This window comes from Thermobia domestica, chromosome 18, assembly GCF_964235325.1.
Source record: "Thermobia domestica chromosome 18, izTheDome1.hap1.1, whole genome shotgun sequence".
In the NCBI taxonomy this organism is placed as follows: domain Eukaryota; kingdom Metazoa; phylum Arthropoda; class Insecta; order Zygentoma; family Lepismatidae; genus Thermobia; species Thermobia domestica.
This window is the reverse complement of record NC_137471.1, coordinates 118646571-118718659: the sequence shown is the minus strand read 5'-3', so window position 1 is coordinate 118718659 and position 72089 is coordinate 118646571. Positions and strand designations below refer to the sequence as shown.

General features: G+C 35.0%; 1 protein-coding gene across 1 annotated transcript; it reads right to left on the bottom strand.

Annotated features, from left to right (window-relative positions):
- Positions 1-32975: 32975 nt before the first annotated feature.
- LOC145675225 (uncharacterized) lies at positions 32976-71605 on the bottom strand. The gene is made up of 4 exons (XM_081745606.1): positions 71510-71605; positions 57035-57297; positions 50880-51584; positions 32976-33297 (listed from the first exon to the last, which is right to left on the bottom strand). Exons 1-4 carry the CDS (start codon positions 71603-71605, stop codon positions 32976-32978), a joined length of 1386 nt encoding a protein of 461 aa, XP_081601732.1.
- Positions 71606-72089: the final 484 nt, after the last annotated feature.

Below are 72089 nucleotides of genomic sequence, written 5' to 3'. Positions count from 1 at the left end.
TAGTCTTAAACATCAAGAAACTGGGCCCCGAAGTTTTAGACGCGGGTTCTTTCGATCCCTCTTTTAAACATGGAGTTGTTGGACGCGGATGGTAATATTGAAAAGACCTTAGTCCTTTGAGGACAGCGTAATGTCCGAAATTGATTCCTGGCCTCAAAGAGCCAGAAATGAGGTTCCAAATTTGTTCAATCTCAATACCTGGTTGCGCAAGATAGAACAACATTTATAGCTTTGTGTATGGTATTATCTTGTGTAATAAAATACTGAGATTGAACCACAGCAAAGGTCTACATCACAACACAAATACTGGGAACCGAAAAAGATTTCTGACATCACCGCAAAGGGACCAAGACATCTCCGATGATTAAATAAAGTCAACGATGATAGTGAAATTGGTGGAATGAAATGTGGGAGGAAGCGAGAGAACCCTGAGAAAACCCACGGATACGACTTTGTCCACCACAAACTTATTTGGCTCACCAGAGGAAGTGCTTTACCACTGATATACTACGCCCAATGATTGAAGCAAGTCAATGCTAATAGAAGAATTGGCGGAATGAAAAGCGGGAGAAAGCGAGAGTAACTCGAAAAACTCACTTATACGATCATGTCCACCACAAACGTACTTGGCCCACCAGAGCAAGCGCTAAACCACTGAGACAGTGCGGCCAATCATTGAAGCAAGTCAATAATAATAAAATAATTGGTGGAATGAAATATGGGTGGAAGCGGGAGTACCCTGACAAAACTCACGAATGCGATGTTGTCCACCACAAAATTATCAGGCAGAGGATCGAAACAATAAGGACCCCACGTACCAGACGAAGGGTTCTACCATTGAGCCACCGTGCCCAATGATGGAATCAAGTCAATGATAATAGAGGAATTGGTGGAATGGAAAGTAGGGAGAAGCGGGAGTACACTGAGAAAACTCACGGATACGATCTTGTTCACCACAAACTTACTTGGCCCACTTGAACAACCGCTCTACCACTGAGCCACTCCGCCCAATGATTGAAGCAAGTCAATGATAACAAAAGAATTGGTGGAATGAAAAGTGCGAAGAGGCGGGAGTACCCTGACAAACTCTCGGATACGATCTTGTCCAACACAAACTTACATGGACCACCAGAGGAAGCGCTCTACCACTGAGGCACTGCGACCTATGGTTGAAGCAAGTCAATGATAATAGAAGAATTGGTGGAATGAAATGATGGAGGAAGCGGGAGTACCCTGACTAAACCCACGGTTACGATTTTGTCCCCCAGAAACTTACCTGGCCCACCAGAGGAAGCGCTCTACCACTGATATACTACACCAAATGATTGAAAGAAGTCAATGATAATAGAAGAATTGGTGGAATGAAATGTGGGTGGAAGCGGGATTACCCTGACAAAATCAACGGATACGATATTGTCCACCCAAAAATTACTTAGCCCACCAAAGGGAACGCTTTATCACTGAGCCCCCATGCCCAATGATTAATATAAGTCAATGATAAAAGAGGAATTGGTTCAACGAAATGTGGGAGGAAGTGGGAGAACCCTGAAAGATCCCACGGATACGTTCTTGTCCAGCAAAAAATTATTTCGCCCACCAGAGGAAACGCTCTACCATCGATATGCTGCTCCCAATGATTGAAGCAAGTCAATTATAATAGAAGAATTGGTGGAATGAAATGTGAGAGGTAGATGGAGTACCCTGACAAAACCCACGGATACGATGTTGTTTACCACAAATTTTTACGGACAGAGGATCGAAACATTAAGGAGCCTACGTACCAGACGAAGCTTTCTACCTTTGAGCCACCGTGCCCAATGATTGAATCAAGTCAATGATAATAGAGGAATTGGTGGAATGGAAAGTGGGAAGAAGCGGGAGTACCCTGACAAACTCACGGATACGATCTTGTGGGGCCATCAAGTTACCTGGCGCACCAGAGGAAGCGCTCTACAACTGAGGCAACGCGCGCAATAATTAAACCAATCGTAATAGAGGAGTTGCTGGAATAAAAAGCGGGAAAAGCAAGAGTACCCTGACATAACCCACGGATACGATCTTTTTCATCACAAACTTACTTGGCCCTCCAGAAAAAGCGCTCTACCACTGAGATACTGCAACCAATGGTTGAAGCAATTTAATGATAATAGAAGAATTGATGGGATGAAATGTGGGAGGGAGCGGGTGTACCCTGACAAACTTACGGATGCGAATCAGACGGGGATCCACCACAAATTTATCAGCTAGGGGATCGAAACAGTAAGGATCCCACGTACCAGAGTAAGCGGTCTACTATTGAGCCACCGTTCGGAATGATTGAATGAAGTCAATGATAATAGACGAATTGGTGGAATGGATTGTGGGAAGAAGCGGGAGTACACTGAAAAAGCCCACGGATACGAACTTGTCCACCACAAACTTACTTGACCCACAAGAGGAAGCGGTCTACCAATGATATGGTGTGCCCAATGATTGAAGCAAGTCAATGATATTTGAAGAATTGGTGTAATAAAATGTGGGGACAAGCGGAAGTACCCTGAAAAAAGCCACGGATATGATCCGGTTCAACACACAAGTTACTTGACTGAGGAACGAATCAATAAGGAACCCAAGGACGTGAAGAAGCGGTCTACCACTGAGCCACCGTGCCCAATGAACAAAGTAAGTCAACGATAAAAGAATTGATGGAGTGAAAGTCGCAAGAAGCGGGAGCACCCTGAGAGAATCTTGGATACGGTCTTGTTCTGCCCAAACTTACCTTGCCGGGGATCGAAACAATAAGGACCCCGCGCACCAGAGTAAGCGGTCTACTATTGAGCCAGCGCGCCCTACAACAAGAACAAGAAAATTGGAGGTTACTAGAAAACAATTTAAGAAGCAATATCTTTCTATGGTAAAGGCCACTGCCCGATGAGCGTCTTTTAATAACTCTATGAGCAGAAAAGACTGATACGTCCCTCTCCTATTATGTTTTTTAGAAAACATATATGTTATCCGGATATTATCCTTCATTCGTCATCCGGATGTAATCACTTATCCGAATGTTCTATTATGCAGATATAATCCGTTATCCTAATTTTATAAATTATCCGGATAAATCCATTATCCGGATATTATCTGACATCCAGATGTTATCCGTTATCCGTCATCCGGATATCATACGTTATCCGGATCTCATCTGTCATCCATTATCCGGATATTATCCGTTATCCGTCATCCGTTTTCTTTTCCGTCAACCGGATATTGGAAATCCTCATAAGTTTCTATCCGATACCAGAATAAAAAATTATCCAGAATTGGCCATCCCTAATCAGCATCGTCAGAAGCATGCGCGTACTAAATGTCTTCAAAGTCTGCTACACAAAAGCAGGGGCTGATCCCGCTGGCGATCATGGCGATTGCCCCTCAGAAAGGGAATCTTTCTTATTTAATATGTAAATAACACCCAGTCCACAGTTTGAGCTCTTAAAAGTAGCTCCAAGTCGGAGTATTATCAACCAGCGAGCCCCCAGAAGACCGTCGTAAATCCGCCTCTGGACAACAGAATGGGAAACACTTATTATTCACATTTAGTTTGCACATCTCAACAAATAAACAATATTTTCATTCACTTCCATCTACTACTGCATTCTACTGAACTGTAACGACTTTTTTATGTTTAAAAATAATTATTCAATAATTGTAAATGTTTATAAGTTCAGTCATTTACCATGAATAGAGTCAACTAGAAGTGTTTTTGTAACGAAGAAATAACAATATGAACCATGAAATATCTTCTCACAAACTGTCGAGAGTTGAGAGTCGTCAAACTTTACTTTTTCGTTTACCGATTACCTCAAAACCGCGGTAGCCACAATTAGCCTAGGATAGGGGACTTATATTAAGAAAATGAAAATCTCAGGAAAATGCAGAAGTCTTTTAGTCTGAGAGAAAAAAGGATTGAAATCTCTAATTTCTAGTTCTGTTAGTCTTGTAGCTCTTAGTCCGTACCAAAGTACTGATAGAAGTATGGCCAATTAATTATGACTATTTTCTAGAACATTCCACTTTAATATCACACGAAATTCATCTTCCGGCTTGCTTGGTTCTGAAAAGTTATAGTATATTGGTATACTATGTAAAGTATATGCACTGTCGCTGATTTGTGATAACAATCAGAAACAGAAGTAAAAGGTAAATCACAGTAATAGTTTTCTGTTAATTTTTGTATTCAAGGGGAGACGGAAAACCTACTCTTATCTTAACATTTGTTTTTCTTAAAATTTCTATTCGGGTTCACACCCTTCCCCCTCAACATTGAATACGTAAATGGAAAACTTGTTTAGAATTGATTGTTGATTCCAGTATATTTCAAGCATCACTCCTCGGACCTGGGCCTGTGATATGGCGATACAGCGCTATCGCCAATATCTATATTATCGAGAATATCGATATCGCTAATATACGGACATGAATATATCATTTAAAATTTTTCGATATCGATATTCTGGGGCGGCGAGGTAGCCCTAAGACTTGCGATGGATGAAGAAATTAAACTTACTTTTTACAATATTGTTTTCTAATCATAAGATCTTTATTACCACAAATTGCAATGTAAATACATCCACTTGCAAATTTGCAATATTATGTGGTGTAATTTCATAGGCGCCAGAACTTTTCTGTTTCCTGAAAAAAGAAACAAAAAATCACGTGCAAAAGCAAGTGCTTCGAACTTTGAACTAGAATTTACCATAAGAAAGTTGTAATTTCTCTCTCTTGGAGATTTCCACCTCTTTTGGCCTTTGGGACCGCTCATTGACAAAACGTGCACACATGATCGCTATATGCATTCATGCTCTTATGCAGAGTCAGCGATTTTGAAAAGGAAACGACTTTTTAATAATAATAATAAAAATAATAATAATAATAATAATAATTATTATTATTATTATTATTATTATTATAACAATGGAGTTTACAACTAGGGTTCCATTTCTTTATGTTGCATGGGAGGGCCACAAGTCTGCTACGCCACTGGTGTCCCCTATTCTGTGTTTGTCTCTTTTTCGTTTCTTTAATTATTTGTTTTGGTGCTGTTAGGCTTTTATATGAAACCTTTATACTATATAACTTTTTCTTTTTATGAGTTTCTTCTTTTGGGTGGGGAGGGGGGAGAGAGAGAAATGCTTTCTTCTTATATCTGTTTCTTACCATTCATCTTGTTTGAACTGCTTAAGTAAGTCATTTTGTAACTTTTGATGTCATCCAACTCCGTCACAATAATAAATTTGTCATTCTTAACAATTTGTTTTATTATCTTAATTGCAGTTTGCAACACTGATATATTTGCAACAAAAGTAAGGTTTAGTCCAACGCCTTTTGAATTTGTAACCAACCCAAGCGCCGAGCTTTTTGGGTTGCCTGCTATTGCAGGAAAAGGAGAATTGCAGGTGGTAATGCACTTTTGGAGTCGTGTATACATTATGTGTTATGTATATTATATGTTATCTTTGTATTATTTTGTATGTGTACCAACCCTAAAGTTAAGTCCTTTGTTTATTTATAGATTACTAAATAAAGATGAAATTGATATCTACCTTCCCATAGACCATCCTTCATCCATGCAGTACCCATTTTCCATAAAATTCCTTTCCCTAAAAAAGGGCGTTACCCTCTAAGAGGGTGCTAGCCGTAGGCTAGCTTAAAAAAACTTGGTGTTACCTCATAATATTACTCTTCCTCAATATAACATAACTACAAGATACTTTCGAGGCCGTACCTTCACCTTTGGTACAATCCATTTTCTCACTTAATTCAACTCAATTATGACTTCTTTCGCTTCATTTACTCCCACTCTAAGCTTTACATAATTATGGCAGACCTACATTTTCATTGTCGTACCAAGAGAGACAAACAGCACTTTCTTGATTTTCTTCACAATACTACTACTGGGGAATTTCATATTCTATCTAAGCCAACACGACCACCTAGTAACAGTACCCCCGATATTGTTATTACCTCATCTTCTCTGACTCAGTTTATCACCATATCGATACTAGACTTGATACGAAGTGATCATGTTCTTATTAGAACTACGCTGCATAGCACAATTTTCATATCCATTGCCAACTAAGAAATTCGACTGTTATAATCAAGCTGATTGGGAACAATACCGCTCTGCAATTAGCGATGCTATCATTCCGCTCACTGTACGTAATTCCCAACATAACCTCGATTTAGTAGTCACTACACTAACTGAAGCAGTTCAAAATGTGGCTGGCCGCTCCAATCCTACTACTACCGCACATCTTCATAAATCACATTACCGCTATGATACATTTCATTAATAACTGCGTCACGTAGAGCTTACCGAGAGTACCGAACGAACGGCAACTTGGAAGCACTTAGATTCCATCATCAGTACCTACGCATAACAAATAACTACATAGTTGCGTACAAGAAACGACAATGGATTCGTACATGTAATACTCTGGCTGCCGAAATTCATCCAAGCAAATATGTCAACTTACTGGCACAACTCCATCCACGTCTTATCAGTTCATTTATAACATTCCGCTTTCACTACTGAGTCAGAGAAGGCTAATTCATTCGCCCTTTTTTTCAAGATATCTTTACTCCGTTGCCTGGGTGGCACATGCCACAACGACTTCAAACAATCATCAGCCGCCTCAGCTCACTTACAACCGTCGGATAATCATCTTGAACTAAATAATCCACTTATGCTATCAATAACACCAGACGATATCACTACAAGTCTACAAAAGAAACGGGATACTGCACCTGGCACCTGGATTTGATTGCACCACCTATGTACTGATCAAACATGCGCCTCCTTCTTTTCTTCTATTCCTCAGCCAACTTTACACTTTTATACTTCGTACTGGTTTCTTTCCACTTGATTTTTAAATACTTCAAGTTTCTTTAATTTCCCAAGCCAAAGAAACCTCCATCGGATGGTCAGTCGAATAGACAAATTTATTTAACTAGCTGCTTCTGTAAAATCTTGGAACGGATTCTTGTTCCCGATTTCATGACCCCATCGGACGTCACAATCTTCTGCCTATTCATCAAGCTGGTTTCCGGCCTCATTTTAGTACTATTGATCAGCTATTACGCTTCACATGGACGTTTATAACCAATATAACCTTTTTGTTCAGTCACATTTGATCTCCAGAAAGCATTTGATAAAGTTTGGTATCCTGGGCTTATTTATAAACTACATCGCTATCTATTACCTATTTCCTACATACGCTGAGTCAATTCCTTCTTAACAGGACTTCTGGCATACATGTCCATAAACAGCACTCTTTCTCATCCAATCTTACACTCTGGAGTACTTCAAGGTTCGTCTTCGTCTCCTCTCTTCTATCTCTTATACGTTGCCGATCTCAGATTAGCAGCCAACATCCAAAATTTATCAGTTTTCTGACGGTACAGCTTTTCTTTCAACAGCTTGTACTATTCAACCAATTAATCGCCTCATGCAAACTGTTATTGATAGATTTGTCGACTATTGTAACATATGGAGACTGAGTATTAACTCTGCGAAGACACAATCAACTGTATTTTTACCACCAGGACGACGCTCCAGAGTGTACCGTAACCCGATTTTACTACACCTTCATGTCGAGCATACACCAGTTACGGTTCGTTCGACTCTGACTTACCTTTGTATCGTCTTTAGCAGTAAACTATCTTGGATCCTACATCTTAAGAAGGTTGTCATCCAGGCTCAAAATCGACTCAATTTGCTTAAAACACTAGATCGTACAAACTGGGGCTTACAACCCTCTACAGTACTATATACCCACACAGCCTTTATGCGAAGTACCTTAACGTATGGCCACATGCCTTGAGTCTCTGCATCTGATAAATATTATCAAAAATTCTGTATCATGGAAAGACATGCCTTGCGGTTAGCGTATACAATCAAGTTACCAAGTCTTACTAGGCTCCTGTACAATCTTATCGATTTTCCGTCCTTACTCCCACACTTGGAGCCGCTTCGAACCCGATACATTACTTCTCGGTTTAAGTTACATCATGTAATGCTACAGGACATTATACGCTACGATAGAGATAACGATGCACCACCACGACAGATCGACACTCAGCTGCAACACTATATGACATTATATCACCTCCAATTGGAACCTGCCACTACAGACCCAGAGATCTTTGCCATATATCATCCACGTCATCTATCATCTTATGTTTATCTATCACACGCGCTGTGATTACCAACTAATATTGGCCTCCCCTATCTTCATCAGTTCCTGAGTGGCCCCAGAACAGAAGATAACTGCATCTGTCAACTAACAGAACCTCGTGATGTGGCGTCTAGTGCAATTCATTCATTATCATTCCATCATATCGTCCTTTCAGTTAATTTATTGTGTTTTCCACTTCTTCAATAGCCTTTTTCCTTTATTAGCCTATATGCATATATATAATATTGTTCTACTTTTCACTTATATACTCATTGTGCACATATCACCATATATATTCGTTTTGTGCACCTATTATATTTTGTTATTATAGTTATTGCTTAGTTATCGTTCCCTTGATTACTCATTATCAGTATTGAATGTATATATAAATTATTTAATTATTAATGAATAAAGAAAAATCCCATAGACCAACTATAATATGATGGAGTCCAAAATGTATATGAATCACTTCCCTGAAGAAAGGGCAAAACCCTTTAACCGGGTAAACGCAAAAAATTGTTGACACACAAGTAACACACTGACGTGGTAATCATTTTGTGTTGTTTCAACACTGCATTTTTTGCTGTGTATGTCGAGATCTGATTCATAGGCATGTTGAAAGACCTCATTTATAACACAGATCTGCAAAAATAAAACAATGCTAATTTGTTTCGATCCAGTTAATTGATTCGTATATGTTGGGGTGCGCTGAATCCAGGAATGACAACTGTTTTGTCCTGGGACACCTGGGTTTCGAAGAAACGTGTGGCCATTGTTGAACAAAAATATGAACAGAAATGTGCGATTTACAGAAACACCATTAACAGCGTAACACAAATTAATGTACAGAAACACGCAAACACTTGAACCAAGAATGTAATACCACCCTCATTCAGATTCCTTGAAAAATCGTCCTATTTTAAAGGTCAAACTTCGTTTGTAGCTTGTCCTTTTGTAGGCGGCTTCCGGAAGGTCCATAAACGACATTCAGCAGTACTCTGCCATCATCGTAACACTCCAGTTCCCCTGATACAGTCGTTCCATTTCTTTGATATCTTGATGGAAACGCTCCCCTACTGGTCATTCACTGCTGCCACATTGTCAGGAAAGTACTCAAGGTGGGAGTTGAGAAAATGTACTTTTATGCCCATGGAGCCACAAAGCTTTCGGAACTCTTGAAACATTTTTCCCAAAATTTCCTTTTCTGTGAGTCCTTTACCTTTGATGGCCACAGTAAAGGAACCCACTCCTCTTTTTCAGTTGGAGTTATTGAACTGATGAAGTGTTTGTCGGATATGAGTTTTCTAATATCAGGGCCAACAAAACCCCGCATACTCGCGTACTCGTAGTATTTGAGCAACATACAGTGTAGCCGGAATTACCTACCAACGTTTTACAAATCTAAGATGTAATCTTACTAAATTAGTTTTATGAACAATTTATTGTTTTTGTTTTTTTTTCTATTTTCGTACTCTCATTCATGACACATTACGATATGTGCCAGTAGTCCCCATCCGGGCCAATATAAAGGTATTTTCATGTTTTCGGGAGCACAAATAGATTTAATCTTCTGTGTTCATTTCTATTTTCGTCTGATGCATTTGCAATTTAGAGATTTCCAGCTAACTGATTAATCACGTTACATTTGGATTGTGCAAAGACTTGACGTCCCAGGAAGCAACGGGAGTCATTTTCGACTTCGGTGCACCCAGAAGCCTAAAAAACAGATAAACGGATGCAACAACTGTTTGGTTGCATGACTGTGTAATAAGAAAGCCTCATTGATCATACCAATCTTGAATCCGCCACTTTAAATCCAACGTTAACATTTTCTAATACAAAGGAAGTGATTTGATATAACACAAAAAACGAAGAATATTCACTGCAATTCACTGTTGCGATTCTTCTGCGTTGCTGTTATGGTTTAGCGAGATTCGATAGACATTTTGTACAAAATTGGGAAAGCATACAATCTTGCTATTTATTGAGAACACAATAATTTTCAAATTGTTAATTGCAATCTTTGTTCAACGAATAGGCATCATCTTAGATATTTCTTATAGAAAAAGCCTCAATACCTAATCGATCAACAAAATTAGGGATTCGACACAAATATCGGTTCTTTTTATGATTTTTATGTCAGCACCTTTCATTCTCCCAAGAAGAGGTAATAGGATATTAAAACTATTAGGATTGAATTTTGACATAAACGACACTACAACCACCACCACTTAACTAAGTGACGCTGAAAGTTCATGATTCGAAACTAATATTAATCGAGTTCTACATGTTTACGACTGTACGTCAGCAATTGACTGCAAATAGGAGCTTAAATCGAAGTTAAATGGAATCGGAAGTGACTTATCTATTTAAGCGACAACGAAAGCTATGGATTCGACTGCCACTACCCATAGTTCTCCCCGATAGTACTCTTTCCCAGACTGTAATAAATATAGGTAGGAAGTTTGGCTAAAATTGCTCGAGACATACTACAATTATGTTGGAACACACACGCACAGATCCATCATATATATATATATATATATATATATATATATATATATATATATATATATATATATATATATATCCAATATCTACATAAATAAATGTATTTAAGAGAGACAACAATTAATGATGGAGACTAATAGTTCTCTAATCATCATATCTCTCTTCGTTCGATTTCCGATTACTATATTATCTATCCCTGTAGCCTTTTCATCGATAATCACCAATATAGGTTTTTCAACTTGGAATCGAAACTCGAATCCTGATAATAAGAACGGAATAGGAAGACGTGCATAAGTTGACACCTCTGCACTTGTACACTACTAGGAATTTGACAACATGCAAGAGAATTTTTGTCTTCTTTCGATGTTACTAATCACCTACCGGAGTTTACGATTTTACCTATCTAAGCAGCACCTCAAACTTATGTTTAAGAATAATTTGTGCTTGCGTTTTACCCTTCGTCTGTGAACATCGTCTCGATCATATCGCATTTTCGATCGATAGTGATATATTTATTTTTTGAAACGGAAGATACTGTGAACTAACAAACGTTGAACTACAATAGTAGAGGCAATATACGGTTTGATCCGGAAATAATTGCAACACAAATGTTTCTTTTTTTTGTTTTTTTGTCTATCGCTTCCAAATAGCGTTGCTAATAATATATTCAAAATCCGCTTTCGTAATGCTTGGAGAAAGTCCGCCATCTTGGATTCAATATGGTGGCCACACCGAGACATCGACTCACACTTAAATGACAATATCTACTCACAGATTTAAGCTGAAAACTTCGTTCCTGAGCCATTTTCAAGATAACAGCATACGTTAAGGGATGCAAGTTTGCATGCCTCTATGTACCACCGTCATATTGAAAAATGGCGTCGATTATTAAAAGTATATTTTTTTCAGTTGGCAATAATGTTTTATTTGCAGATAACTCAGAAACTAACAGAGATATGCAGTAATTTCTTGAAATAACGTAAAAGCTCATGATCTTAGCTTTCCAACGAGGGTACTTATGTTCGTCTATCTTACAAAATAACGGAGCTAGTCGAATTTATGTGACACTGGGTGTGCGATTTTCGATAATATGACTTTTCTCAGGTTCTTGCTATAACATTTTCGTGTACACGCTCATCATCATATGAATACTCAACTCAATTTGAGATATGGTGTTTGTTTAAGGTTCTTAGAACATAAGAAAATATTAAGTCAGGTGGCCTGAGTGTGATCGATTTAGCCGCCATTTTGGATTCAATATGGCGTCTAGGTGAAGAGACCGATGTAACACTTAGACAGCAATATCTTGTTAAAGAATTAAGCTAGACACTTCGTTCTTGTGTTAATTTCTAAATAATACTTACATCCTTCCTACCTATCGTTACCATATTAAAATATGGCTGTTTATTTCCTTTCTTCTTTGAATATAATGGAGATGTATATACAATAGAAGTATGAATGTCCTATTAAAGTATGATACAATATTTGATAAATGCTCTTTATCTTTTTTACAGGCATTGCACATTATGTAAGCTGAAGGAATATATTACGAGAATTATGGAGCCAATTAACGCTGAAGAGGAAGCTAAATGTACATTATGTAATGACCTTCTGAATAATGGGAAACAAAGTGTTTCATTAACTGCAAAATGTGTTGAAGGAATATGCAGTGCTTCAAGAGCAAGAACTGTAACAATTTTTGTTCACACAGGTCAAAAAGTTCATAGTGAATGTAGGAAAGAGTTTTGTGACAAGAAGAGGATTGAAGCTTATAAGAGAAGGAACAAAGCAGATGAAGCTTTAAATAGAACTTCGGGAGTGAAATTGCGTTCTCCTTCGGTGTCTCAAGAATATGCGTTTTTGTGTGTGTGTGTGTGTGGAGAGAAAGCTGTAGACGATACACGCCATACTGACAGGTTAAAATCAGAGGTAATTACAGTTAGATCAGTAGAATTTAAGGATACAATCACAAAGGTTTGTTTGTACAGAAATGATGAATTGGGGTGGGAAGAGATAATACAACTATACCTAATTTGCATGCTGCCGAAGCAATATATCATATAATATGTTCAACAAATTTCCGCACCGGGAGAGATATTCCGAAACAGTATTCTTCAGTTCCTCAAGATGATGGAAGAAAAAGGAAGTAGTTAGTAGGAAGACCTCCAAATAGCATTAGAAAAGACACATTTCAGCAAGTTTGTAAACTCTTTGAAAAGCAAGAAAATGATCAAAAGACATTACAAGTGTTTTCTGATAAGATGGGTGAGTATTTAGTTGGAACTGACTTTGAACCTTACACAACGAAACACATTAAAAATCTTCTACTAGAAACTTACTGAGAAAATATCATCATAGGGAATGCCTGAGGAAAAAAGAATGTGGTTACATTTAGAGAAAGTGCTCAGTCAATTCTTTAGGAGTTCCACTATCAACCAAAGAAAACGACATTGAAAAGGGAAAGCATAGAATTTTAGAAACAGCAGCAAAGATTGTAAAAAATTAAATAAAAGAGAATAATTCACCATTGGATATGTACACTGATCTCAGCAGTTTCTCTGTAGAATTTGCTCTTGATTTTCTCTCCATCCTTACGACTACTTCTTACCTTAATTATGAGTGATGAAAACTTAAAACTTGTAGTTGTTGCGATTGGACACGCTATCATGCAAGCATGTAGACCACGGGCACTTATAGCACCAACTCAGCTTGGCTTGGGTGTTCAAATGCATCATCATTACGGTTCACGCTTTCTTATAGACACCCTCCACAATCTGGGATTTTGTTCATCTTATCACGAAGTAACAAAGTTTGAAAGATGTGCAGCAGAAGTAACTGGAGAGAACATAATCGAAGTTCTACCCAACACTTTCTTGCAATTTTATGCTGACAATGTCGATCATGACATTTGCACCATTGATGGACGAGGAACTTTCCACGGAATGGGAATTATTGCAGCTGTCACACCTAAGTCATTTAAGAAATGCCACCAACTTCCTAGACGGTCAGTTTCATTGGATGATGTGAAAAAAGTTTCCACCATTACATTCCTTCACTTCCACAAATCACAGAATAAGAAATTAAATTTTGAGGAACTACCTACATATTTGTTTGAAGAACAAATAAGTGCGATAGACATGCTATGGTATATGCTCTGTTTTTTTCACGAGACTCGCCCCACATGGTCCTGTACTATACAAGCCATTCATGCAGGAAAAGAACACCCAGGGAAGTCTGATATCCTCTTCCTTCCTATGATAGATCACAATCCCAACGATCTATCTTGTATATATTGTGGCAGAGCCCATATTTTATGATTAATTTTTATGTATATTTTGGAATATTAACTTTATTAAAGATTTTATTTTTGTTTTGGTGAAGGATTAAAAACAAGGAAATAATTAATATTAATCTAAGTAATCTCACGAATGCAATTCTCACTAAATTTACATGATTGTATTGTCAGTTTTTAAAATCATCGAAGCACATTGTTCTCTGTCTGAGAATTCAGGAACTGAATCCTGCAAATGTGTAAGCGAGAGCAATTGACAGAGTTTACGATATTGCATTTTTAAAATTATTGTGAACAAGAAAACTCATTCACGGGTATGTAGAAATTGTCTAGAATCATGAGACAAGAGCATTCCAAGTATTGCGAGTTGTTGATTGCAATGAGGAAGCGACCTCGTTTTCCTCAAGAAAGAAGGACACACGTGTCTGACGTCAGTTGCCACAGTCGAATTCCTTGGTACAGGAGTTCAACAAAAACGGAGGGACGAGAGGTCTCGGGACTGAGAAGAAAGACTCAGAAGCGACACGCAGGAGTTAGACTCAGAAGTTGAAGAGATTGAGTACATTGGATGTGGAGCTCAATCAGATCATCGTCGTCAATGACTGCAGCGGAGTGTCTTAACCATTGAGGCACAAACCACGACAAAGATATCAACCCAGGCGATATCTTCCATCCAGAGACCTGACACGAAGAGGACCACCAAGGACCAACAGCTGAATTTGAATCAGGAGGCATGTGTAACCTTAATGACAGTAATCAACAGATCAATGCTTGGTTTGCGTTGCTCGAACTGGCGATCACTCTAAATACCCGAAACTAAACATCACATTTTACACTTCGACATTAATTATGAGAAATACAGACATCTATTATTAATTTTATATCTGAGTTGTCATTTTATGGTAAACCCTTATAAAGACATGTACGAATCATTAACCTCTCGCGTAGAAGTAGAAAACATTCCCAATGATTTTAGATGGTGAGTGGAAGGTGACTTCTTCAGTTCACCATTTTCATCCCCGTTTTAAGTCACGAACTGAAGAGGTTGTCAATATTCAGTACTTTTCTATATATGTCAAGAAGCCATGAAGTTCAACAAAACACCCATTGTTACATTCGACCAACAATTATACTGGAAAAGTCAGATAATTATAAACAGTGAGCCAACAGATACTCCTTTAAAGTCTGTTGTACTTTTACTAGCTTTCTTGGGTGTATTGGTACTACCATGGAAGACACAGGGCTGTCAGAATTTTTTCAAACTGCTTATCCTGACAAGACAGTAGGTCACATACTGAGCGGAAAAGCTGTCTCTAGGGCTATTCGTGCTCACATTTTAGTAGAATTAGCACTGAACATCCAAGCTGAGTTGTCATTTTATGGTAAACCCTTATAAAGACATGTACGAATCATTAACCTCTCGCGTAGAAGTAGAAAACATTCCCACTCATTTTAGGTGGAGAGTGGAAGGTGACTTCTTCAGTTCACCATTTTCATCCCCGTTTTAAGCTGCAAAATTACGGCATCAATACAGATGATGACCATCTTGAAGACAAAATATCGGAGTTTACAGATGTGAAGAACCTGTATGAGGGATTTTTAAATGATACAATTTGCGTTGATGATGTTACTTCGTCGGCTCAGCTGAAGAAAATAGTTCACTTAGTAGAAACTTGGAAGAACTCCGTTACTAGCAGAACTGCACATCTTTGGTTGCAGTACATGGAAATGGTTTCCATCTTAAGAAGATTCATAACCGCAGAACGAATTGGAGACTGGGACTTGCACTTGAAGTGCATATATAGGATGATACCTTATCTTACAGCGGCTGGACATGCTCATTATACCAAGTCAACTTATATTTATCTCCAGCAAATGGCAGAATTAGACAAAAAGCATCATGATGTAGCTTCTGCGTTTCATGAAGGTAAATTTGTTGTAAGAAGAAGTAATCGGTTTTGGGTAGGGCTCTCTTCTGATTTGGTAATTGAACAAACACTCATGGGATCTGTGAAAAGTGTAGGCGGTCTTACGCATGGACGTGGAATGACAGAAAATCAAAGATCAATGTGGGTTCTATCAATGCCTGTCTGCTCTCAGATCAATGCCTCTATGCAAGAACTTACAAACATATCATTCTCCAGAAGAGACCAGCATAGAGATATTTCATTGAAGAGGATGAGTAGGGATGCAGCTGATGCTAAAGAAAAATACTTGATTTCTTAACATTATGTCAGCCGTAACGAACTGAAGAGGAACTTATTAATATTACGAACGGTTTAACTGCCCAAGATCGTGTCAATGTTGAAAAGCAAAATGTGTTGGACAAAATATTTTACTGAAAATGAAGGAAAATTCGTCAGACTCATTCATATTTTCGAAGAAGGATAAAGCCATTACAATGGCAGACAAGAAATCCATACATACGAGTACCGGATCAATCAGTATAACATAACAAGCTTTTCCAAAGATTATCAATTGTTGCTATGAGAGGAAACAAGAATCTAGAAGACGTTTTCTCCTATGAGCTTTGTTCTGTTCCAAGAACTTTATTTGAAGATTATGAGAATCTACGACCAGCAAATAAATCAGCACTGGCTAATGCTTTATGGAAAATGTTGTCACCATATGTTGTTGAAAATGTTCACCTTCAAATACACCAACGTCTTGTAAATATGTGATTGACGATGGGTGGTTGCTCCACCAGGTCAATTGGCCAGTGAATCATACATTCAAAACAATATTTGAGTCCTACGTTTCTTACATGAAGACACACTCCATTGACGCTTCAGTTATTTTCGATGGTTACATTAGTGATCCATCGATAAAGAATTGCACACACCTAAGGAGAACTAGAGGTTTGAGCGCTCCTGAAGTGCTCCTTTCTCCAGAAATGAAACTTTCTATGAAAAGGGAGGTCTTTTTAAGGAACTTCAAAAACAAAGACAGACTAATTCGAAAATTGAGTTTGGAGCTTTCTGCTGTTGGATTTCAAGTTTTGTATTCAGACAGGGATGCTGACACACTGATAGTCAACACAGCTATTCAAGAGTCACGAAACCAAGATACTTGTGTTGTTGGAAATGATACTGATCTGCTCATTCTTCTCCTAAGTCTATCACCGTCAAACACGAACACTTTGTTTTTTAAAACAGAACTAGGCTTTGGGACATTAATTCTACGAAAACAGACCTTGCTGAACTATGTAACAATCTTCTATGTAGCCATGCATTTCTTGGTTGTGATACAACATCATGATTTTTTGGAAAAGGAAAACAAGTGACATTACAACTAGCTAATTCTGATGAGGCCTTTCAGAAATCCATCTCTATTTTTTATTCTAAAAATGCATTTAAAGAAGAAATTATTCGTGCTGGAGAACAGGCAATAGCAAGGCCGTACAAATGCACTTGTTGCTTTAAGAATAATAATGTTTTCTAGTAAAATCAGTACAGCAACATATTTTGTACGACCAGAAAACCTTCCCCCTACTCCTGATGCACTTAAATATCATCCTTTGCGTGTTTGCTACCAAATCATGAAATGCGACCAGAAGATTGGGGATGGCGACTACATAAGGGAATGTAATTTCCAGTGATGATGGACAGGAAACCTGCTGCTGATAATATACTGGAAATCATTCATTGTAATTGTCATGGAAATTGTATAAGCATGAAGCGTTCTTGCAAGAAGTATGGTCTGTTTTGCACATCATTTTGTGGACAGTGTTTGGAACAAACTTGTGATAATGTAGAAAGGGAATCAGAACATTCTGACAATGAAGACGACTTGTTTTAGTAATTAGGTTGGTGTGCTGCTTATTTGCCATTTACTAAATATACATATCCGCAGAAAACTATGTCAGTATGGTGTGTTGATGCAAGGAGTATGGACAGTTTTGTACATCAATTTGTGACCAGTTTCTGGTTAAATATTTTGATAATGTGAGACAAAACTGAAGTTTTTAAAAATGAAAATTATTAGTTTTAGTTATTAATGTAGTTTTTATGTATTGAATATGCATATAAGGTATGAACATACATGTATGCGATGCAAAGTAGATATAGTTTGTACATTGAATGTGGGCATTATTAGCCCAGTAAATAAAGGACCGCGAGCTGAAATAATTTAGAAAAAGCTGAAAATTTCAGGATTTGTTTTTCATGTGATCTTAAATGAAATATCAAAAGTCCCCTAAAATCCCGTGTGCGCTTCATCCTCAAAATGGCGGCCAAAAATGGCGGCCGTCCGGAAGGCGCATGACTCCCGATTTTAGCTTGTAACTCTGAGACTATTTAAGTTATTCCAATTCTGTAAAAACACTTTTGTTCTAGAAGCTCTAATCTATGACTTTTCTTAATACTTCTTTCTCGTAAAGTTGGACACAAAGCCACCACTTCCTATTAAAGTATAAAGTGATACATTTTGAAAGTCCTGTTCTTGGATTGGTTGTATAAAATCTCCAAAACCGTTAGGAATTCGCAAACAATGCTCGGAATAGCTTAGATTGAACATTTAATTAGCTTTGTTTTAAAAAAAGAATAATCCAAATCGGAATACAATTAGTCGAGAAATGAGACGTTTTTGAAAAATATAGGTGGAGAGAACTACTTTCTTGTCACCCAATTGTCCATACTGTGTTCCTTTAAATCTTTTATTTTTCTTTTTAGTAGCAGAAATAAAGTATATATATATATATATATATATTCAGTAGACTCACCCTTAACATCATTGGCGTAACAGCTGGTAGTCTATATATTATTATATTCTAAACATACATAAATTTTAAGCTAATGTGGTTCATAGTGGTATGAAGTAAACAGCAAACCCCTGCCTTCTTTTCTCAAAGAAGGAAGCAAACAAAAAAAGAAAAGCAGATCATGTCTAAAAATAGAAGCATCAACAATGCATTCGTATATCGCGTCTACCTAGAAAGAAGCAATTCCTTCATTGGAAAAAGTTACTCCCGAGGATCCACAATTATTAATTTTTTTTTTTTTTTTTTTTTTTTTTTGTTGAAAATGTAACTAGAAGTAAGAAAGGTGATTCAAATATGTTATCTCGGATGCATATCATGATCTGCCATTCAATTATTTCAATGTGTCGGCCTCGTACGTTTATATCACCAATCCATCTAGCAATTGGAGTTTACTGTTTGCGATACTATCGATTTCGTTAATATATAGATAGATATACTTGCATAGTTTTGGAATATCAGGCAGCTACGCTGAAGTAGGATATGAATATTCTAGAATGTGTTCTATTATTCCAATCCAAACCGATCATTTTCAAAATTTGATTCAGTTTGTTTTTGATAATGCAGCGATAACATTAGATTGTCACGGTACTTTCCACAGTATGGATGGGATTAAAATATGCACACATAAAGTAAATAGACAAGATTTACGTATAGAACGTGCTGCACTGCCTTCAGCAGTTATGGTATCCACTCTTGCTAGAAGGAATATTAAATTATATAACAAACCAACAAACAATGACCTTTTAAGTACTGAAATAAAGAATTTGATACCGGCAGAAAATATGATAGTACAAAATCTCCGATATGTTAATTTTCACAGATAAAGTTTGACTCCTCATGCATCTCATAAAAGATTCACCTAAGCCAGGGTGGAATGGTTTCATGTACACTATCACTATGACCCCGGCAGTTTGAAATGAGCAGCATAACTGCAGTTCCTTTTCTCAACTGGAAATCATGAAATTTCTGTACAATTTATATTTCCTTTCTATTTGCTTGTGACGAAAGCAACAAGACGTAATGGGATTCTTGTATCGTTACTTTTGAACAGCTTCTGTATTGGAAGGCAGTGGAAATAAAACATCTGCTCAACAAGATAGTGATTTAGCTGAAGTGGTTGTCAGACTGGGGGGATTTCACCTTCAAATGTCATACTTAGGTGTCGTTGGACATATTATCTGGTACTTTAATTGAAGAACTTTGGGGCTTGTTGTATGCGCAAAGTACTGTGGTGCACATGTTAAATGGAACTACATATGCAAGAGCACTGAGAGCACTAAGCACTTCTTCACTTATGTAGCACCATCAACAGATTTGCAGTTTAGTTAGGGTCACGGTCCCCTAACGCTTTGTATCGATGAGTTGATCATAGGTACAAAAACCGTAAACGACTTAAAGGATAATCCAGAGTCAAAGATGTCGCTACAATCGTATTTTACGAAAATACGAAAGTAACTACTGAGCAAGCACCCTTTTTACTGAACTCTGAAAATAAAAAAACGTTTGATTGATTTCTTTAAAACACACTTTAACTCTTCAAGCATTACAGTGTACGAAGCTGAAGGAGATGCAGATGCTCTGATTGTCAGCACAGCTATTAATCTAAGTAAATAAAACACTTTTGTTGCTGTAGTAGTAGGAACTGACTCTGACTTATTGGCCATCTTAATTGCTCGAACAATTCCAGACACTACAGTATACTTTGTGAGGCCGAAAACAAACAAAATTGAACAGAAATGCTTCCACATTGACAACATCCAAAGGAAACTAGAGTCACTGAAGGACATCTTTCACAGGGTGTCTTCATGCTATCACAGATTGTAACACACCATCATCTTTTTTCAACAAAAGATGCCATCAAAATTCTTCAGAAGTAGCAAGAACTAACTAAAGCGGTCACAGTCTTCCACCAACCCAATTTAGATCCCCAAACAGTCATTAAAATAGGAGAAAGATTAGTTACGCGGTTGTATGGAGAACACAATCAAATTTCTTTAGGCGAACTTCGATATAAGCCTACAACAGGATAATGACTAGAAAATTATCCTCAAAATTCAATTTGGCAAATTTCCCTCTTACAAGTGCTGCTGCCTCTCAACACAATGTATGTGTTTACCTTCAAGTACACCAATGATTGGGGAATGATTTGAACCCAACAAAATGGGGGTAGCAATTAATAGAAGGTAAATTGTTTCCAGTGGCAATTAATAGAAGGTAAATTGCTTCCAGTGCAATAAACTTAAAAGCTGCTCCTAACAATCTGCTGAACCTTGTATCTTGCCCATGTAAGATAAGAACGCAGAAAGACTGTGACAGCAAATGTGAATATAGAAAGGTAGGACTGACTAGTTCCAAACTTTCTTTCAATTGTCGGGGAAATATTTGTTCAAATATGTTAATTCCTGACGACTCTGAAGACCATGAAATTTTCATGTATTAAAGAAGGTAGGTGTAATACATATTTTTAAACTTTTTACTCCCTTTTTGACTATTTACAATGAAGAATCTACTGTACAAAGGAGTTCAAATGAGATGTAAAAACGGATACTTAATTTTCAACAATGGTGGCTCGGTGGTATGTAATCAGTGAGGCACACTACATAACTGTAAGTTGGGTTGTGTATCTACAAGTAGACTCAATGCAAATTGACCATTTGGTATCCTTATGAATATACAACCAAACTTAGTTATTCCGTGTGCACCACCGGTTGCATAACAACGTGCCGCCACTGTTTTCAATGTACTTAAAATTATATTAGTCCTAACAAAATTTACAGAATAGGGCTTTTATTTTTCATAATAAAAGTTCTTTTTTACAGAATTAATATATAATAATCCCTTTTCTAGCTGTTAGTTTTTGGGGGGGGGGGGACATGTCGGACAAGTGTCCTCTTTGGTTGCCATTTTGGTATGAAATTCACAGGTTTTATGACAGTTTTGAAATTTCAGTTTGGAATCCAAGGCATGAATGCCATAAATCCAGCACAACTATGAATTTCGAAACTTTAGGTGCTGGACAAATATCGATTAATTTTTATCCAATTACTTTTAATTAAAAACATCGAATTTCTCGACTAATTATATTCCGATTTAGATGATTCTTTTTTTAAAAGAAAGCTAATTAAATATTCAATCTAAGCTATTCCAAGCATTGTTTGCGAATACCTAACGGTTTTGGAGATTTTCTACAACCAATTCAAGAATAGGTCTTTCAAAATGTATCACTTTATACTTTAATGGAAAATGGTGGCTTTGTGTTCAACTTTACGAGAAAGAAGTATTAAGAAAAGTCATAGATTAGAGCTTCTAGAACAAAAGTGTTTTTACAGAATTGGAATATCTTAAATAGTCTCAGAGTTACAAGCTAAAATCGGGAGTCATGCGCCTTCCGGACGGCCGCCATCTTTGGCCGCCATTTTGAGGATGAAGCGCACACGGGATTTTAGGGGACTTTTGATATTTCATTTAAGATCACATGAAAAACAAATCCTGAAATTTTCAGCTTTTTCTAAATTATTTCAGCTCGACACCCTTTTTGGTCCTTTATTTACTGGGCTATATGTGAGAGAAACTTGTGCAATGTGTAAAGAAATTCTAGAATTTTATGAAGATGATCATTCATTTTAATGATTAGATAGCTACACTGTTTTAATTGTTATCCATTATATATACACATACATGAAAACATTAGAGACATGAAGTATTCATGCCAGAAACGTGATCTATTACTAATATAAATTAGTGACAATTGCCTGGAAGAAACTTGTGATAATGTCGAAAACGGTGTAAACATTGTAAAGACGATTACAATTTTTTCAGTGAAGAGGTTGCTACAGTGTTTTAATTCTTGCCTTTCAAATAGACATGTAGCGTTAACCATAACAAGGACTGAAGAAATATCGTAATTGAGCAATTTTTCACATCTTCTTTCACTTCAATGATGGATAATCGCGATCTGTAGCGACATCTGAACGAAATCTCAGAAGTCCTATTTCAACGAAATTTCGGAGGACTTTCCCCAAGGAGGTGAGTAGAAGATTTTTTAATATGTAGCCAAATACACCTTGTTACACATCCTGGTTCAAAAATTATTTGTGTTGCAATTATTTACTGGTCAATCCGTATACTGCGTCTACTTAGGTTCTAGCAGGAACTTGAGAAAAAAGTCATATTATCGAAAATCGCACACCCAGTGCCACATAAATTCGACTAGCTCCGTAAGATAGACGAACATAAGTACCCTCGTTGGAAAGCTAAGATCATGAGCGTTTACGTTTATTTCAAGAAATTTCTCCATATCTCTGTTAGTTTCTGAGTTATTTGCCAATAAAACATTATTGCCAATTAAAAAAAAAACTATATTTTTAATAATCGACGCCATTTTTCAATATGGCGGTGGTACATAGAGGCATGCAAACTTGCATCCCTTAACGTATGCTATTATCATGAAAATGGCGCAGGAACGAAGTTTTCAGCTTAAATCTGTGAGTAGATGTTGTCATTTAAGTGTGAGTCGATGTCTCGGTGTGGCCGCTATATTGAATCCAAGATGGCGGACTTTCCCCAAGCATTACGAATGCGGATTTTGAATATATTATTAGCAACGATATTTGGAAGTGGTAGACAAAAAAAAACATTTGTGTTGCAATTATTTCCGGGTTAGGCCATTTTTTCTCGTTTGTTTTTTCTACTAAAGTTGAGCAAGGATTTTTGAAAATTCCAAAAGTGATGTAGGACTGTTAAGAGATGCAAAGTCTGCAATAAAATACAACTAAGTATCAACAACGATTTATGTCATATACTTTGTGGTTTGGTTTAGAATTTAGCGTCTATTTTAGCACCGAAGCTAAATAAGACGAAGACCTACAACTGAATGTGGGATACCAACCACTTGACCTCGCATCGTAACATACTTTTCTGTGTTTTATGCAAATCAGTTGTTCTAATGAAACTGGCATAGTTTCTAATTAAAATTATTCTACGTTACTATGTGAAGTCATGTGTTTATGTAAATTCTGTCTATTATAACCTTCCTTTTTCTCTCTGGAAAATCTGGCAACCCAACAAGATAGCTGTCATTACCCCAAAATATTTCAGGTCATTTCCAACAAAGGAAGCACTACTTTGAATCATAACACAACATTTATATTTTTATCTTTGACAAAAGTGAGTCTTCATTTCGATGCGATAGAATTAAATCCATACGTTATACAATTAGGATCACAAATCAGAAAACTTGATAGCGACAAAAGTAACATCCTTCTCTGAAAAGTTTAGAACTGTAGCAAGTGGAGAAAGAATAAAAAGGCTTTCAACGAACACTAATTTCACACAAACCAGTAAATAAAAAATTACCTATCATCACTATAATACGCTGTCCAATGTTGCTTATGGATGAAAAATTTGCCATTAGAATTTCGAAAGCCATGTTAAGTTTAGAATTTACTTTATTTGTATTCTTATTTTCTATGTATTCTTGGTAACACATTAATTATATAATACTGACAAATTTTCATTACAAAATACAATATAAAATATTCATTATTTCAAAAGAAATAAAAGCGTACTGAAGAGATTCTGATCGAGTGAAGTGATTCTAATCAAATTATTCTTATCCGAATGTCTATCACTTCAAATTAATAATGTTCATAATTCTCAAATAAATTTCTCCAAATATGTAACATATTCCAATACCATATACATACCAGTTCCTTTTCTGTATGTGCCTATCATGTCCTATTCACGCTATAGCTTTTAATATAGATACTTTAAATACCACATTGTATAAGTGATCCAGACTACTATGTTTTCAAACATTTATTATTGTTTTGTTGAGTTGTTTATGTTGTACCAGAGAAAGAACACCTCCTCCAGCTCCCTTTCGTTCGGCAAGGTGCCAAGGACCGAAGGAACGGTTCCACGCTGGGCCGCTATCTATATTAGTTGGATTAACCCTTTATTTACATTTTGAAACAATGGAGTTAAGCATTAAGTAGTGCGGTGCTTTTGCTTGAATTGGGTCACAATGAAAGATTTTTGCGTAAGAATTGGAAAAAAGTCATTCCTGAATTTTCCCTTGGACTTAAAAGTACCGTCAGGTCAGAAATATCAATTTTCTCAAGTATAAACCATATGAGGCAATTTTGTTATAAACACTACTTTTTGTATTTCGTTAATAAATTACGATATTGTAAATGACCTTTCCATCTTTATTAGCCCTCAAAAAAGAAATTTGGACATTACTAACAGGCCAAAGTAGTCTAAGCACCAACAGAAATAATGTCGAACTTAATATGTGCATCATTATTAATTTCGACCTTACAAGAATTACATAAATATCGTACAAGTATAACGTATTTAGCTACTGGACATTCAAATATTGCTAGACATTCCCACCTGCCACTTCCTCCCACACGTCATTTTGATACCTAACAAAGAATGCGACATATATTTCATGCCATTGTTAACAATTGACTGGAATATTTTATGCTGAGTAGGGCTAGGTATTTGTTTCTTTTCTTTTGCAATATTAGTAAAAGGAATTTTCTGAGAACAATTGCTTCATACCAATAAAGATACGCCTAAGGTATTCCTGTTTCCTACCATTCTTCACAATAAGTTGATATGGTGCGCCCCAACACTTCTTCAGATTACAATTATTTCCAAATATATTAAGAATTCTTAAAATTCATCAGATGGATGTAGCGGTATCGTGAAAGTAACTGCAAATTTCATTCATATCGCTGGATCCATCTAATAACTAGAGAAGAATGCCCCATTCCAATCTCTATCATATGCATCAATTTACAACTAAATAATATAAATATTTACTTTCATTTTCTTAAACCCCTCACGTTATATGTTTGATATCCATTTTTCAGAGTATTTTCAAATGTACATTACATTTGAAAGAAAATGTTGATAGAAATGTCACCTTTTCCCCACCTAAGTGCCCACTGCTTACATCTGAGTCAGATATATTTTTGCATCAATTATTCAAAGCAGTTCCAACTACAACTGATGGAGAGGGGTATTCTACATTCTTCGTTAAAAAATCAAAGGAGAAAGCAAAAAGACCAAACAATTTCCGGCCGGACGGTACTTCTAAGTCCAAAAAAGTAATTGGCTCTCTCGCACACAGCACTCAAAGGATTCCGAAAGTTAACAATTAATACATGACTACCAAGTATGTAAATAAGAATAAAAAATATCCAAGCACGCAACTTTATTAGATTAAGTTAGTGGGTCTCTAAAACAATGGATAGTGAAAACAACGACTCAGCCCTTATAACTATCTGACACAAAATGACTTTAGCAGGAAATATGTATTAGTGGATTTGCAAAACAGAGAAAATTGTTTGCAAGGAGTACCGTTGGAACACAACATTCGTGTCCTTTCCCATAATGATTTCTTTCCGGTGGTACTTTAAAGAAAATTTAGTAAATAAAAGGTTAAGGGAGATGCTAAACGAACATCTTCATAAACGACAAAAATGCGTCTACCCTCCTCTCTGACAAAATAGAGGCTTCTAGGACCCCATACTCCACTAGTTTCGATTGCTATTGAGCAAAAAATAAATTTAAGTTAAAATCTCAAGAAAGCATTACAAATTACGAAATCTCAATAGCGCCAATAAATTGAAATATCTGTATATGTAATACCTACTGGAAAAATGTATGCAATGCCTTACCTCTGTCATCAACCTCTGCCAATTTCTTAGAGTTTATTAGTAGGCAATCTCATCGTTTCTAGCAATTTTAATTTCATCAGAAAATAAAACGCCTTGTATCAGTGAGTTTCATCGAAACCTAGCTCCTAAATAAATAAAAAAATAATCATCAAGTTTGCCCTTCAACACAAATAATAATACTTCTAGTCACAACTATTGCCTAAAAATACCTTTCACTATAGTAAAACTAATTTAATGCCTATTTGAAGAAGGAAATAAAATAAAATCACAAGTTTTGACACAGTACGGCATTAATAAAAATAGCCTATACGAATATAAAGTATGTATATTATGGAATTTACACAACAGGATCTGGCAAACATCATAGATACCAAAATTTTGAAACACGAAAATATACTGGCTGTCTAAATGAGAAAAACATAGAAATCTGAAGTAGCTGTGTATCACATGTGAAGTGACCATGTGATAATTGTGTAAACTCTTAACTTAATTCGCAAAGTTCAATTATTTTATTAAATTATATTTATCAATGACAGAACTATGAACTCTTTAAAATCCAACGGAACAAAACTTATTACAATTGTACATTTCCAGACAGTTTCTGTAATCACATATTTGTTAATAAACACGACTAGTTTCCTTCTTGCCTTTTCACGTACCTTTACGCACAGCCGGACACTTCCCTGTTCATTGAACGCAAAAGTCATCATTTTAAAGCCAGGGGACAAGGGTACTTGACACCTCGACAAGGGTACTTGACACACAGTTAGGATAGGTGCAGGATCGACGAGACAAGCGGATCGCACCACTGGAGAACAACCAGCTCCATAACTCAAGAATATCATTCTGTTGGTTTATCACCAAAGATACATCGAGTTTAAGTTAAGACTAGTGGAATGAACTTGAAAAACACATTGTAAAGAGAGAACTCGACGCCCCTTGCAGATCAACAGGATAGAGATCCAGATGTTGACTGACACCAGTTTATAAAGGCTCCTATAGAGAAAGACATTCATCATCCAGATGACCAGGACAACGCCAGCCTCATTGGATCTATCAGGCAAGTGTTCATTTTTTTATCTTATTTAAGACCTTTCTCTTTCTCTTACCTTTCCCACAACTAGTCATTTTTCAAAATTGAAACATTTGAACTTTATTTAAATTCAATCATAATTTTACAGTTAAGTACCGTGTTGTGCATCAGTTTCATCCCCATTTTGTTGGGATCATTTAGTAAGTATTCTGAGCTTGCACAGCACCCGCACAGAAACATACAGGACAGCTATAAGCCAATAGTTATGAAATCCTCAATACTCAAAATATTTGAACAATTATTACTAAAAAGGGTTTCATGGTTTACAGAATATTATAACATTAATACACCAATCTTTGTACGTTTTAGAGAAACCTGTTTACTCTAAATACAATTGGCTATTTGATCTTAAGCATATCAATAGCTTTTTAGTATAAACTACTAATAACAGCAATTTGTTTAGATATGCAATGGTGTGACGATAATACTTTTTTTCCTTTTTAGCTTAATATTCTACAACTATTCACCTAGGCTAAGCGAACCGATACTAATGAGGTAGATGGAGAAAATGGGTGGAAACGATAGAAGTCTGAGAAAGCACAAACACCGTGTTTGTTTACCGCGAAGCACACTTGGATACCTGGGATCGAACTATAGATCCCATCCACTAAAGGTGTGTATTCAACTCCTTAGCCATAGTGAATCCGATGTTATATAGGATTATTTGGTTAACTTTATGTACAATTTAAGAATATCCTCGAAATTCAACAGTACAGTACATATCATCAATAGAGATTTACCTATAAAAGTAGTCAAGCACTAACCTTCTCCGAGGCGAACTTGTAGATGTGTTAGCCAACTCCTCTTTAAAATATACATTTTATAATTAATAATTAAACTGAATAAGCACTTACAATTATTTTTGTATGCAAATGGCATTTGAGTATTTATTAACATAAGTATAATATTTTCCTAGACATTGTTATACAAGATTGTTAAAGAAGGCTCTGTACTATAAAATATATAGTCATAACTCTAGATTCAAGGCTTAATTGGTCAACTAATACTAACAATACTCGTACAAAAACTATGTAAATTACGAACATCTTCAAAACATTGTAATAATAAAGGAGTAAACATGTCATTACTATTATATATAAGGAATATAAATAACTAGTACATGACAATATTTTCATGTCGCCTTTTTCTCAAAAATACGTTTATTTAATGTACCACTAAAGATAATACTTTAATAACTTTGTTGCGCTCCATGTAACGCAGTACATGAAGGAATGACCATACTAGAAGAATTCAATACAATAATGATTTTACTTCACGTCCTGCAGCTAGTACGGCTAAAATCCACATGCTCCTAAATGGACTAGAAACACCCATTTAATACGTAAATAAAAAAATGAAATGAAATCTTGAAATTTTACGTCCCACGGTTATGTCGGTTAGGCTAAATAAACGGTGATGATGAGAAATGAATGTAGTGCTGGAATGAAGAAAGTGGGATTAACGGGATAACCCAGAGAAAACCCACAAGCATAATGATTGTCCACCACAAAGTCCACCCGGCGCGAGCTGGGATCGAACCAGGGACCCCAAGAGAAAAGAAAATACACAGTGGGAGAAAATCACATTAAAAATAACCCTGAATATTCAAAGTTTATAAAAACTTTCATCATATTACAATCGATACAAGAATTACGGGTTCTCTCTGATTTCTTGATTTCGTGTGCTACCAACCTCAAATATGAAACAACCGTCATTCCAATATATTCTACATCCAAACTCAAATAGACCACAACACTATCCTTGTATTCTATATGGCTGTTCTAATATATTCATTCTTTATTTTGATAGGTGCCTGAAAAGAACTAGATATAAAGTGGGAAGAACTCTACATACCTGAATACAATATATATTTTAAATAAAAATTATATTCTATCACCTCAATTTTTGAGGAACAGACTTTTACCATCGAACATGCTCTGGTCTAATACACTTATATAAATATCAATTTTCATACATTTGCTCAAAACTACACAAGGTCTGAAAACTGAAATATGTTAAATTTTGATAAACAAACATTATGGAATAGTAACAACACAAAATCTATTATCATAATTATACATCAAAATAAAATTAAAGTAATATTCATCAATAATAGTCTACTCGGACATAATTTTACACTATATTCTGAACCTCCATGCTAAGGATACATGGTAAAATGAAGTATATACAAACATAAAACTACCGTATCCTGTTTTCTCTCGTATTTAAAAATGTATTCTTTATATAAAAATGAACAATATATCATGATGGTCCAGGAAAATTCTATTGGTAATAACATTTATTAAATCTTCTAACATTATTTACAAATTTTGATAATTAGGAAAGAACTTATTTCAACTGATTCTACTTACATGAAATATAACGCTTACACAGGAAAAAATATACTTAATGAGAAGTTCAGACAACACTTCAAGTCGTTATATGACAGATAAAAGAAATTAAGACCGAATAATAATATACTCTAATCTTTGTAAATCTTTTGAAGGAAACTATGCTATATATTATATATGTACATATATCTCACGAGCCTTTTAAGATTCAAATTTAAATGGCAAACAAAGAGTTATACAAGGATGACTCGTAAAATATATATATATATATATAAAGCAGACGATATATACACAAATATCGTAACCTAAGATTATGGAAATATGTGAGTTATTTATATATTTTTACATAGCTTTAAAACAAATTGATTCTTATGATAAGTAATAATAAATGCTTACAAGTTTCAAAAGCCCTGAAATAACAATATCCTCTTTTGATAAAATGAAGTATGAGAACAGGAATTTTTGATAGCGCACTCTTTAAAGTTATTAACATGTAAATTTGGTCACTTCCAGACATTATGTACTCTCGAAATTAAGAGTAATGATTTGAACTGAATCCTAATTGAAAATGTCTTAAGTGATAACAAGGACATTTGTGGCGTGTGAATTATTTTGAATTTTTTGTAAAACAAATTAATAGTTGAAGAGCCATTATTATCAAAGGATGAAACAGTGAAATAACTGACCTAACGGATACTTAAAACTATAAACATTAAAGACACTTCAATCCATTTTAATTATTTATTACCTCAACGATATTATACTGCACTAATTTATTGATACTCACTAACATGTAGTAATTCATGCACGTGCCAATACTATACATTTATATTAACTAACATTCACTAATCTTTAAAATAGTTCATTTTATTACCGAGGTACCTTGTAATGTAAGTGGCAATGGATTACTTAAAGATTTTTTAAAACTAATTGAGAAATATAATATGTGGAACATTTGTTAACAAAAATAAGTTTCAGGACAGGAAAAAACATTTTTTCTCTGTCATTATATTCACTATATGATACATTTAATTGATTCACATAACAAATCTGGTGGTTGATTGAACTTAGTGAGCAGTAACTTTTAAATAAACAACTCAAAATTAAGATAGGAAGAAGAACAGAACTCAAAATATTTGAATGATGTTTGCATTACGGACAAAATTAGTTTCCAGAGGGTTTCTTAATATATGTGTGGTCTAAAGTGACGTGTGGTAGGAAGCTTTACAATAACAGTATCAAAATGGCAGATTTAGCGTGACTATGTAAATTAAGGTACGAGAGAATAACGGTGTATTACATAGTTGAAACACATTTATATAAAATAATTAAATTAGTAGTTTTCTGTGATCATTGCAGGGTTTTCAGTTCAGTATTTCTGTTCTGTCTATCTAATTATCTACACATGCATTTACGTCTACATTGAATGATGTTTTAAAGTACTGAGTCCCATTCATTTTATCTATGTACTAACTAAATGATATCCAATTTTAATGATTAAATGCAATGGTGATATTTAACAGAGACTAAAACCTATACTGCTTTCATTATTGTTCTTCAATTAATATCGTTTTAAGTACCTCATACACGACTAGTGATGGGCAGTGGGTATATTTCTTGTAGGGAAGGAAACAAAAATGGGAATATCCCCGGTTTTTCCCCTGACATATAAATTCCCGGAAAGGAATTTATTGACATTTCTTTACTTTATTTTACAAGTTATAAGAACCATATAAGTAATCACTTTATTTTCATTTATTCTCATTTATTTATCGGTTTTAAATAATTTCGAGGTTAAAAATGATATTAGTTGACTGTACATTACATAAATAATTCATAATATGATTTTTAAGTTCCATTTTTATTTGCACTAGAATATAGCAATGTACTAATTTATGAATAACCAAAAGGAAGCAGTTTGTAAAGTAATCTATAAGTTCTGTAAAGATAGAGGTGAAGTACTATCAATACACCCCGTACCACCGTCAGTAACAGAAGTTGGTCTATCTGCTGACTCTGATTCGAATTTCGCTCTCTGAGAAAGAATCATATATTGAATAAAGAAACTCTGTAGTCGTAAATACATATACTTTTAAAATGTAATGTTTACATATCAATATTTTAATTGCTTCTCAGGATGTTTCATTAGCACCAGTGTTTCCTGACCTGTGTTAATTAGAATTTGTTTTCATCCTTTTCCATTGTATATGCATGTACCAAGATTTGTTGGCGAATTTTTATAACACCGTTTATATTGTTTGAAAGAGTGTATCTTTTAAAATTAGGGATTTAATAGTACACTGTGAGAACACAGTAACAAAGCACAGAGTACCTCAAATCAACATTTTGTTCATATGCCATCCCATACACTGCCACCTTACAATTTTTTTGAGGGAGTACGTATGTTTTCTGTCAGTTACTAACCTAATTTGTTTATAACATTTAAAAATTTAATATGATTATAATATTAGTAGTAGGGTCAAGTTTAGAATAAACCCTTACATATAAAATTAAACTTTTTAGTGGTGTAAAGGTATGTGAACTTTCTATACCAGATGTTTTTCCTACATATTTGATAGCATAAAACATATTGTAAATAAACACACATATATGCGTAGTCCATAAATAACATAAAATAATAATAAAATAGCATGATACCGTTCATAATATATATTTTAAAGAATCCTCTGGAGACAACAGAAATAAGTATACTGTGATAAAAACGAATTTTATTTCGAAATCATAATATAGTAATAGAATGCAAGTTTCTTTGTGTTTGCACATAAATTATCGTAATATTCCTATATTTGGGAATTTCCCCGGAATATTCTCGAAAAATATCTACCCGGAAATCCACCTATCACTATACAGGACGAAAGGCTTATGTCAACCCCAGTCACAGCTTGAAACTTCTGAGTCTATCCTGGAATAAATGAGCAGAATTGTGCAGTCTTTAGGTTGAGGTTACATGTACTTTTAGCGCACAATGAAGTTTAAAAATGGAATGCACTTTAAGTTGTAAAGTTTCCAGAAGGTGCATTTAAATAACTTTTCTTCTATTCCCATACTTAAAAATTAAAATTATGGGCGATTCCTCGCAGGTACGGGATCATATCATTCTCATCATATTTTTTCACAATTGTAGACAAACGCTTTGTCAAATTTCTATAAGTAGCTTTTTTCTGTGGAGTGTGACCAGCCACAGCCTGCTCCAAACGAAATTCTGCTATCGATTGTTCGTTCTGTATAGCTTCCAGGTATTTCCAAATCGATGGTCGCAACGAGTTTATTTGTCCATAGAATCTTCTATGCCAAGCTTCCAAATTGTTATTAGTGCGAACACCATCCTCAAGAGTTGTATTATACTGATTCCAAGAATGAATGGGGAACCTTTTAAAAATAGAAAATAAAATAATTAGATAAAAATACATAGAGCTATTAAGAGACGTAGCCAACTGAGATAAGCTCATAATACGTCCACTATTTTGTGATTAAACGATTATATGTATACAAATAACAATCTTCATAAGAATGATTATATTGAAAGAAATACCGTAGCACCGTATGTATCCTCCCACTTCCAATTATACTAGGTTTCTTACTCAGCATTTCATAAAGTATTAGAACCAGGTTCGGTGCGAAACAGAACATATTTGTTAAGTCCAAATGAAGCTGGTCCTTCCCACTAGATTGCAAGAATTGTCACTCTCATATATTAAAAATACAACTGTATCTGCGTTAAAACTACACCAACATCTACATTATCGCCAAAATCATAAGAACAATTATCACTACCATAAATTATTATTTATCCAAGACAAATTTCTCCTACAACGTGGAATCTATTAGTTTTAGAATTCCAGAAACTAGTAAACTTCTGAGACTCACATATGAATAAAGGTTTATTGAACAGGGCGCAAGAATCACTAACGCACGTGGAGTTGGTCTCTGGTTCCTAAATGACTTTCCCTGAAGGACGAAAAATATTCAACAATAACACCAGGTATGATTCTCATTGTGAAGGAGTGAGTCCTACTTTCATGAAGATTCCATGAAAACTGATTGTTTATCCTTCTTGTATTTGTATGTGCTTCAGATTCAGCGAAGTTTCATCATTCAAAGAACAATTGCCAAAAAATTGGAAGTTCAACTTCTTTCTTACCAATGACAACACTCACACGAAGACCTGCAACTAGAAGTGCACTATCGGAACAATATTCCGAACGATATGAGTGTCACTGCAAGGTGACATTGAATAATAATCAGCAAGTATAAGTTCCTATTAGTGTAGGACTGTCATGCAAAATTTATCAAATGCCAAAACATTCTTTCAGTAAAAGTCTGACTTTTCAGTTAAAGAAAGAAAAGAATAGCACACTTTCAAACTTTTAAAACAAGCTTTTTTTCCTATCTTCCAATTCTTTTCACGATGTTGGGGCTGCCTTCTTTTAAACGGAAAATTCCTATTGTAAAGCCGTTGTCCAGGCTGTCTTCGGCTTTAAGACTGGGAGATGCCAAATATTAGCATATTTTTAGTACACTAAATTCGCTACTTATTATATCATGTAACGTTGGTTTCTTTATTAGGTTTTCTCGCTTTGGAATTAAAAACAAATGTGAATCATTTTTCTAAAAGTAAGATATCCAATTGAACACAGTTTATGTAAAAACCAGTAGAAATTATTGATAATAAAAGTGAACCATTAAAATACACTTTTCAAGGCAGAATGTAACACACACGTACATCTATCTATCTATCTATCTATCTATATATATATATATACGGTACCGGGTGCGTCATTTATAATGTCAAACCTTGATGACGGAGAAACCAAAAGAGAGATAGAAGCGAAACTTTGCACGAAGCAACTATACAAAGGGGCACATTGGTAGACGTATTATTTGACATCACCGGATGAACAGTGTTGCCAACCCAATATAAAGTTATGATTTTTTAAATGGAACGACCTAAATTGTATTTCATAATTTAATTCAACACTAAAAAGGAAGACGAAAGATTTGCTACCCGTAGGTCAGTGTTGCAAACTTCTCGAGAAATAACGTTAAATATGTGTCACATTTAAACGCCTTTTGCACACACAGGGAGTGAGGTACACACTAGTTTTGCACAATAATTTAAATATTGGCCAGAACGGTTTAAATTGACACCAAGTTTAGATGGGCCCGTTAAACAGTGTTGACATAACAGAAAAGACAAAAGTCGAGTTTTAATATGGCGCAATAACTCGAAAAAGGCCATAAGTACATTACGGTTTAAAATTTATAGGACAATTTGATATGTTATAAGAAGCATTCTCAGGTTTATTTGAAGTCGATAAGTCAAGTACTTACCGAGATATTCGGAATTTTATAAAAGCTGAGAATTTTGCGCTGTAGAAGTTGATAACGCTGTCTCAAATTCCCACTTTTTCCTTCAACGTTGAGGAATTCGTCAAGAAGTGGTTGAAATAAAATATAAACATTAATAAACACACATACGTTGAAAAACTTTTTTTCAGTACTTGAAGTGACTGATTAAGCGTAATTTACTGGATATGAAAAAAACTTAAGGAAGTAACAGGACTTCATATGACAAGATAATACAAAGACGTAGAAGACATGTAGGTACCTAGTAGCTACTTTCGCACTATGAAAATATTTATCCTCTTATAAGTTTGGGACACCAAAATCAAAACAATCCAATACTCGCACCACTAAACGATACGACAGGTCAAGCTGCTTTACTGTGGCAAATCTGGATTGAGCTACGAAGGTATGTATCATATGTTTGAAAGATTTGCACATACTGATATGTAGGGTTACCAGAAGTGTTCTTTTATGAGATACAGGCCCGTAGCTAGCTCGAAAATTTAGGGGGGGCCGGTGGAAGTTAGGGGGGCCCGATCCAAAAATATTAGTTCATTCCATATTATAGTTCATTTGCAAACCTACCGTGAACATTTTAGAGGGGGCCAGTAAAAATTTAGGGGGGGCCCGGCCCCCCCTAGACCCCTCCTGGATACGGGCCTGAGCACATATACTGTTTTTCAAGGTATTCACTTTCCTACCCTCTCATTTTGAAGTGGAATATTCTTTTGTACTTTTTTTTTAATAATGCGTGACTCCTGACATGCTGAATACTTTTTCCATGTATACTATCTGTTAACAGGAATTGGTAACATGCTGGCAATGTACACAGTGAGTATTGGATTGTTTTGATTTTGGTGTCCCAAACTTATAAGAGGATAAATATTTTCATCGTGCGAAAGTAGCTACTAGGTACCTACATGTCTTCTACGTCTTTGTGTTATCTTGTCATATGAAGTCCTGTTACTTCCTTAAGTTTTTTTCATATCCAGTAAATTACGCGTAATCAGTCATTTCAAGTACTGAAAAAAAGTTTTTCAACGTATGTGTGTTTATTAATGTTTATATTTTATTTCAACCACTTCTTTACGAATTCCTCAACGTTGAGGGAAAAAGTGGGAATTTGAGACAGCGTTACCAACTTATACAGCGCAAAATTCTCAGCTTTTATAACATTCCGAATATCTCGGTAAGTACGTGACTTATCGACTTCAAATAAACGTGAGAATGCTTCTTATAACGTATCAAATTGTCCTATAAATTTTAAACCGTAATGTACTTATGGCCTTTTTCGAGTTATTGCGCCATATTAAAACTCGACTTTTGTCTTTTCTGTTATGTCAACACTGTTTAACGGGCCCATCTAAACTTGGTGTCAATTTAAACCGTTCTGGCCAATATTTAAATTATTGTGCAAAACTAGTGTGTACCTCACTACCTGTGTGTGCAAAAGGCGTTTAAATGTGACACATATTTAACGTTATTTCTCGAGAAGTTTGCAACACTGACTTGCGGGTGGCATATCCTTCGTCTTCCTTTTTAGTGTTGAATTAAATTATGAAATACAATTTAGGTCGTTCTATTTAAAAAATCATAACTTTATATTGGGTTGGCAACACTGTTCATCCGGTGATGTCAAATAATACGTTTATCAATGTGCCCCTTTGTATAGTTGCTGCATGCAAAGTTTCGCTTCTCTCTCTCTTTTGGATTCTCCGTCATCAAGGTTTGACATTATAAATGACGCACCCAGTATATATATATATATATATATATATATATATATATATATATATATATATAACAACATTTTTTCTTAAAATATGCCACATAACTTTGTTTAAACAGGCATATTTTCCTTTTGTAGCAGAAATATTAGAAATACTCCTATTACATGCGATTTAAGATTCAATTACTTATGGAGCAAACAGATTTGTAAAGAAGATAGCAATACCTCAGGTTACATTGCTATAGTAATTCGCTATTTCTTATTTTCAGAGTTGTGTCAACTAGTGGTGATTTCAAGGAGTGGCCCGTGAATAAGTTCTATCCCCCTAAAAATCCTGCGAAATATTTCTCGTGCACATATTCCAATATGCTGAATGTGTTATCAGTATTTCTTCAGTAATATTTGCCACCCACTCCAGTCTTGCGAGTGCGACGTAATTCACTCGTCACGTGTTCGGTGAGCTGCATTACAGTTTCACAAGAACTCTTCGCTCCTGCACATTTACGACAGAAAGCTTTTCTGGAACAGGTTCGGAATAAATTCAATATTTACCGTCTTTTCCTGCGTAACTAACTTACTTTTGTTCGAAGCAGTACTTATATGAGGACGATTCTCAGAGCTTTATTATTTGTGTTTTATTTCTTTCTTTCTTTCTTTTTTTTTTCGTAATTGGCATTCAATAATGTTTAATTTTTGAATATGAAATGGAAGATGAATTCATCCATAACTATTTGCTTTGAAAAAGATCAAAGAGCTGTAATCCATTTTGTGTGTTCTGAACGTGGTTGTATTCTGAGTGGTTATTATTACACTTCCATTAAAATACGAACCTTAAGAGGAAGGAGATAAAAATAATATCTAATAACACATTCCCTCCTTGCGATGAACGGGTATATCTACTAGTGTATAATAAAAATAAGGCCAATTTAAATGATATAAAGTTCATATGTTACGTGCCTAAATGCATGCAAGTAAGAAATGGAAATATGAGTACCGCTAGTAAACTTTCTACAAACTGCTGCTTACTGTGAAGCTATCATTCTGCTGTTGCAAAAGTTCAAAAAATATGCATTTCTATTTTTAAACTACACGGCTCTGCATGCATTCTGTAAAAATGAATAAAATTTTCCGAACTGGAATTTGGCTCTGATTTCAAATATGCAATTAGTTTTGTCTTATATCATGTCAGTTCTTTTTTTTTTTTTTTTTTTTTTTTTTTTAGAATTCGACATATTCCAGAAACAAGGTTTAGAGGAAGAAGTACTTCTGTGTATGGAAAAAAACTATTAAAAAACGTGAAAATTTTACTTCCTCCGCTGCCTATAAAGTTAGGCGTCATGACACAGTTCGTGCTCTAAATAATAATGGTAAGCATTTAAAGTATATAGGCGTGGTATTTAGTACTATGAGCATTGAAAAACTCACAACTGATATATTTGCTGGTCCACAGATAGAAAACGTCTCAACGACACCATGAGAATACCACGTTCCAAATGGAGAAGAAAGATTGTCAAAGCCTCAGGAATGTTGTAAAGATCATATTGGGTAATACAAGAAGTTTTGATTATGAACATACAAGATAATATCTTGGAAATCTTGGGTGTAATATGTGTGTCTAACTCCAGTTTTCAAATACACATTTAGAACATTTCCCACACAATCTTGGTCTCCATTGTGAAGAACAGGGTGAACGCTTTCACTATGACTTAAAGAATATTGGAAAGAGGTATGAAGGCGGTTGGATCATTAATGTGATGGCTGACTTCTGCTGGTTGCTGAAAAGGGAGAATATAGGCGTTATAACTCCTGGAAAAATTCCAAAACGAAGGAAATTGTTTCATAAATTATAGGCTTATGTATGATTAATTGTTCAGTCAAAAATAATATTAAGTATAGATTGGAGCTTTCATTTCTTATACCCGCAAATTATACTTAATATTGTTTCTAACTGTACCTATTTCAGTAAACTCTGGTATTTATTTGCATTTATGTGTATTTACTTACTTTCGTCATTTTGAAACCACTGTATGTACATGAAAAATATATGTTACGTATTTTATATTATATTGTAATTTGCACGTATTGATGTACATATACCGTCCCTTTTCGAGAGAAACGTGACGTGATGTTGGGGAAAATTGATGCTATATTTGTCATCAGGATCCAAAATTATAAGAAAATGCCACTCAAACGAAAATGATCGGAATCTCCTATTTTCTAATGCATAGCAGTATATCTTTAATTGTTCGTTTTGATTTTCAGAGCAGTTTGAAGTACTCTTGTGTGAGAAACGAAATTTCTGGTAACTACTTTCAGGAAATGATGTTTGTTTATAATTTCAAAAGTAATTTAACACCAAAGCAGTAGATAAAACGACCTAATAGGGTCCTTGGTTCGATTTCAGGTTGAGCCAAATTATCTTTGTGGTGGACAAACACCGTATGAGCGGGCTTTCTCGAGGTTGTCCCATTTCCTACCACTATCTTCATTCCACCATTTCATTGATTTCTCATCATCACCGCCTCTTTTAGCCTATCCGGCATAACTGAGGAATGTAAAACTTAAACATCCATTTCATTTTTTCGAGCGATCTAGTTTGGCATTTGAGGTTGAAGCATTATCCCACAGCACTGCACACAGTTCTTTAACCGAATTCCAATGTGGTTGCGCATTTCTCAATGCTAAATTTTGTAACGGTGGCCCACTAGCGTTCGTTGTTGTCAGTAAGTTAATGTTCATGCTGTACCTCAAATTATTTCGAGAGATTGCCATGTGACATACCTTGAGATTTACATTGATATGCAGTACATAGGACTTTGCATATTTATCTGAACGTAAGGGAACTTCCAAGCCGTTGGATCTGACACAATTTGACCAAAGCTGAGAAAAACCTCCAGTCAATTTTTGTATAGAAATGTTCAAAAATTCAACTAGGGTAAGTGAAAATTGTGTACTACATCGATATGTGAGATAAACTTGGATCCATTCACACGATTCACAAAAAAAACAGGAATTCGCCGTTTCAGCAATTCACAATGACCCCTGACCAACGAAAGTGGTTCCTTCAAGGAGTTATCTTAATCAAATGATTGTTTCAGTTATATCAGTTATGAGGCAACCATAGCTTTGCAAGATCGAAGGACAGTAAATGCTGTGATATACACAATAATTTTCTTGCCAAACGTCATCAATGAATTATAAGAAATGAATCCATATGGTCACATCACTCTCAACCACCATTCCGTCACAGCAAATTACGTAATTTATTGATTGTATTTCAGTGAAAATGTCGAATTAATGACCTACTGACCTTATTTAAGACACAATAACTTTGTATAATTCCCACATATTAAAAATAATATACTTGGTGTGCGATTTCTGTCGCTTGAAATTTTCAAAGAACAGTTCTAATATAGTTCTTCAAAGTGCTGTGAAAATTAAAGGAATACGTTCAAACAAATAAAGATAATTTAAAAGTAAAAGATTAAGGATACCCAATAAAATACAATTGGAAAAATTACGGAATTTTGAAAATTTCGGAATTCGAAAAAATCCAATGTCGGAAAAATCCAGTAATTCGGAAAAATCCTGAATTTAGATGATTTTTTGATTCCGGAATTTACTAAAAATTCCAGATTTCTTCTGTAATCCGGACTTTTTCCGAATTCCGATATTTTCCGAGATACGGAAAGTGAAATTTCCGATTCCTGAAAATATTTTTTTCCGGAATCCGGATTTCGGAAAATTTTGGCCATTCTTAGCAAAAATATATATTTTCCCGAATTTTATAATATCGACACACTAGTGTTACTGTAGGTAGTAGTTTGCAGATTTTTTCCAACAGCCCTCGTATTTAATGTATCCTAATATTTAAATACAATAATAATGAAAATTGGAACATTGTAATTTAAGGGTAGGGCAACATCATGACGCGGGGACATTTTCTACAAGCTCTTGACGGGTGGTAACTCTAAGAAAAAGGCCAATACCCTGCATTTCGATACCCTGATTATCATAAATAACTTACGTCACCTCTAAACCTAACTTCTTTTTAACACTAGATGAAATAGCATACAAGCCAATAAATTCATCTCATACTTTTCCAGTGGACGAATCTACGACATATTATTATGATGATCAATACGAGAGCATCGAAGCCTAGTTAGAAAATAACTTGTTATTTTACTCAGGTAAAGAGAAGCTTCAAGCTAAGAATTATCTAATGCCTTAGGGTGCTTAAATTCACCAATGATTAAGAAGAGTTGGTATTCAGTTATATTTCTAACAATTGTATTTTGATTTACAATAACTAACTACCGAAATGTTTTCTCACTGTGCTTTTGTCTCTATGTAAGATTGAACAAGAATTTTAGGAACGATCCCCAAAAATGGATCAAAACGTTGTGATCTTGGCGGAGAATTTTAGAAATGATCCAAAAATGCATCAAAAGTTTCTGATTGAAATATATTGAATCTTTTGATGCATTTTTGGATCAGGGGCCTAATAAATTTTGAAAACCGACCCTAAATCGAGTTTTCGTACTTTAACGGAATAAGCACATTATATTGAGTGCTAAGTAATAGTTTGGATTTGCTTACACTAGCAGGTGAGTCATTTAAACATCTTTATGAAAATATCTGGAAAACTACAAATTGGATTTTAAAAATGTTGTAACAAATGTTGTTCGTCTTGAAGGATGATATCCAATGATAACAGACTCGACGCCCCACCCCCACAATAGAGATCGGAGGTGGTCAAATTTCAAATCTTAAATAGCAACTCCCATTTTTATTGCCTATTCGGATTATCTGTGAAAAAAGTACGTTACGTTCGTATTGAGCAATTTTCCGTTGCTTTTATATAGCGCTGTAATCGACAAAAAATAAAATTGACAAAATAAAAATACCCACTCCCAATAACTTGCTTTTTCATCCATTCTGCCAACAAAGATAAAGCGCCACTACACGAACACACGCACATATGTTTCTTCCGCCATGCACTGAGGATTCTCAGAGGATACTTATAATGAGTTTTGGTATCCTTGTAGAGGAAAAAGCGTGCCTTTTTCGCTAAACAAAAGCGTTTAGCCGGTTAGTTGTTTGGTAACGCATTTTTTGAGAATGTTCTGAGGTTTGGAAATGCTCTTTTTAAGATATTTTTACTTTTAGTATAGGAAGTAGTGAATTAATGTTTTTTTTTTTTTTTTACAGGGTGACATGTACTTAAGAAAATTACCATACGCCTATTATCTTTCGCAGTACACGAATATATTAACACATCCCCACCAATAATATTATATAACAGAAAAGAATTTCTTGTTAATCCCTGCCAGTGATTAAAATACGTACTAAGTAGAGTATTTTCATATAGAATTTTATGTATTTCCGCTCATGCATAATGTATTCACTGTATAATACTGCACACAAGTACCGTTATGAATATTTAAGTTTCTGTACCCTTTCTGAAACGGAAACCTCCAGTAACGGACAAAAATTCATGTCCCATTTGTGTCCGTTACTCAGAGGTTTCAAGGTAGTATCATTGACAATAATTATATTGTCTATGTAGAATACTTGAAGAGAGTACTTGAAACTAGACACAGAATTTGCCTCCTTATGGGTCGATTCGACCCTAATTCACAGAAAACGCACCCGAACTTGCTCGTGCCCATCTGCAAACACCGTTCACAAATGATAAGAAAAAGTTCGAAATGGTGACTATTTTCTGCTATACATTCATTATCATTCAAATTACCGTCTATGACGCAAGGCCTGGGATCATGAGTCGCAGTCCAGGGTCAGACTCTCGCTGTAAATGTAACAGTTGCAATGTGTATTGCAGGAAACGGGCACCATTTCGAACGTCTGTTTCAGTAAACAATGGAGATGTGTGAGAAGTAAAGAAACTCTCCTAAAACAAGCGCCCCGATGGTGAAAGGCCAGAAGACTCACCTGAAACAAGCACCCCGATAGTGAGAGGCAAGAGCACTCACATTAAAAAAGCATCCCGAAGGGAACAAATTAGTCCTACACCCACGTCGTTGTTATTAGGGAAGGCTAAAACTAGGTTTCAATACATTGATATAAATAAACCATGAATGTTTCCAACTGCTGTCCACTTCAGCGACATCTGTGATAGAAGTTACACTAAAAATGTGGACAAAGTAAAGCATCCAGTTCCGGATAAGATGGTATTGGTGGAAACGACTATGGTCATTTCATAGCATTTGCGAAAATATCAAAAATATTAATTTTTCTAATCTGATGTGATTCTTGAGATATTGTTTTTGAACTGTTAGCAACCCATTTCGATTTTGCCGATTACAATACCATCTATCACGCAACGAAAGAGTGTTCTATACGCAAGTTACGTAATTCTTTACGGACAATTCGAATAAGCAATAAAAGAACGGGGTTCCAATTTAAGATTTCAAAGTTGACCATCTCCTATCCCCGGGAGGCAGGGATCGTGTGTTGCATCATTGGATGTCCCCGGTCGAGACAAACAACTTTTGTTACAACTTCTTAAAAATCCGATATTTAGTTTTCCAGATATTCCGAAAAAGGTTTTAAATGTCTCATTTTTAAGTATTTGTATTGCGTTTTGACTTATGCCGATTAGAGAGACATCTACCATGCAACAAAATAGTATATTCAACACAAGAGTTACATATTTTCCACGGAGAATCAGAATATGGAATAAAAGATGAGGATTTCTTTCTACGATTTCAAAGTTGAGCCCCTCCCCTTCCCTGGGGATGGGGGCAGGGGTCGAGTGTGGTATCAATGGATGCACTCCTTCAAAACGAACAACTTTTCTTACAACTTTTTAAAATTCGATTTCGAATTTGCAAATATTCACAAAAAAGTTTTAAATGCCTCATTTTTCAAGTGTTTGTAACCAATTTTCATTTTCTCGATTAGAGCGCAATCTCCCACACTTCGCAATAATATGTTCAATACAAAATTTTTGAATTTTTTAAAGGAATATCAGAATAGGCAGAAAAGGGATTCCTAATTAAGATTTCAAAGTTGTCCCCGCTCCCGCTCCCGGGGTCGACTGTGGTATCATTGGATGTCTCCTATCGAGACGAACAACTTTTGTTACAGCTTTAAAAAATATATAAATAATTTTCCAGATAACTCCAAAACAGAGTTTTAAATGTCTCACCCGGTATATGTAGTTCTCCAGATATAAGGCCTACAAGACAATTTTTGCCTGAAATATATTGGAACTTTTGATCTAAAAGGGATCACCATGAAGGAAAGAAAATGATATACAGTTTTTCATCGCTAAAGCAACTCACTTCCTTAGTAATTTACCATCTCATTTTGCTATCCATTTTTCGTTCGAAATTCTATGATTTTGTGTAGGCAATTGTGATGCATTTAGAAAAAAACGTACCGATATTTTACCAATTCTTCATAAATTACTAGCTTAGATAATGGTCTACGCATCAACTTGACAAAATTGCTCTCCTTTCGAGTTTAAGATCAAATCATGTAACAATTTGGCATCCATTATTTTATAAACATATACCCATCAGTGATCACAAAACTGGCGGATGCCAGAAAAAATACCCCAAGGTGGGTGGAGGGACGGGAAAGACGAAATTTTAGCCGTTTTTGGTTTGCCTACAGAGTTTTTGCTTCCTGAAAGTTGTGTGGTGTACCAGGCAGGCATCCACCCCGAAGCTCTGAAAAGACCTTAATTTTTGCTCATCACCCACAGATTGCGGGAAATGGTTGTTTCTTTTTCTGTGTGTGAAGAAAATTTCCAGGAAAAGGGTAATTTATTTCCCTTAGTTTTGCAACACTGCAAATTGTTTATTTTTTTGTTTGGCTACAGTGTAATGTGTTGTTAAGTCATAACTATTCTCGTTGTTGCTTGTTACAAAGCTATACCTTATATCAGTGAATGCTGTGTTTTCTTGAAATAATACGAAACGTCTAATCATATACGTTGCAGAGATTAGACAAACAAGGAAAAACCAAAGATATTATGTGTTTCTCACATAACTCCGTTGATTTCATCATACCACGCTGATGTATTAATAACAGTAATGTATTTTGTTACGTGTGAGGAAAGTTCACACCAAGAGACCATGTAACCGACTACTATTTCTGTTTAACAAACATTTTATAACATACATCTAAAACTAAGAAGAAAATTGTTTACCCTAATCTCCCTCGGCCCTGAGACCGGTCCTTCCATTCACTCGACCTTCCTGTACCAGAGAAACCAGATAATTATGAATTGAACATTAGTGACGAATCTGACACAGAAGATGCTGTGTTGAATTCTGAGGTTGCACCTTAAGATACAGAGTATATTCCACCAAATTCAAATGCGATTCATAAAATGACACAGTGTGAACTAAATTATCATATACGGGATTTAGAATTGCCGAAAAGGAAATCAGAATTACTTGCTTCTAGGATGCAACAATATAATTACTTGGAAAAAGATGTGAAAATTACGATATATTTTTATCGTTAAAAAGAATTGGTACAATTCTTTTCCACAAGTGACGGTGTTTCTTATTGTAACAACATTGATTGCCTATTCAGTGCCTCAGGATACGAGCATAAGCCAGAGGAATGGTGTCTCTTCATTCATTCATCGAAGATAAGCTTGAAAGTTGTCCTTCTTCTATTTTCTGTGAATTACCTTCCTTCCCTATTGAATATTGCACATGCATGAAAGAATCCTACGAAAACCTGAAAATTCTGCTTGATTTTGCGCAGTACAACAAATATTCGTGGAAAGTATGTGGAGACTTTAAAGTTATTGCTCTGTTACTAGGAATGCAAACAGGCTATAGGCCTACAAATTTTTGCTGCTATATATGTGCAGTGGCGCATTTACGATTTAGTTTTGGGAGGGGCTTTGTTAACTTTCGGGGTGGGGCTTTGCCTGGAAATGTGAAAATTCTGCAAGATATTTCATTTACTTTACTATAGTAAGTAAGATTTCGGGGGGGGGCTTAAGCCCGGAAGCCACCCCCATAAATACGCCACCGCACGTGGGTCTGTGTCCCCGCAGTAGTGGGACATATTGACATTTGTCCATTAGCTACATGTTGATATTAACACACACATTTGCCACATTTCAATATCGATCATGCGATATCACTACTGACATTCCTTGAGTTTACCCAGTTTCTTAGTGAAACCCCTTGCACAATTTCAACTTGGCCTAAATTGTTGCATCCTTGTTGGTATGCAACCGTGCACATCATATTGCATCGGTTTGAGGGAATATTATTGGTGAATTGGCAATTGGTTTCATGTTCTTGATGCTATTTTTTTACATTTCCGGCGCTTTGAACTCACGTTTACTGAGTATGAATGCATTTCTGGGAATTTTTCGTTACGTGTTTCCACACCTGTGAATCACCCTACTACCGACACTTCAGAAGCCTTTCTAGAGCATTTGAGTACAAATTCGCTACACTTAATACTCAGAACGTCACTGTTGGTCAGTATCCATCCGGACCTGGCGATTATGCAACCACACATAACGGGCATGAAGGTGTCCACCATTTTGTATTTGTTCCAGATATCGACTTAATACAAATGAATTGTTGTTACCTGGTAGAAACCCTATCAATTCATATCCATTTAAACCAATTTTCATTTGGCAGATTACCCGGGACTCCCGACCTTGGCGTATTTAGGGGGGCTTCCGGGCTTAACCCCCCCCCCGAAATCTTACTTACTATAGTAAAGTATATGAAATATCTTGCAGAATTTTCACATATTCAGGCAAAGACCCCCCGAAAGTTAGCAAAGCCCTCCCCAAAACAAAATCGTAAATACGCCACTGCTCCCTACGTTCGTTTGGGAAATCCCTTGCGCATGCATGGTATAATTGTGAAACATACAAAATTCAATACAACAGGTATGACTTCTTCAGTGAATTTGTTACTCTCATTCATTACGTTGGATAGTTTCCGAACTATTGGCGTCCGAAAGTCATTTTCCCACGCTTTCGGCACCTTGTAGATATGAAACTAGGCCCGATAGCCGAAAGTTCAAGAGAACTTTTTTTCTTGTTTCAGTGGCAGAAGTCACCTAAAAGAAGTCTTATATATATAAAAGGGATGTTCAGAATATTTATCAAGTTGAAAGACAATGCTGTGGAGGATCAGATGAGTAGCGTTATCTTCAATATTAGGAGGCGGACAGATTTGAGGCTTATTCTGGGGGACATCAATTTCACTTTCGTTTGTGGCAATCAGACACAAATCATCACATTTCTCCCAAAAAACACATTTCAAAACGGATTATTGGGGAGTTAGTTCCCTCAGTCCAAGATTGGAGAAGACATGTCCCCCTCAAACCCCGGGATTTTCGTCAGTAATTGATCGGCTTTTTGAAAAATAACCTTTGTGAAAAAGAAAATTCTCTGAAGAACGAAAATAGAGCTTACTCTACTATCAGACACTCTGCAAATATGTTTCTTTATACGTGTGTGTGTGTGTGTGTCTGTGTGTGTTAATATTTTCTCTCTTAATATTTACTGTAACCGTAAGAAAATAATTATGAAATAAGATATGCTTAACATGCATTATAAATGATCAATTTTTAAAATGTTAAATTTTTTACGCAGATTTTTTCAAGAAATCTCTACCCAAGAAAACAAATTATTTGATTTCTAGAATTATTTCTCAATAAGGTTATATCACTTATATCTGAAAAAAGATAAAGAAATTTGTGATGTTTTTAATGCATTATTCAGCCGTCTTCATCACTCTGTTCATTAACTGATCCTGAATTTCTACACTCGCTTGGAACACTACACATTGGAATGCACAAGAAACGGTGATTCTTTCATTTGCATTTACAACTTACTCAAATTTCTGACAATATCTCAACAAGCCTTGGGAATATCTTCAACAGTCTTCGAAACTGGTTTTCGAATTTGGTCCTCCAAGTACTATTCGGAGTATTCTGGCATGGATAAATTGCTCTTACATTTATCAGCGTTTTCCCAAATTACTGTTTGGTAATGGTATCACTTTATATGTTGTTTCAGAGCATCACTACTTGGAGGTAATCTCTCCAGGTTGCATTTTCTTAAAAGTAGGAGCATAGCTTCAACACAGGTCCATATATATATATTATTCATGATTCCCACTTGGAAGATAGTTTAGAACCTGGTTTTGTAATATTTCTTTTAGTAACATTGTAGTACATGAACGGAAGGACTTGTAGCAAAAACAAACCTTGTCAAAGCGAGATATTTTCAGAAAAAATGAATACAAAAGTTACATGTGTGTGCGTGTTTTTTAAGGTATCAAAGACACGTATAAAGGAACAGATTTGCAGAGTGTCTCATAGTGTGTACTAGAGAAAGCTCTCTTTTCATTCCTCAGAGTTTTTTGACAAGGGTGTTTTTTTCAAAAAGAACATCAATTACTGGCAAAAATTCCGAGAGTTGGGGGAACTGTCTCCCCAATAATATGATTTGAAATGTGTTTTTTGGGAGAAATGTTATTATCTGTGTTCGATTGCCACAAACGAAAGTGAGATGAAATTGATGTCCCCCAAGAATAAGCCTGAAATCTGGCCACATCTTAATGTTGAAGACAACGATGCTCCCCTGATCGTCCACAACATTGTCTTTCAACTTCATAAATATTTTGAATATCGCTTAAAAATATGAGAACGTTCCTATCCATTCCTCCCCCCAATGTTGAAGACAAATTTGCCATATCGATATTAAAAATGAACATTTTTAATTAGATTATAGACAAATATAATTATCAGGATTATATAGAATACTTACTGGCAGACAAGATTATATATATATAATTATCATCAGCTGCTAATATTTACCGTTTGTGGGAAGGTAACTCTTGGGCCGCGCCCTGACCAGTTTCGCACACAACAGAATAAAGTCGCATTATTAGTCCCGCACTAAGATAAGTATACATTTTTTGAAAGAGCATAAAAGAAAGAGAAACTTTTCTTTTAGAGGGAACATTTTTTCGAATTCGATCTTGTAAAGAATTTGTGGCTAAGAAACTGACGTCACGCGCAACCAATACCGAGTAAAAATGAAAATAAAGTGAAAATTATTATATTTAGCTGGAAAATGCACTAAAATTAAATTGTACCAGATAATTAGACAAAACAAACAAAAAAACGTTAAATGATCTAGCTCTAATAGGTTTGGAGATATAGTGAATAATAGAAACGACTAAAATTTTGTTTTTCCTCTTCCCCTCCCCTCCCCGTGAGTCATTTCTTCTAGCATGCGGCATTCTTGTGATCAGCGATAGATATATACTCAAAAAATATCGGATACCAAATTGTCACATTATTTTCAATTAAAACTCATTTTTTAAGCCCCGATGCCTAGACTATAAGATAAAAAGAAGACTCGATTACATATTTATTGAAATTATTTACCTAGGTACTTTACATGGTTCAGATCGTAATACACAGTAAAAAATTGGCGTTGTAAATTCAACACAAAATGTTTCTGTTTAATTGTCTTAAAGCTGACACATGATTCGTGTTACTTCAACTCCGCTAAACTTTTGAATAAACGGTTAATATTGTAGTGAGTAATTCAGTTCCTGATATGATCATTTATGGAGTGTTGCGGAGCGTTTTAGTAAAACAGAGAGGCACAAATCTGTCTTCAACATTGAAGAGGACGACGGGTAAGACCGTTCCCATAATCTATTCTTTAAGCGACGAGGTTTATTTTGGAAGGGGTAGAAAATACTTATAAATCTGATTTCTGAGATGAACCTTTTTTATATTCCTATATCAGAAGATGGAGATGAAGTAATGGTACATATGAGTATTAAAATCAGTTCCGTGAACACATTGTGACATCTGAATACATGCATATTTATAACTATTATATTTACACTTAGGCATCCATAATGATCTATATCAAAACTGTAGGGCACTTCTTTTATAATAATATAAATAATGAAGAAAGAAAATCAATTAGACCCTATGTATGACGAAACAATTCTCTTATTTTAGCAAAATGATGATACCTCAATAGCGTTATAGGAATCATTACAGTAATTAGACAAATAATTGAACATAAACTAAAAATAATTAATGACAATGAGATATTAAAGAATTTGATACATATTTTAAAAATAAAACCAGCCAAGGGGCATCAATTTCATCTCTCTTTCTTTTGTAACAGTCGGAAAAATAATTACATTTCTTCCTAAAAACACATTTCAAATCGGATTATTGGGGGGACACTCGTGCAGTTCCAAGATTAGGGGCTTGTCCTCTCATTCCCCGGTATTTGCCCCAGTAGTAGCACATCATTGGAATTGTTTTGTTTACAGTGGCCAGAAAACTACCTTTACAAAAACTTCCCTCTCTTACTAAATGGGAATATGTATTAAGAACGACAATAAAGTATGTGGCATAAATTATTCATAACTCGTCAGATAGAAAGCGGAATATAATGAACATTAACGACGGTGTGTGGAAACCACGATTTTGAATGGAAAAAGAACATAAGAACGTGTAAAATTTTAGAAATAGTTCAAAATAAGAAGTAATTCAAATTCCCAATAGATATTTTTAATATCGGTGTAAGGCAATATGCACGGTGTGAGCTAGGCCTACAGCATAATGCACATGTCTCATACACAGCATATTGATGTGGATATGATACCTTTGTTAAATCTTATTTTCATCAAATAAAAAAAGTTTGACTGATCAGTTACCAATAAAATGGTTACCAATATTAGAATTTCAAATGCTTGTGTTCACAATTCTAGTTGTATTTTCAATAATTTATCAAAATAAGTTTTCATTAAATTCTTAATTTATTCATTATTTATGAAATATATTAGTAAACCTCCAAGATAAATTAACCTACCTTGGCTGTAGTCTTATATTTCCCATAACAGATTTTCCTATAAACATGTCCTCAAAATATTCTAAAACTGGATGAAGAGGATCTTCTAAAATGTCCTGCAATGCTCTAAATCCAGATATCACATCAGAAGGAGGCAAGAAAGCCAGGGCAGCAATCATCCGGGTGTGAAGGGCGAAATCTGGCTCGCTACTGTATCTCCCTTGCAACCCCTCAGCTTGCATTCGCTTGAATATAGCCTTCGAGAAATGGAAGAAGCATACTTTCGCTCTGCAGTTAAACACTTCCTCAAAAGCCGATATTGCAGCCAACTCCAAATCAAGAGTGACGGATATGGGCTGAGCTCGAGGACACTTTTCTGCTAATACGTCCAATAATCTCCTGTAAGTCTCCTTCGACGAGTCCTGTAGAAGAGCGAAAACTACAGGAATCACGATGTTGCTACGTGAAACATGGATTGTATATAATTGACGGAAAAGTCCCCGTGGAGCTCTAAATGTCCCATCAGCAAACCATTTACTTGCTTCTTGCAGAATCGTTAGTCCTTGCTCTGTAGCGAAAACCAGAAATCGCTTATTGTCATCTGCCCCGGAATCGTGTAGTAAGAATGGCTTCCCCTTTTTTGTTCTTTGGAGACCCATAGGGATTTGTAATTCAGCTAAGGTGGCAGGCAAATTTGGAAAACTACTCCGCCTGGCTCTGATTTTCCTGAAAAGTACACAAAAATAATTAGCAAGAAGCACAAATTATGGATGCATTATTTCCTTATTATGGAAACTGTTTAACTAATATCATCTGATTTAGTGTTATATTTAAGGATATAACAGAACATAATGAAATAGCATTACTAAGTTATGAAGCAGGAAATGTATAAGAATAGATTAGAGACCCTTTATAATCTTTCCACGATTGGAATTTCTATTATCATAACCTTGTGCTGGCCGACGTGAATCTCAAACTAAGAATGCAGCCACAAAAAAGCGAGAATTTGGACACTGAAAAGAAGGTAAATCAAGAAAACCTGAATATATTCATACTAGAATTCAAACGAAATGTTCAAAGGCAGAAGGCTAGATGAAGATGGTAAAGAACGATGGGAGCATACGAAATTTTACGTGCACCAAGCTTCGAAAAGGTAAATGTTCAAATTCAAATGTCTTTATTAAAGTCTGCGAGTTTGAAGTAAAGCTATTTTAAAATTCGGCCTATGTCGTTAATACAAAACCGAACAAACTTACAGTAGAAACTTAGCAATGGCCGAAACATTGATAAGATCAAATCAGCACATAGAATATGAAGGAGTAATAAGCTACATTTATAGAAACAAATACAAGCTTTTCGCAAAGAATTCGAAGTAACCTGAAACTACGACACATTTGACACGTTCAGTGTACAAGGACATCATATCCCCTTATGGGCGTTTTGAACACTTTTCATATTTAAGATTTCTATATAAAGCTTGTTTCAGAACTTGGAAATTCATGTCTGGACATGGAAAATGACTCTCATAAGGTAAAATCTGTCATTTCTTTCTGAGCAATTGACCGTATCGTAAAAATTTTATATAGATTTCTCACACAACTTTGATTGTGACTTTGTTCCTATATGCAATGATCAATTTGATGCAAGTGAGGTACAGTACCCTTTACATAGAAGCAAGATGTAATGCCACACAAATTGCGCATATCATGAGTGCTACATAAAGTTTCAAAGTATTTGTAAACGCATTGAATGATTATAATTCCTGAGCTTTCATTGCTTTAGGTAGTGCATTGTACTTCTGTATGCAATTGGTCCTACCAAGGAGTGATCCCTGTGCGACTTTTAGTTGGAATCTTGCTTTATCTTTTCTACATTGGGTTACGTGACAGAAAATTTACTCGATGTGTGAACTTACAACTAAAGTATTGACAATACTTTATTTTACGGTCCTTTCGAATAAAACAGCAATAAAGCAAGTACTTTCCTCTCCAAATTGTATGAATTTTGTAAGTTATTAGTGCATGCGAAATACGTCAGTGTCCCTTTCAGAAGCGGTGTTATAGACGTAGACTTACGCACAACTTAACAAGGAATTCTAACCACGTGAGCTCGTTATGAGAACCGAATTAGCATTTCGCACCTCCAAGTCAAGCGAATTCTCTCATTAGGCATTGTCTGACTGAAGAATCGTAAATTTTAATACTAGTAATTACTCCCTTTACAAGCCGAACTTTCCAGAAGGCTGAAACACGTTTCTAAATTACTTCAATTATGGGTTTATATTTCAACGAATTTAAAGCTGTGATAACATTGAAGTGATAAATGTTAAATACTGTGATAATTCAACATAGAATTTTAAATAAGACCATTATATTAAAAAAACTTTTCTCAAATATTTCAACTGATAATTAATGAGATTTTTCCCTGAGTACCAATAAGGGTCTGACTAGCTTTAACTTCGAACATGAATTTGTAAAGGGTTTCTCGTTCTGTATGCATATTCTTAAACCAAGTTGTTCTGTATATGGATTAAATACGCATTTATTCGAAATAAAAATACATAATTGTTAATTTGCAATTAAAATAACTAATTTATTTTCATTTCTATACAAGATTAGCTTTTCGATTTCTTCGCCCTTTCTGTCAAAATGGACTCTTTAGCACTACCTGGGAATTTGTGAATGTAATAATCTCATTAAAGTACGTCGCATTTCAAGAAAACACTTAAAGCCTAATTGTCAATATTCACAAACTTCTCAGAATATATCATTATTCCTGTATTAAGGTGTTTTGGAATCCGCTGACACAGGCGGTTTGTGGTAGATGAATAATAGTGAAACTTTTCAGAACTTACGTTTGCTAATTTTTGAGAAAAATGAGTCAATTTGAATGTAATACGCGGGCGACTGCAGAGTTGCTTCATGTTACGAGGGTTGCCCATTTGACCAGCATCACAACTGAAAGCAACAAAACTTTGCATTATGTTTTAAAATCGAAATTCATTTCTGCACTTTTTTCTGCATACGGCGTACCTACCCCTGTTCCTGAATGTGTATTCTAAGCTTCTAACTTCTGTATTGTGGAAAATTTCTTTTAATTCATGATGCTGCAACTGAAAGATTAAGATACTCAAATAAAAAGGAAATGAAATATTTGAGTTTTATGTCCCACGGTTATGCCGGTTAGGCTATAGGAGACGGTGATGATGAGAAGTGAATGAAATGGTGGAATGAAGAAATTAGGGGGAAAGGGGAGAACCCCTAGAAAACACACACACGGAGTGTGTCTATCACAAATTCGCATGAAGGGAGCTGGGATCGAAGCATGCACCCCATGCACCAGAGGTGAACGTTCTACCACTGAGCCACCGTGGCCTCCAATACTAAAATAAATATATTCATATATGGATAAGAAACGGGAATTTACGCTATTAGTCGTAGTGGCGGCTCTTCAGGAAGGTTTCTGTTTTAAAGCTTAGATTCTAAACTCTCCTTTCCCCCTTTATCTGTCTATTGAATGGACTATTTTTACTCTTAGTGCCTTAATTATCTAATAAACAAAATGTACCCTACATGTCCTCTCTTACTCGTCATCCCTGATAGTGATCGTTCTGATAAATGAACTGCAGTGTCGATTTGCAAAAATTAGAAGACCTTCACTGTCACTGATACATATTGCGGTGGTTAGCCTCCGATCAGACAAAATATCCAGATAGAAATAAGGGTCCTACATTTTTCAGAGAAGATATTGCACTTATACTACAAATATATCCCTCAATGTCTTAAATTAAACTACTCTTTACTTCTTTAGGTAAAATTAATTCTGTGTTATATGCTGTGTTGCAATCTCCTCTCATTTTTAGTAAATCTTGATCGTATAATGTGTAGAAAAGGTGGAAATATAATTTTATTTACGATAAAACAATGATAGTTAATGCATTTCATGGTGGCAGAAAAATCAATCATTAATGCAGGTTGCTCAAAATCCATAAAATGTTCCTCATAAGTCATAATTAAATTCTATTATTTTGGAAAATTATACTACACTGTGATCGATATTAGGTTCTTCTTTTCCCAAGAAATAAATGCTTTATTATATTTTTTTTCAGTTCGTGAAAGTGACTTCAATGTGTCACCATACATGTCTTATTTTTGCTACTTTTTGACCGATTGGCATCGAAAGTAGAAAATACTTACTTATGTGTGTATGCAACAAAGCCGCCTGTAAATAAACTATTATGAAATTCGTCTTTTGCACACTCTCGCATCGCTTTGAAGATATCCCTTTTGCCCTGTAAGGTTCAAAATCCATTTCTGATTGAACAGATTTGTCCCTTAAACAACTAATCAAAAGCTTTTCTTGAGCAGACATTTTCATCTACGTTTTGTTCACACTGTCTTGTAGAAAAAGTCAACAGGAAAACTTCGTGAAAGAAAGTGGTACCATAAAAATATTTTTTGATACTGAAATAATACAAGTTTGAGAAAAAATAAGCTGCAAGTAGCTAATATACACATTAAAGTTACTATGAAATGATAATCGTATCGACGTGTTTCATTGGCTACGGAAGCAAAATCTACTATGAAAGATTGCACTAATGCAGAGGCGGATCCAGGAGGGACGATTGGGGTGATTGCCCCACAGAAGAAGAAACTTGTATATATATATATATATATATAAAAGCCATCCCAGAGTTTGGACTTCTTAAAAGTAGCTCTAAGTAGCAGTATTACAACCAACTGCCTCTCCAAAAGTCAGTTCTGGATCCGCCCCTGCATTAATGACACATGTAATACGAGAATATTTAGTTTAGCATCGTCGTGTATTTAAAAAAAAGGATGTAATAGGAACGTAGGGCGCATTATATCCTTTTCAAAGCCACAAGACTACAAAACGTTAAAGAAAAGTAATTTATAAGCATAATGTTAGTAATTGAAGACCTCGCGGGAAAATAAAGATATCCCTCATAATCGTGGAAAATCAAGGAAATAGAGTATGCTGCTTGACACCCGTGGGTCTGTTATCCCTCAAAAAATTTCCGAGTTCGGTTAAAAATGATAGACATGTGGCCAATTCCTTACAGGTTTCTCAATAGTATTCACTACGTATGAGATACATTCAAAGCCATGTATCTCAAAATCATGTCAATATGGGATATCATTATTTTCCCCCGATGTCTTCATATTGATTTTTTTAAAAAACGTACGTCAATTGTCTTTTATAGCTCAACAGGCTTATTACTTTTTAGATCCTATATATACGTATTTTTTAGTGAAACCTAACTTTATATATCAGCACTTGAACTAATAAAAAAACTAAAAAAAACGTAGTTTTAATTAAGTTTTCAAATATGACATTTTAAATTTATATATATTATTTTCTGATCAGATAATAGTTAAAAACCCAGTAAGCGAAACTAGATCGTGGTACGTATGTTCTAACCACAATAGCGGGCTGTTTCTTGCTAAAACATAATAAAACATCAATGGGTTGCTATACTAGTCATTGATAACCCAGACGAGACCAAACACGTTGCTAACAATCTTTATTCACATCTTCTCCCAAGTTTGAGTTGAGTTAATTTTAAGTTTAACGTTCCTTTCAGCAGCGAGGCTATATGAGACAGAACCTATTGATTATCGGGCAATCCGAACCACATAAGCTCCCGCCAGGAATCGAACCCGGGTCTCTCACGCCAAAGGAGCGTACGCGAACCGCTTTGTCAGGAAGGAGCTCCATCTCCTATCTTTGAATAATAATTCAGAGTGCATGTTATGTTATCGTAGCACAAGAGATGATTGAGAACGTCACACCAATTTGCGTTGTAAAATTAGCAAATATTATCTAAGGTTAGTTCATCATCACTTGTTCTCTTGAACCAACGATAGCAACAAAGTATTATATTATGTTAACAACAACAAGGGTATTCCACCCATACTTCGTTTATCACGCTTTTGATTCTGTGATAATTGTTTCTTTATGCAAACCTAAAGGGTAGGAACAATTGCAAAAGTATTATGTCTTATCTGTGATGAACCTAAAAGAGGAAAGCAATATTCACTACAACATTACTTTGCGCCATCGTTACACCTCACTTTTTCTAATTTTCCCACCAATTTAACTCTAAAACTATTTTGCTCTCACTGCTTAAATAAGACTAAGAGGAAGTGGCTTACCTTAAAGTTCTCTTCATGTTGTTTAAAACAGGCAATTGCCCCGCAGCTGCTGTGCTCAATTTATTTAGATTTTTGGAGATGATAGACTGAGTGCTTTCACTAGTATTTCGAGCTTCTTCCTTCAGCCCAGAATACCATCTACATGCCTCAACTTTAGCTGCGTTGGGGGCATGAGTATGTTCTCCTCTTCTCTCAGTAATTTTTCCGTTAACTACATGTAACCTAGCTTTGCATATGGCATGTTCTTCACATCGCCAATAAACCTGCAATAAATGTAGCGTAGGGACAAATCAAACATTAATAACTATAACACGTAAATTCCAGTAATAATTATATACAAATAATAATATAACATTTAGTTACACATATCAAATTTAGTGATTTACCTAAATGGTTATGAAATTAGATATATTTAAGGCGAAAACATATGATCCATCAGACATATGTACATCAATAGATGTCATACAGTGGCTAGTCTATGTATATTGCTACAAATTAAAGTTGTTGCTTCGTAAGATATAATACTCCGCCACACAATCATATTCGATGTGATGGGCCCAACTTAACGTAATACACCGTTTAGTAAATTCGAAAGTAGAATAATCCCCAAGATGGGAATATCCTCGAACTGAACGGAATAGCATCAGTTTCAGCTGCCATGAGTGGCAGAAGGAAAACGATGTTTTGGTCATGTAACCAAAGATGACCTGGGTAAATGAAAACTTCACCCATGATCCATCGACCCATCACCCATCGTGACCCGCGACCTACTGGATACACTGGACTAAAGTCAGGGTTGCTCGTCACTCACAGTTTCATTTTATTATAATGGAAATTCCTGCATTGATCAAATACTAACAAATGTTTTACTTCGGGAGATAGTGCATTTTGGCATGACGTATGACCAATATATTTTAATTTCTGTGATATTTTCTTTAGTATTTTGAGAAATTTATTGTTTACATTACATACGCATGGCTCTCCGCCTTATACGTGACAGTGCAATGGCTGACAGACTTCTCTAGTTAGCTAACCTTGTCAGGCGCCTATTTACTTAGGAATTTTCATACAGCAATTTATTAATTAATAACATGCCTTTTGTTTTTCTTTTCTGTTTCATTCTTTCTTTCTTTTCTTTTTTCTTTTCTTTCATTCTTTCTTTCTTTTCTTTTTTTTGATAAATTAACGAGTAAAAGCTAATTTTACTCGATCATTGGTTGGTGTTCATGAAGTTGTTATATCCATACCAGAAACCAGATATCAAGCGTTTGTCATTGTTCCGGACTGGCAGATCTTGCATGTAGCCATTAGTGACTGTGATAATCTAATCTATAAAAGAAATTGATTTAGGTAGGATAGGATAATGAGCATGAAACAACTTTATTTTTATTGTTTTCAGTAGTCGATATTAGTAAATTGTATCCCTACTTGTGTCATTTTTTCCATAGGGAGTGACCTGTTTTATGTGATACGCATAGAAATTTCTCTCCGAATCCTACTCAAGATTAAAACGTTGCTTCCTTGTAGTAATATTAGAACACCTAACAAATTTATCTTACATAATAAAGCCCTGGGTCTCTTTACATGACTACGCCCACCTATGACGCTATTGTGTAATTAGTACACAAGGAAAAGGTATAGGTAGCGTAGGGTTAGTTAACATAGAAACCACGAAAATCAGCTCAATGAGCGCGAAAAGTCAAGAGAAACTAACAATAGCCAGTTCATTGAAACTCGTAAATGTATAATTACAATTGACAAAAGTCTTGTAACGGAAACGCATATTTCGTTGGTCAAGCACGGACACAGAGAAAGAGTACTCCACTTCAAAAACACGGTTTTTGCTACTGTGCTATATAATAATTAGTTAAAAACGAACACATCTATAGCAGTTGTTTATTAGCATAAAAACACTAATATTATTAAAAATCATATACTTACAGTTAATCCTGAAAAATGAATTTGAGTGTATGTTACAGCGGCATGGTACGTAGAGGGAAAAGAAACAAGGATAATGGTAAAAAAAGAAAAGCACTCTACACCAGAACCTCTACCAATCTGTAACGTTTTTTGCTTCTGTGACTGGGAGCAGCACCGTTTATTACTAGGCACAAATCCTCCAGTCTCTAATTTTTTTCTGAGCTACACCAATGGCGTAGCTCCCGTTACCGTGTAATTTTATCACAATGTTACTTCACCACAAAGAATGGATTTTGTAGTATAAATTCCGAGCTATCCCACCTAGAAAGGGCTTCGAGTTAGGAAATAAATTTCCGTTGGTGTTTGATACTTTGGAACCAGAAATGTAGCATGACGACTTTCTTCACTTACTCTTCCACCTCTTCTCAACTAATGGGCTAGAATAAATCTCGTGTGTAGTTTCAGGATAAGAGGTGCCGTCATTAGGTTGCTGGGTTCGATTCTCGATCCGAAGTCACAAGAACTTTTGTGAAGAGAAAACATTTTAAATAGTGTTAGGGACGGTTCAGATCGTCGACGAAGACATACTGACCATCGTAACGGTTATATCACTTCTGCTTCAAACTACTTTTTTTGTCTGTCGTGGACTATACAGCGTTCTGGCTTATCTAGCATAGAAGGTAAATTGGCTTAAAATTAACATAATTAAGAAAACATGAATCAATTAGAAAACAAGCAGATTGAGTTTACTGGCGTATAGAGTAACATTGAACAGATAAACAGGAGTTAGAATGATATTATCATGCAATTTACAGCGCAAAACTTTGAAAGACTACAATAATTTCATAGAGAGCTATTAACTTGTAATCGTCACTATACTAGGTTTCTTAAGGGAAGCTTAAACTCAGTACTCGAACAGCATGCGTGTAATGTCATTCTTGTCTGCACTGAGGATAAGGAAAAAGCAAAGAGAAGGGAAACTGAAAATAAATAAATTCGAGTGGGCCATAGTTTTAAGATTGTAACTGAAGGATGGTTGAATCTAGATCAGTCTCAGAGTTTCAAGATACATTTTAGTTGGTACAACTTCCAATATCAATCCTGCTCTTACATGTGATGGTTCAGCATATTCTAACTTGGAATTATACCGTACCTGAACTGTTACTGATGCACAGCATGCAACTAGCTGGTAAACCTCTGTCTACTTATTGGGAGCATCTTAAGAAAACCAGATCTCGATTCGGGCCTTCTAGTTCTCCGGACCTGATGCATCTTCTCAAGGGAAGGGGCTTTTTTCATAGACTGGCTTTCTGCCCACTTTGGCTGGGGGAAAGGAGAGGGAGTATTAGTTCTTTTCTTCTTACTTTTCCTTCTCCTTCCCCCTCACAATTGGGCATCTTATATTGATAGTAGCATTGCCCAATCAAACAATTCGCATTCGATATAGGAGTGATGAAAAGTGAGAAATTCAAAGTTTTACGGGCCGACACCCAGAACACAGTAGATACAGAGGAAAGAAGGATATAGAATCATGTGAAGATAGCAATACAAAAGACACATTGACACAGAAAGAACTTGAAAATATTAAATTAATGAAAATGACATTTACAGAACAGTATTGTAAGTAAACATTGTACCCACAGACATGCTCAATAACATCATATGTAATGCAGTGTTACCAATTGAGTACAAAACGAAGTTTGGTTAATTGGCACGGAATTCAAGTTATAACATCTGAAAAATCTAGTTATGAGTAGAACCATACCTGTGAAGTCTTGATGCACTGTGTTGCCAACGTTTGATGATAGGCCTATATGAATTTCTATATGAAGAGTAGAAGAGTATATACAATACATGATTAGAACTAGTTAAAATAAAAATATGAGACCACAAACAAATATATAATCACTGAAATACGAAAATAGGGACGAACCACAGTGTCGATTTTCTAGATGTTATAATTTGTGATACTTGCCATTTAACAAAACTTCATTATGTGCTCAGTTGGCAACCTTGCATTACTTATGATGTTATTGAACATGTCTGTGGGTACAATGTTTCCTTACTATACTGTTGTGTAAATGCTATTTTGATTATTTTAATCACTTTGAAGTTCTTTCTGTGTCAATGTGTCTTTTGCATTATTATCTTCACATGATTCCAGATCCTTCTTTCCTCTGTATCTCCTGTGTTTCTGAGTGTCGGTCCGCAAATCTTCGGATTTCTCACTTTTTCTCACTCCCCTATCGATTGCGTATTGTTTGATTGGGCAACACTACTATCAATATAAGATGTTTTCTTGTCAGTGACTACCATGTCCCTCTGAACTCATAGGGATCGTCTTCAGCCGAACTATGTCTCTGGCTTCTACTTGTTCCATGTCGTGGACATCACCTATACCTAGTGGCCCACTTACTGGTAAATGTCGATCGTCGAATCATTGCCGCTAGTATGCAACTGACAAAAGGGATTCGTCAATAAAAAAATATCTAGAGTTGGGGTGTTGTAGTTACCACCGCGTAGCTTCGAGGACTTTAGTTTGGTCCGCGATCCTTCGAATCGTCGCGAAAAATTGAAAAGGGACTAAAACTACCTCCTGTCATCTGGAACTGTTATTACTTTATATTTTTTTCCCTGACGATTTGTTCTTAAAGTGTACTCCAGGGATCTAGAGTAACCCCTGCATCTACACAATGAAGTGAAAAATCTTGAAATCAGTGCCTATAATTGTATAAATTTAAGTGGCAACTGTTGCCGATCATAAGAACGTTCATACGGCAGAACTATAAAACAAAGTAAATAGAGGCACGTCATTTCGTTATAAAATTACATGGCGAACGCGTTTTGTCTGATCACAAACGGTTATCGTCGCATATACATCGTTAACGGAGCATTCTGATTGTGCCAATTATAAAGACCTCAACGATTTATATCTCTACTAGCGAGATTTTCTTCATCGCCTCAGTGGCGAATCCGGAAGAACACGTGCCTAGTAATAATAAGGATGGTGGTTTGCACTCTCACCCCGATATACTTTTTTTAGTGTTTTGTAGACTCACCTTAATGTAAACAAATCACGCATATATGCGATTTGACATATTTTGTGGTTGATTGGCGTTTTGTCACATCTTTGTTGCTGGTGGGCTGCTTGTGGTAGACTATAATTGTCAAAACGGAACTAGGAAACAGCGGATCTCTCTGCGGGAACTCCAATTTTTGGCGAGATGTCGCTAGTCGCCCATCGGTTGACAACCAAAGCTTAAGGAATGGAGTGGTTTGTTCCCACTACCACGCGATGGAAATTGTTTGAGAAACACTGCTTTGTTGTTCATTTTTCTTGTTTTTGCTACTTTAGTTGTAGCATGAGTCGTACGTTCTATATTCTTTTTTTACAAGTACGGTTTCTTTTAAGTTTCCGTTTCTCTGTGCCTCAGAATATCAGAACTGTCAATGATCTGAGTCATACTTCAGGAAACAAATTGCATTAATAGAATTTTCACCCGACAGAATTTTTTTATAAGTTCTTTTTCCCACTTTCCCCTTCCTAGCGTTCAGCTGAGTTAGAAAACATTCAATATATAAAGCAAGGAACCTGACCCCAAGGCTTTCCAACACCACGGATACTTTTTGGATAACTAGAGAGATAATATTAAAATGGACTGGCACTTAGAAAACAGTAATTAGTGTCGCTTCTTCAGTTTGTAAGATGTACAAAACAGCTCAATAAACGTCAAATGAACAAAAGTACTTGCGTCGTGATAAATTGGTTAAAATTTGTTGTGTGTGTGTTAGCGGAAACCTGTCAAGGATGGTTTTTACATTAATCTGAAGCATATCTTCAACAAATCTTCTAATTTATAATCTAGTGACATAATGGGAGAGTTGTACGGATTTATCGATGACTAAATTTTACTTTTTTAATAAAATGTAAGTTTATCTTTGACCTCATCTCGTAAGCGAAAAGGACTCGGAAGTTGATGGCGATTTATTGCAGTATTATCAGTTACTTGAATTTTGTTCATATCTTTCAACACAACCATAATCAAATTCATTCCAAGGAAAAAAACAAGTAAAGAAATCTTCTATTAATTTACATAAGTTCTCCTTTTGAAGCAATGTTAAATCAGAATGTATATTTACACCACTATTGGATAGCTCTCAGAGAAAGAATTTGTGTTTATGGTGTTTATCTTATGCACATTTTTGTATACCCTATTTGACTTTTCCCATGTGTACTGTTCTTAAGGTTTTCCTTTGCACTCAAAACATCATCCTTTTTTTAAAAAATATAAAGCTTGCTTTTAGTTAGGTTGTAAATATAAATTACTGGAGTATTTTAATCCACCACTCTTTGTTGACAAAAATTTACACCTGAAAATCAATTACTTTGTAGGAATTAAACGAATAGCGATTACCCAGAAGATCATGTACTTTTCTTACTGTTGCTTCCGTATAAGAGGTACGAGGTAAAACTGGAGAGTGTGCTTTGAAATATTGATATAACTTAGCAATATGATCAGAAATATCGTCTAGAGATACAATGATATCTTCAGAAGATTTCCAAATATAACGAAACTGAAAGAATTTCTGTCATGGTAAACTAATCTGAGATGTTTCTTGCCCATGCTTATTTTTATACGGGAAACATACACTCTTGCAGATAAAATCTTGGCCTTCTAAATGGAATTTAACTAATGCAATCTAATCACGTTCTTGACAATCTCGTGCCACACGAATAAAAATCGTACCTTCCTCAACTACTTCTTCTGGCTCAAACTGTCACCTGAAATTATACTAGTAGTACTGCCACTATAAAGTAGAAATTAATATGAATTGTTATCGATATAAACTCTAATATAAAGTAATCTATGTTTATAGGGAATTGGCACTGAATATCGTTTCCCAATCATACTATTCTTGCACTTACTTATACATAGTAGTAAAATTGATAAAATATTAGTGGATCATTATTTTAATAACAAATTTATTACTTTTATTTAAACCGTTTTTCAAGCTGCATTTCTTAGTGGATATAACTTTCAGTTTTCCGTTGTAACATTTTCAGTATCAGGCTTCTGTCTGCAGAATGGCTGATAATTTCAAAATCTACGCAAATAGGGATTAAAAAGCTCTTTGTTTCATAAGTTGCCAAAAACTTTAATTCCCATTTGAATTCAATCTTCAATTTTCGTGGGAAACTTGAACTGTCGTGGGAATGAATCACAACCATTAATTGGGCTTCTAGAACAGCATCGTTTGCATGTATCAAACAACCAACAACGACAAAGGACTCTTCTCAGTGAGCGCCACCTGAAATTTGTTCCATCTGTCTATACCTGCCCCACTACGTGCTTTTTAGCGGGCGCTACTATTTCGCTGTACCTTATGCCTTTCTAGTCAAGTGTGGAGTCTCGGACTATAAAAATATTATTTCCTTTTCTGATTAAAAGTGAGTTTAGCCTAAAGTGAGGCACTCTTTTATGGCACTAGCACATCGTTATAATAGTGGTATATTGTTGATAGAATTTAGTAAAGTACTAGTTGAACCAATTTCAAAGTTGTAAAGTGAATTAGTGTTAAAAGCCAATTGTGCTTAAAGGAATTAATACTACGGTACAGCTGAAGCAGTAAGCTTTCTTCGGAAGCGAATAAGCAAGTTTTACCTTTTGGATAGCAACAGAGTTGTTAAGGTAGCAAAAGCATCCAGAATTCTTGAGGGGCCAGCAGTCAAGGAGGAAGAATGTGGCTGATCTCCGTTCCCTCCCTCCTAGCGCAAACAAAATGTTAAGTTATGAATTGTGAGTGTGCAGAACACCCTTTTATACATTTAGCTTCTGTCACACACGACCCGACTTTTCAGCCAGTAGAAAGAATTACTTCGATTACCATTCCATCACAAAACAAACAAATAGAAAAGAAAAAATAATGTTAATAATAGTACGGTCGAACATACACACGTAAGTTATGAAGTATCTTTATTGCTATTGTGTGAATATTTGTAGCTTATTTGCTCTTGTTTCAAAAATATCACAATAGACTTTATTACTTAACTTGCATCCTTATTTTTAATTACAAAACAGTAACTCGTAATCTAGTAAGAAAAAGAAATGCCCATACATTTTAAACATTATTTGTTTTGGTTAATTTTATTTGTTTATTCCTTTTATGGTAAGCTTTCTCTTCCCTCTAAACACCTCCAGCTATTGGTCGGAAGAGGAGATTGCTTATAATTCAGTATGACGATCTTTGGTAAATAAACTCACGGTTGAGATAATACAAAAGACGAGATAAACCGTTTATTAGTAGTATTAAACCTAAATTATTCCACCTATTTTGTGAGAAAATTCACAAAGATTGGTCATAAAATTGCCTGTGTATTTCGCTGTGTTGTTTGAAATATTACGCTGTTTTATGTTAGAAAAATTTGTCCATTTGATATGCAAATTGACTATAAAATTTATTATATCTTCTAAAGCCAGATGTTCTTTCCTTTGACATAGTTAGATAAAAAGTTTTTAGTAAAACTTTTATAAGCAAGTTCATTTGATCTGCTTTGGAACCAGGGGCCGCTTTACGAATTTGTTGTGGATAGGCCCGCTTATTTATTTATTTATTTATTTATTTCCTCCAACAGAGAAATCTCTCCTATTATAGGAGGTGTACATTATTATATAATAATAATAATAAGTAAATTAGAAATTTATAAATGAAAATATTAAGAATATTAAGCTAGCAATAAGCAAATACAATATATAACTTTGTATAAGGACATTCCACAGATCAATGCATACATTTTATGAAGCACGAACTCATGCACTCATTCTAGAAATAGGCATACATACATAATACATAATACACTTACATATACATATATATACAAACACCAATATTTATACATGCAAATATATATGGACGAACACACATACATATCTCGCACATTTCAAATGCGCACATTCATATGCTCACCATTGATATTGTACATTACAATAACATAAAAATAGAAAATAATCAAATGTCATTACCGTAGTTAATATAGTAATAGCCAATATCAATTACGTTTTCCATTTAACTTAATTTCGCACAAATATTTGTTCAATAATTTTTTAAATATTTTTCTTTCAAACTTAAGTCAATGTCATCGATACTCTCAGCTATATTATTATATAATGAACATAATCTTATAAAAGGTGAGTTGTTGTATGTGTTGGTTTTTGCAGTTGCATACCATAATAATTTCCTCGTTCTTAAAGTTCTTGATTTTATATTGAATTTGATATACTGCAAAAACTCACTGTTATCGAATTTACCGTTTACTATTTTAAATAAACACATTTCTTGTAGAATAACACATCTATCCGAAAAACTTGCGTAATTGAATTCACCTAGTAGTCTGGAAGACGAAATTTTATTAGTAATTGCAGATTGTCCAGTTTTCTTATAGTATAGATACCTTAAAAACCTTTTCTGAATTGCTTCTAATTGATTGTTTTGAGTTACGTATTTTGTAGTCCAGATCACCAAAGCGTACTCCATCTTTGATCTTACAATACTTTTAAAAATAATTCCTATAACATCAATGTTTGTAAACATTTTCGTGTTTCTTATTATATATCCTAATTGCTTAAAAGCGTTATGTTTTAGCAACAATGTATGTTTATTAAAAATACATATCACAACTGAAAGTAATACCCAAATCTTTATATGTATATACACGTTCTAATACTTTGTTATCTATCTTGTAGGGATTAATTTAACAAAGAAGCGCTAAGAAAGTTACTGAGGGTTCAAAATGCATGCGTTCGGTTTGTTTTTAATCTCAAACGTTCTGATCACTTGACGCCATTTTTTAATGAATTGGGCTGGTTAAACATCCAAGCTCGCTACATATACCAATCAATGACAATTTTATTTAAAGTTTTGAAATTTGGTGTGCCTATATATCTTTACAATAAACTGCAGTATGTTAGAGATAGCCACAATCGTGATACTCGATCTAGCAGATCAACACTCTTGTCGATACCTCGTCATAATACGAATCAAATGGCTAATTCATTCACAATCTCTGGTATTAGAGAATGGAACAGACTTCCACCAGATGTAAGGAATTCACCCTCAATTGCGACATTCAAAAGAAATTTGAAGCAATATCTGATAGCCTTAGCCAATGTACACCATCTCGGGAATGATGTTCTTTTTTTATCTTTCTTTTTTTTCTTCACAAAAATGAGCAGTAGCAACCAAATGTAAACAGGAACTTGAGGTATGTATCTATAATACTAGGTTTGTGGAAAGGTATGGGGGAGGGGGGAATGTAAGGTAGTATACTTTTAAGAATACATATATCGTTCTGTGCATGCTGTATGTATAGTTTTCTTGTTTTTATGATAAATAGGATGAGGGTATGGCGTGGGAGGGGGTATGTAAGGGAGCATATTCGTGTGTAGGCGTATATATATGTGTATGTACATATGCATTAATGTAGTAATTGTAATCTTTATGGATTAGATGACAATGGTAATACGTAAATCTTGTATACATTTTAGTTGGTTGAGTGTAAGAAAATGCAAATATAGCCTTAACTCTGCCGTTAAATAAATAAATAAATAATTTTAGTTCATCTTCTTTGCTTTGAAAATATCATGAATTTATACTTGTTAGTATTAAAATATAATTTATTTTCTATACTCCACTGATATATGTTATTTAGATCCTCATTCAGTTTCAATACATCCTGATTTTCGTGTATATCTTTGCATAATTTTAAATCGTCAGCATATAATAAACATTTGGAATATTTAACGTATTTTGGGAGGTCATTTATAAAAAGTAGAAACAATAAGGGACCTAAGTTTGAGCCCTGCGGGACACCGGAATTAATATTATAACTGAGTGATTTTGTGTGATTGAAATATACATACTGTTTCTCTTATACAGGTAACATTTAAACAATTTTAGTAAATTTGATGAGAATCCAAACCTTGAGAGTTTCCTAAGTAGTATATCATGATTAACTGTGTCAAATGACTTTGCAAAATCAATATATATTGTGTCTACTCGTTTGCGATCACGAATAGCTTCATGAACGAATTGAGTGAAATTAAGCAAATTTGTTACCGTCGATCGTCCAGGGTAAAATCCATGCTGGTTTTCACAAATATAGTTCTTTATATGGTTAATAACACGATCATATAATATTTGTTCGAAAACTTTTACTGGTGCACAAATTATGGCTATCGGTCTATAATGTTCTATTTTACTCTTATCCCCATTTTTAAAGATTGGTGATACTTTAGTAATTTTCCAGATTTCAGGAAACGTTTGGGTTTTAAGTATTAAATTAAAAAGTATAGACAGTGGTTCTAGTAGTATTTCCGAGCATGCTTTTATCACATATGGAGGAATACCATCTGGTCCACATGCTTTTTTAGATTTTAACTTCTTAATAGCTTTCCTATACTCTTCATTCGACACTCTATCAATTTCTAAACAGTTGCTTACCTCCATATGTTCTTCCTCAGGAGGGTTGAATAATGATATATTTTTATCATATACTGATTTAAAATAATTTGCAAAACCACCAACAATTAGTTCGTTTGTGTTCAATGTATTACCGTTTAACGTCATACTACCATTTTCACTATTATTATTCTTCTGTTTACATTTTATATATGACCAGAAAGATTTTACTTCCTTTTTGACCTCAATTTCGCTTTCCCTAATATAATGTTCATACGCGTTACGAATAATTTTCTTGGTATCCTTTCTTATCTCCTTATACATATGTTTATTATATTCTGAGTCTTTCATGTGCTTCCTATAATGTTCTTTTAATTTTAACTTGTTTATTATATCTTTTGGAAACCAGCACGGATATTTTCTCATACTACATTTTCGCGTTTTAGGTACTTATGGATACATATACACATTTGATTGATTAATTACAGTACGAAATTGCTTTTACAGTACTGGTTATTGCTATTCATTAAATAATTATCTACCATTAATATAAAAAGTGGAAAACATATTTACTCTTTATTGTATCTTTTAGGGTTTATATATTTAAAAAAAATTGAGTAAGCCCATGCCTACCCGCTGTACCTGCTAAAGCCGCCACTATTGGAACTTTTGCTATCAAAACGTAATAATAAATTTCACTCATAAAAAACATAATTGAAAACTGGTTCAGGATCTAACCGTTCTTAATACCTTATCTGTTGTTCTAAAACTTGTCTTGAAATGAATCTACGATTCCAAGCCTTGATGATGATGTGTAAAATTGTCATATTCAGCTGCAAGGCACGCAAAAATGAATGAGCTTCATCACGTAAACAATAAAGCAAAGATTTTTTTTCGGTAAGGTTTTTAAAGAATATATTACTGCATAATCTTGAAGAATGTATCAACTTGTACATGCACTTTCCCGTAAAATATAGTACTTTAAATATTCGGACAAACGAGGAGAGAACGACTTCATTATCGTCCTTTGTAACCATATTTCTAATTCACAAAATGCTGAACACTAAGTATATGTGTTACAGAAGAAGAGAGAGAGGGAAAGAATGCTTCTTCCTGGGACAGAATTATGCCTCCGGTGGGACAACGTGTCTCAAAATATGAATGAAAATGACATTACAGATGCATGGAAAATTGACACACAGTAAGTGTTAATGAGAAAATTAGTTATCCTAAAGAGGGCGGATTGGCCGGGAAAGGTGTACTTAAGTAGTATATTCTTTTTATGTGGTTTAATACTTTTCTTTTGTAATTGCTTATATTTTCTGTGTATTGATGTTTTTTTAAAGAAGGAAAAGAAACAATGTATGCACGTGGTTAAGTGCTCGGAGAAGGCTGCAGAGCCTTGCCTTCGCCACGCAAAAGAAGTCATAAATAAATACACATCTTTCTTAGCTCTTTATCGAAAATTTTCGATTAACATTATGTATCAAAAATTAAAAAAGAACTACAGAGGTTGAAAACCAGATAAATATTCCAATTATAGATGTGCAATGTCAGTACAGAGATTGATATGAGTCACTCATGCATTTCCAAAAATTACTCAAACGATGTTAATGGGGATGAAAACTGACAACTCACAAGCAACTTATATTGAGAAACGTTATGTTTCAATCCATAAACAAGACTCAGCAATTTCAAATAATGGAGCATTGATTGCTGCGTAACTTTCTGACGTAGATATAATGGTACGAATACTGATTTTCAGAATTGGATTTCATATCCCATCAAATCTTTCAGGAGTGATGACTGAATTGTTGAAGCTCAGCTCTATGATGATATGATTATATCTTGATAGTGGCCAGCACATCCTACATGGTGTGCTTTGCAGTGCTGCACTCTTGCAGGTTCCAAGTACCGGATGGGCTTCCATTAGTAGTTCCACTAGTATGTACTTCAATTCACGTGCAACAATACAATCCAACAAGAGATATGTATGTACTCCAATAGTTTCGTTAGAAGAGAACGGTCACATCTTTGACCATAACGCAAAGGGTAGTTGAAGAAACCCTAGTACATCATTCATTGGCTTTACTTAAAAGATGATGGAATGAATGTAATGATTTTAGAACTACTTGTCTGGCAGTAAACAGTCTGAGTAAAATGTTATTTAAGTTAATTAATAAATTAAGTGATATTTGCAAAATACTTTTGAGGTAACTCAATTTTAACAGTAATATAAATAGTCCAATATGTGTGTAGTTGTAATGACTTTGCAGTAATTTGACAGTATTGAGCACTACAGCACACTATGTTACACAACTGTTTCAGATGAAAATTTGTCGATGGATGAGACATTTATTGTTATACTTTAAAATATCAAAAAGCTTTATCTGGACCCAAATATTCTTAATTTAAAAAAATGAATATATTGTTGATCTAATTAAAGAAGTAAAAATAATTTGTATTTTTATGAGATATACAAAGAATTCTAATGATAATTATTTCCTATTCCTACATCCTAATATTTTTAGCAGGTTTTGGAACAAAAAATACAATATGATGACAATATTTTCTTTTGATCTGTCTTTGTCTTTAGTTCAAATTTCAACTAAAAATTTGACTACATCAAATTTTAGAAACCTGAAATGGGTTTCAAAAATTAAGCGAGGTTTGAATATTTCTAAAAGAATTCAAATAGCTATTTGACATGACAAAAAAGAACATGAAGTATCATTCGATTTTTCTAACATTTTGTCTTTCTGTTTCATACAATTAACAAATTGTACACCCGAATACTCAATACAGTCTTAGATACTTCCTTCTAAATTTGATTAGCCAATACAACATAATTGTTCGTCTTGCACATCGTCCTCCTTTAAAAACTTCATACAATGGGACATAATGATAGGAATACCTGAGAACTTAGACACATTTCACGGAACAACGTCACAAAACCAGATATATACAATTTCCATATGTAATTAATTAAAGTAGAAACTTTAAATCGTATCTAAATTGCATTATAATACTTATATAATCACGAGAATTGTTATTACTGATACCGTTGGTATTCTCTTAGACATATAGCAATAGCCTTACCTTGCCTTTGTATGTACCTCTCTTCAGAAATATATAACCACCGTCGACCATTTTGTCTCTTTGGCGTTTGGACTTCAAAGTATTGCTCTCATCCATGATAAAAATCTGAAGAGAGAAGAAAATTCCTAAGAAGGGAAAAAGTGAAATCGACTTTACGCATGCATCAATAAATAGAAAGTTTAATATTTGAGAATTCGAATTTAGCTACAAGAAGTTGAAAAGTTAGTTCCTCAATTCCGAGCAATTCAACTTGGCAAAGGAAAATTTTCAGAATACAAAACGTCAAACACGTGCCTCATTTTTTTCTCAACAACGTTCTCAATGAAGTCGGTTCTTAGCCTTTTTCTTCAATGAACAACTGCAGACTACAAATCTGGCTGGTTCTAACTACAGTCACATATGGGTTTCCGCAACAGGAACCTGTTCATAATTCCTTAGGTGCCTAGGTGTTTTCAATACAGATTAGTGTTATTTTTAAAGTCCAATTTGAAATAATAAAGTGAAGTGATAAAGAATGTAGTTTTATGTTGCAATTTCCACCAAACAGTTCATTGGATTGGTACCGAATTTTGGAAAATGT

What these genes read in the sequence shown, in the direction of transcription:
- LOC145675225 (XM_081745606.1), bottom strand. Translation starts at nt 71,605, where the DNA reads ATGGATGAGAGCAATACTTTGAAGTCCAAACGCCAAAGAGACAAAATG. An exon ending in AACATGAAGAGAACTTTAAG is followed by an intron (nt 51,585 to 57,034) that starts GTAAGCCACTTC and finishes TGTACTTTTCAG; the next exon opens with GAAAATCAGAGCCAGGCGGA. An exon ending in AATATAAGACTACAGCCAAG is followed by an intron (nt 33,298 to 50,879) that starts GTAGGTTAATTT and finishes TATTTTTAAAAG; the next exon opens with GTTCCCCATTCATTCTTGGA.